Below are 72,089 nucleotides of genomic sequence, written 5' to 3'. Positions count from 1 at the left end.
CTTTGTACATGCTCACGTGAACGTATTTTTCTTGTAAAAGAACTTGTTGTTGGGCTAGTTGGTAGATCGTTCATTTCCAAAAAGCTTAATTAGAGCGCAACCACACCCACGCACACACACACGCACACACACACACCTACACACCAGGCATCAACCTGCCTGAATTTGTGCTCGAATTGTAGCGACTCATGTGCTGTTAGATAGCATTATGTTTGCACATCTGGTGTTCTACAGAGTAGCACGTTTTGTGACATTTTGTGGCATAAAATACGAATTTTTTTTAGTATTTTATGTTTTGTTTGCTAAGCAAGGAGTAGCTGGTGCCGCCCTAAAGGCACCAACCTCTCCTTTTCATCATTTCAGTAAAAAAAGCATGGTACAGTCTCTGCAACACTTGAAGGCAAAAGACTGTTGCAGATGTGCATGGTAATGCATTACGTTGTACAAAAAAAAAAAATCCGGCAGATCCCACGCACTGTGGGAATCGATGTAATGCGAAGCAGCCAACAAATAGCTGCATACATCGCCTTGTTTGCCTTTGAGCCAAATGAAATCATTCATGCCATGGCATCTAGTCCACCATACATCGCATGTTTGCCATGCACGCATGCATGCACAATCTAGTGTACACCATGCCAATGAAACGCATATTCTGGTATATACAATGCATGACCTGTCGTTTATGTTCATCACGCACTCGTGTCATGCCATACCAATTTTGGTATATATCCAGTTAACAAAACGGCCGGAAGCGCACCATGACAGTAGCATGTAAATCATACCGTACGTGACATGCATAATATGATTCGCATGTTAAGACCTCTCATTTATGTTCGTCATACAGTCACATCGCGCAATACCAATTTTGGTGTATATCAAACGAGCGAAATGGCCGCGAGTGCACCATGAGATAGCATGTAAATCATGCCATACATGACATGCATATCATGGTTTTTCATGTTACCACCTGTCACTAATGTTCATCATACAGTCACATCGCGCAATACCAGTTTTGGTGTATATTATGCTAGCGAAACGGCCGCGAATGCACCATGAGCGTGGCATGTAAATCATGACATACATGGCATGAATGTCATGGTTTTCATGTTACCACCTGTTATTCATGCTCTTCATACAGTCACATCGCGCAATACCAATTTTGGTGTATATCAAGCTAGCGAAACGGCCGCGAATGCACCATGAGCGCGGCATGTAAATCATGACATACATGACGTCATGTCACGGTTTTCATGTTACCACCTGTTATTCATGTTCGTCATACAGTCGCATCGCGCAATACCAATTTTGGTATATATCAAGCTAGGAAAACGGCCGCGAATGTATCACGAGTCTGGCTTGTAAATCATGTCGTACACGACCTGCATGTCATGATTTCCATGTTACCACCTCTCATTTATGTTCGTCATGCAGTCGCATCGCGCAATACCAATTTTGGTGTATATCAAGCGAGCGACACGGCCACGAGTGCGGCATGAGCATGACATGTAAATCATGTCGTACATGTCATGCATGTCATGATTTTCATGTTACCATGTCTCATTTACGTTCGTCATACAGTCGCTTCGCGCAATACCACTTTTGGTGTACATCAAGCTAGCGAAGCGGCCGCGAATGCGTCATGAGCGTGGCATATAAATCATGACATACATGACATGCATGTCATGGTTTTTCATGTTACCACCTGTCACTAATGTTCATCATACAGTCACATCGCGCAATACCAGTTTTGGTGTATATTATGCTAGCGAAACGGCCGCGAATGCACCATGAGCGTGGCATGTAAATCATGACATACATGGCATGAATGTCACGGTTTTCATGTTACCACCTGTTATTCATGCTCTTCATACAGTCACATCGCGCAATAACAATTTTGGTGTATATCAAGCTAGCGAAACGGCCGCGAATGCACCATGAGCGCGGCATGTAAATCATGACATACATGACGTCATGTCACGGTTTTCATGTTACCACCTGTTATTCATGTTCGTCATACAGTCGCATCGCGCAATACCAATTTTGGTATATATCAAGCTAGGAAAACGGCCGCGAATGTATCATGAGTGTGGCTTGTAAATCATGTCGTACATGACCTGCATGTCATGATTTCCATGTTACCACCTCTCATTTATGTTCGTCATGCAGTCGCATCGCGCAATACTAATTTTGGTGTATATCAAGCGAGCGACACGGCCACGAGTGCGGCATGAGCATGGCATGTAAATCATGTCGTACATGTCATGCATGTCATGATTTTCATGTTACCATGTCTCATTTACGTTCGTCATGCAGTCGCTTCGCGCAATACCACTTTTGGTGTACATCAAGCTAGCGAAGCGGCCGCGAATGCGTCATGAGCGTGGCATGTAAATCATGACATACATGACATGCATGTGGTGGTTTTCATCTTACGAACTGTTATTCATGTTCTCCATGCAGTCACTTTGCGCAATACCAGTTTTGGTGTATATCAATCTACTGAAACGGCCGCAAGCGCACCATGAGCGTGGCATGTAAATCAGGTCGTACATGACTTGCATGTCATGATTTTTATGTTACCATCTCTCACTTACGTTCGTCATACGTTCGTGTCGCGCAAAAGCAATTTTGGTGTATATCATGCAAGCGAAACGGCCGCGAATGCACCATGAGCGTGGCATGTAAATTATGACATACATGTCATGGATCTCATGGTTTTCATGCTACCACCTGTTATTCATGTTCTTCATAGTCACATCGCACAATACCAATTTTGGTGTATATCAGTCTAGCGAAAGGACCGCGAGTGCGCCATGAGCGTGGCATGTAAATCATGTCGTACATGACATGCATGTCATGATTTTCATGTTACCACTTGTCAGTTATGTTCGTCATACAGCTTTCAACAGCTTTTTTGCCTGGGGAACCCCCTACTTTTTGTGTTGGAAATAAAGTTCATTCATTTTCATTATCATTATCTATACAGAAATGTCTCGTCACACCAGTTTTCGTATATATCCCTTCATTTAAACGGCCGTGAGCGCCCCGAGACCACGGCATGTAAATCATGCTGCACATGACATGCGCGTCATGATTTGCATATTAGGACCTGTCAATATGTTCGTCATGAACTCTTGTCACGCCATACCAATTTTGGTATATATGAATTTAACGGAACGGCCGCAAGAGCCTAAGGCCGTGGAATGTAAATCATGCTGTTCATGACATGCGTGTCATGATTTTCATGATATGACCTGTCATTTATGTTCGTAATAACGCCATGTTATGACATACCAATTTTGGCTACATCCGATTAATGAAACGGCCAGGAGAGCACAAAGTTGTAGGCGGATAGATAGATAGATAGATAGATAGATAGATAGATAGATAGATAGATAGATAGATAGATAGATAGATAGATAGATAGATAGATAGATAGATAGATAGATAGATAGATAGATAGATAGATAGATAGATAGATAGATAGATAGATAGATAGATAGATAGATAGATAGATAGATACGCTCAAAGTCGCAAAAGTTCGCTAAGAAATGCTTCGCATTTAAAAGTACCCGTAGAATCTCCTTTTGGAGTTGTATATGTGACGCGTAAGCGTAGAGTTTTGTTGCACGTTGCATCCTTCTCTAAGACCATGGACGGAGAATGGTGGCTGATCCCTCTGTCATAGGAATCGGTATAACACGAAAGTGAAACGTGTCGTCACAGAAGTAGTTGACTGCTTTAGTGCGTTGGTATATCAGAGCTTGTATAATGTCTATTGTTGTTTGGCAGATATAGCACTGCTTCATGTGGACTAGGGTGTCTCGATGTGCACTCCGGAAGCGGAGGCGCGCACACATCGAGGCACCCTAATGTGGACGCACTCACGTTGATGCCTAGTGGCACATACAGGTCCGTACCGACGACTAACGCCCATCATCATGATTTAACCCTTGCGATAGCTGAAGTTCTTAACATATACGTGGACACCGCATATGGTGAATCCCGCGCAAATGTGGCATCAGCAAGCACCCAATAAACACTGATACTCGATATGCACTCCTTCAAAGCGTCATTAAACGCGAAAAACGCTAGGCGCGTCGTCTCTTCCCTCTATCCTGGCCGTTAATTCTCACAGGGTGAGCGGGGAACGCAGTGTCATAGCTGTGCGACAGCCGGGCGAGCGTCAGAGACCTATTTTAATGACGATAAGTCTTTCTTGGGGAACTAAAACGCAGAAATATTGGTCTGTTTAGAAAAAGTTTATTTCATCGTAGGACGTTACGAACATTTAGAAACAGTGTCCGTACAACAAGAACATTAACATACACAAATGACGAAACACAATACACATAAACCGTTTTAACAGAAATGTCGATGAAGTCCACAGGGTGTCCCTAATACACGCTACTAAGAACTAGCATGCGCACACTTATCACAATATATACAATGTACATGACGATGTATATACACAGCATATATGACTTGCTGAGCATGCCAGCAAATATGTACAGCATTATGTACAGCAGATTTTATGGTACATATAATTTACATAATTTACAGTTTTAGCATGAAATGTGTATATACAAGATCCTACATGGCTACGGGGACATGCACACACAGAAATAATAAATACAAACAGATTTTATGCATTAATATTCACTGTGAGATAACCTGGCTACAAGAACCAGGTCAAATGAAAAACTAGCCGCACACGTCTATTAACTACCGACAGGAAGCGGCACGACCACTGCCGTACAAATTCCTCTTCCCCAAGGAAGAACAATTCCTCCGACAAAAAGGACAGGAGTTCCGAGTACTACCGTTCCAGAATTGGAAACAGAGCACGACGACGGTGACCTGATGCAACAGCCTCGCACCTGTTACGCCACAAACAAAAAGCCCCCGCAGCAATTAGAAGGCGTGCAAAGCGACTATGCGAGCAACGACCAGATGTGACAAAACGATTAACTCCTAGGCCACGGAAACCAGTGTTAACGGCTCTCCAAAATACCCTTGCAATTACACATTGCTGCAGCACATGCTAGTTAGACTCTTGTAGCGGACAGTTCGGACAAGTGGAAGATGGCACCATGCCCCACCTCTCGTCTGTCTCGTGTTGGGAGTACTCTCCATCCCATAGAATAACAGAGAGCTGAGCTAGTTGGTAAGTATTCATTCTAAAAAGACAGGGCGTGCAAACACGGACACAAGAAAGAAGTCAGGGCACCACAAACGCCGACTAACAACTGAAGAGACGCACAACGGCTGAAAAGAAAGAAGGCGCGAAAACTTATTTGCGCATGCCCATGCAACAGGCGAACCTATCAATCCGGCACGCGTGGCGGTCTACGTGGAAGATAACTGTTAAGGCATTTGATTTCATCTTTATGCAAGTTAATCGACGGTTGGCTCACGCATGCGCTACCACTATTCTCGATATGCCATGCTTCAATTATCAGGCGCGTTTCTTCATTTCTATGGCGGTACAACACTGCGCATTCATCGAATTTTGGCGTACACTTACAATCTCGACAATGTAAAGATAGATTAGAAGGTGAGCCTCCTGTTAGCGATCTCTTATGTTCCAACAATCTCTGGTTGATGCATCGGCCCGTCTGTCCTACGTAGAAGCGGCCGCAGCTGAAAGGGACCTTATACACCACACTCGTACGGCAATCAGTGAATTTGTTGGTGTGTTTTACGAAACAAATATCGGTCCGCTTCTTGTCTTTTACTCGCTCATTCTTCCTCAGCACAGCGGCACAAATCTTACCTAGCTTATTGGCAGCCGTGAAAACAACATTAACGCCGTATCTAGTTCCTACTTTCTTTAGCCTGTGAGATACGCGATGAATGTGCGGTATACCTACGACACGTTTCTTCCTATTGCTTCCTGCAGCCATGCTCGGACTTAACACAATAGACTTCTTTAAACGTTCAGCGACCGTGGCCACTGCATCACGAGGATACCCTACATCTAAAAGAAGTGTAACTTGTGTGTTAAAGCTAGCACTCATTTCGTGCTCACACGACTTGGTGAGGGCTGACTTAAGGCAAGACATGGCGGTGCCGTTTTTTACAGCCTTCGAGTGCTTCGACGAAAAATTTAACAGCGGCTTCGAAGATCTAGGAGAATACTGCCAGCACGCGTGGTTCTTCTGGAACGTTAAGGAAATGTCTAGAAATTGTATTCCATTATTCTGAGGCACCTCTTTAGTAAAGCTCAGCCCTCCTCCATTTAATTCAAATTTTTCGCTCACCTTTTCAAAGTCCTCACCACTACAAAAAATCAAGTAATCGTCCACATAACGAAAAACCTTAATAACCGAATTACCTAAGGCGCCTTCCAAAATATTGTCAATCTTGCTAAGGTATAAATCACTAAGAACCGGAGCAACATTAGAACCAATACATATCCCTGATTTCTGCACATAAACGCCTTCCTTCCAACCTACCAGTGTCGACTTTAAATACATGGAAAGGATTTCTAGGAATGTACCGGTAGAAACACCACATTTATCGGTGAAAACCGTCTGGTGCCCTTGTTCGTTAATACACTCATTAACACATTTTAACAAGTCCTCATGCGGCAAAGAATAATACAGGTCTTCAATATCCATACTAAAAGCCTTACAACAGCCGGGGTTCTCCTCTGAGAGAAACTGAACTAGCGCCTGAGAATTACGCATACGGAAAGGGTCTGAAGAACTCAAAGAGGTTAAGCAGTTCTGCAAATAACTAGATACAGTGACTTGCCAGGTGCCTTGCTCTGAAACGATTGCTCGAAACGGAATCTCGTTCTTATGTGTTTTGGCTGAAAAAAAAAAAACAATTGTAAAGTAAGTGATTTAGCCTTCTTGTGTCCGTGTTTGCACGCCCTGTCTTTTTAGAATCTCCATCCCAGCCGCCACATGAAGTCGCGACGATTTGTGCATATGGGCAACGGACTCGAGTATTCAAGTTGTTCAGCATACGCTACAAGCAGGCCTAATAGCAATTAATGAGCTTTTGAAAAGCAGAGGAATGATTCTCTCACATGACAAAACAGCTGTACTACCTTTTACGAGGAAGTTCCTCAAAAGATTTAAGCTCGAGATAGATTCCCAGCGTTTACAACTTGTGCGACAGCACAAGTTTTTGGGTGTTATTTTGGACAGGAGGCTGTCATGGGCTCCGCAAATAAAAGCATTAGAGGAGAAAGTCAATTCCTTAGTCAACGTTCTTCGTCGATTTGCCGGAGTGAGATGGGGCAGTTCCAGTTCTTCTTTTTTTTTTTTTTTTTTTATTGACATGATGTAAGGAGATGTTGGCGCACAAATAAGGCGCCGGCTACTCCTTAGCTCTTGGAGTACATAGCGTCCATAAAGATAAAGTACATATTGTCCACATTTCTAATCATATACAATATACAACTTAGCGTAACAGTCAAGACATAACAGTCAAAATAACATATTCAACAATCACATACATGTGTACACACGGTGATGTTAAAAAAAAAGAAACAGCAACTGTTGCATAACATATCCAAGACAAAAATAGTCAACACACATAAGTATACACTCTGCCGTTAATACAAAACAAAGCTTAAATCTGCTAGTAATGGCCAACACACATAAATATACACTCTGTCGTTAATGCAAAACAAAGCTTAAATGCGCTAGTAATGGCCAAGGATGCCACTCTCTTCAAGAAAAATTTTCAATGCTTTTAAAGCACACTTCTGTAAGCCTCTTGTTGGCCACGGGCCTAGAAGTTTCCTTAAACTTAGTGGTCTGCGGTCTAATGTTTTTAACGATGATTGAAGTCGGCGTCTTGGTACGTCGTGCTGTGGGCATTCTAGAAGGAGGTGATATATGTCTTCATCTACGAATCCACAATCACATTCAGGAGTTTCAGCGCGGCCAATTTTGTGTAAAAAATGCTTGGTGTAGGCAGTTCCTAGCCTTAATCGGTGAATAAGAGTTTCCACACTTCTGTCTAAAGACAACGGAATTTCAAATTCGATAAGTGGATCTACATGATATAAATCGGAGCTTTTAGAATTTTCGTCGAACCACGCATTTCTACACATTTTGAAAGATTGTGTCTTTAAAATGCTTCGCAATTCATTTTTCGATATTGGGATAGAAACGATATCTTTTTTGCGGTGTGCTTGCCGTGCTGCTTCATCAGCTGCTGTATTGCCAGGAATGTTGCAATGTCCCAGTATCCACTGGAACATTATTTCATGATGCTTTTGATCGGCCTTGGTGAGCTCTTTAAGTGTTTCGTAGATCAGACTATTATTAATTGTTTCTGCTTTTGTGCTACAGAGTGATGTTAGTGCCGCCTGCGAATCACTGAAAATTACCCATTTCTGAGCATCTCTTACAGAATTGATAAATTTTATAGCACTTAGAATAGCGAATAGTTCAGCTGTTGTAGACGATGTAACGCGAGATAATTTAAATGAATCTTGTACCTTGAGGTGCGGTATAATAAATGCTGAAGTTGAAGATGAAGATTTTGGTACACTGGAGCCATCTGTATAGACATGTATGTAGTCCGGATATCGCATATATATCTGGTAGAGCGCTAGTTGTTGGGCGGCTAGAATGAACATGTCATTTTTTCTGATTATGCCGTCCACTGACACTTCGACCTTTGGTAGCGTAAGTAGCCATGGAGGATAATCAACGTCAGAGTTAAAAAATGCATTTCTTGGCAATATACTGGCTCTTTCCTTAATTTCTTTATGAACATGGCTTCTATTCCTTTGTAATATCTCCAGAGCCAATGGGTGGTTTTTATGTTGCGTCTGAAGACGAAAAAAATGCCGACATGTTTCTATACTTCTCATGACTGTGAAGGGAGATTGGCGAGTCTCTGCTATTACAAGGGAACTGGAAGTCGCTCGTGGAACTCCTAGACATATGCGTAATCCCCTAGCTAAAAGCCTTTGAAGCCTCTGTTCCGACGTGGGTGAAAGGCCGTGTAAGATTGCCGCAGAGTACGCAATTCTTTGTCTTATTAAAGCATTGTGAACATTGAGTAGGGACGACACTGATCCACCCCACGACGTACCAGCAATTCTGCGAAGTATATTTACTGTTGCATTAACATCGTTTTCGAGTTTTTTTATGTGTGGTGTCCAGGATAGCTGCCGATCAAGTACTATTCCAAGGAATCGGTGCTGTGTCACAATCAATATAGGTCGTCCTTCCAGACTAAGATTAAAATTCTTTAACTTCTTACGGGTGAAGGGCAACACAGCTGTCTTCGCATGCGACAGAGCCATCCCTCTCTCTATTAAAAAGTTGTTGATGGTATTAATGCCCTCTTGTAGTGCCGTCTGAATTAACTGAACATTAGTTCCAGATGTCCAAATGCACACATCATCTGCATACAGCGAGAATCGTAACTGAGATGGCAGTCGTCTTGCTAAATCAGCCATGACACAGTTGAATAGAAAAGGGCTAAGCACACTTCCCTGTGGCACTCCTTGCTTGACATCGTGTTCTGCACTCTTTCCTTCACCCGTCTGGACAAATATCTTGCGATCTGATAAAAATTCAGAAATCCATCGCAAGGACTTTCCGGACATTCCGAGTTCCAACATACTCAGTAGAACATGCACGTGACTGACGGTGTCGAATGCCCTCTTTATGTCCAAGAATACTGCGACCGTCACGTTACCGCAGGCGCGTTCGTGTTCCACGTACGTTACTACGTCTATTATAGCATCCATTGTGCATCTCTGCTTTCTAAAACCTGTTAAGTAGTTGGACAACACATCCGTTTCGTTGCACCACCACTCAAGTCTCGCGCCAATCATCTTTTCCATTACCTTGCATAAGCAACTTGTCAAGCTGACTGGACGAAAAGAATCAAGGCACAAGGGCGTCTTTCCAGGTTTTAGAATCGGAATAACTCGAGCCACTTTCCAAGGTTGCGGTACAACTTCTTCTGTCCATAGATTATTATATATGTCTAAAAGAGCTTTGGTGCCTGTCGGCCCGAGGTTTTTTAGCATATTGTAAGTAACGCCATCCGGCCCAGCAGCAGACTTTTGACGACATGAAGCAATTGCACATTGCAGTTCGCTTAATGTGAATGCGGCGTCTAGTTGAGGATGTTGTGCCCAATAGCAAGCATTAATTTTCTGCTTTGCTAACGCAACAGAATTATTAAATGTTGCATAATTTGATGTAGAGCCAGGTCTGCAGATAAGTTCACAAAATTCATCTGCAACCGCTATTTCCTGCGTGTCTAGAGCTAAAGCGAGGGCACGAAATGGGAAGCTCTGTGTTACAGGGCCGTTAAACGCTCGAATTACCAACCATATTCTCGGAACAGGGGTTTGTGGAGAAAGCGTGCCGCAGAAACCACGCCAGCGCCGTTTTCCTAAATTTTCCATCCGTTTGCGCATGACATTGTGGATTTTCTGAGCGCTTTTGTAAGCTTCTATACTACCGCTCCGTCGGTACGCTCTTTCAGACCGGCGTCTAATGGCTCTGAAGTGTTCGTATTCTCCGTCAACTGCAGCGTAGTCTTTCGGAATTGGAACCTTCTTTGTGCACATGTTCACATTATCCTGTAAAAATTCCGTAAATTCTTCAACGCTTGTATGTTGACTAAGTTGACTGCTTAGGCGAAACCGAAAAGCTTTCCAGTTCGTCAATCTGCTGTAGCGCCGGATGTCATCACTCCGCATGTTAGGGTGATTTACAAGGACTGGAAAATGATCACTTCCGCGTGTTTCCAAATCCGTTGACCAACCCACACCATTCACTAGATCTTGTGAACATAAAGTTATATCTATACAGCTAGAGTAATTATACCCGCGAAGGAATGTTGGTGATCCGTCATTTAAAACTGTCAAATTGCACTTGTCTATGGCGCTCTCTACAACGTTACCACGTGCATCACAGCGATCACTGCCCCAGATAATATTATGTGCATTAAAGTCTCCACAAATAAAAATATTAGAACTAGAAATTTTGAAGATATCCACTAGCTCGTCCACTGAAATACGGCTTGAAGGTTGTAGATAAACATTAATCACTGTTATGCACAGCTTATCAAACAATACCTTACATGCGATGAATTCCGGAAAGTCAGAATCGCTTGACTGAACTTGATAAGATGGTAGGTCCTTTCTGACACACAAGTGCACTCTGCTAACTCCACCTCGACGAGACGACTTGTATATCACGTAGTTTGAGAGACGGAAATCATCATTCATTCCAGCCTCTTGAATGCAAAGTATTGGAAAGTTATACTGCACAAGCAGTTTACGAAAGTCAGCACACTTCCTTCGAAGACTGTTGGCATTCCACTGGAATATGGAGACATTTTTGTAGCGGTTATTCATATGCTACTTGCTGCAGGTTTGACCCGGATTGTTTGCACAATAGTGCTTCCAGAGGTAACAGGGCTTTCACTTCTGGTAGGTTATTTGCTTCCGGCAGAGCAGACAGGATTGCTCTAATTGCAGCGAAAAGCATTGGCAGAATGAGTTCCGTCACTGATGCACTGGTGCGGTCGGTATTGGCTGGTATTTTTCCTGAGGGTCGCTGAGAACGACGTGGAGTTTCACTCGTATAGCTTGTGCAAACATTAGAGCTCTCGGGTCCATTACTTTCTACCGGATGTCGCGGGGGTGTTCGCAGCTTTGAAGCGTAAGTAGGGGCACTTGGCTTTTCTACCCTTGTTTGGTCTTTCGGTTGTACTCTTTGTGGTTCTCTTGAAGCGTCTCTTTGATGTGGTGGTTGCGGTGTCCGCTGAGGTGGGTGATCGCGTACAGAATTTACAATCGCAGGATTTGGAGAGGCTTCGTTGCGGCGCGGTTGTCTTCCGTGGATAAGTTCATGTCGTCGCATTTGTGCAGCAGCCTTGTTCTGCGGGCAGCCTGAGTAGGAGGCAGCGTGATTGCCCGCACAGTTCGCGCACTTAGGCTGACCACTTCTTCTTCCTTTTCCAGTTCTTCTTTAATGCGAATTCATTCGGCAATGATTAGACAAAGAATTGCATATTCTGCTCCAGTACTATACGGTATATCTCGTAATTTGGAAGAAACTGTCGAGAGAATGATGGCCAGAAGCCTTCGCATATGTCTTGGCGTACCGCGCGCATCTTCTAGCGCCTTGGTCATTGCGGAGTCCCGTCAACCAACTTTCCAAGCGCTTAGATTTACGGAAACCTGTAGGCACTACTTTCGATTGGCGTCACAACACGCTAATCATCCTCTTTGCCGAGCGGTTCAGGAAAGAACCGCTGCCCGTAACCATGCAGATATAATGCAATGTAAATATTTACTACCTACTCATGAATACTGGTTGGCGTGCACAACTCACCCCCCGTGGCGACTTGCTATTCCAGAAATTATCACATCGATTCCGGGGATAACTCGAAAGTGTGCCATGCCCGTTATTGCAATAAAACAATTTACTTTAGCCCATCTTTACACACGTTACGCTGATCGTATTAGCGTTTACACTGATGGGTCATGTCGAAAACAAAGCTTTACGTCAGCTTTCTATATACCTGAATACCAAGAGAGAAAAGCTTTTCGGCTCTGTCACTTTACGACGTCCACAGCAGCAGAACTATTCGCTATACTTTCTGCTTTACGCTACATATGTAGAAAAACAGGGCCACTTCGCTGGGTAATTTTAAGTGACTCGCAATCATCATTAGTGTGTATTAAAGACATCAACTTTGACAAAACATATAACAAATTAATATATGAAATTCGGAAGACATACGCCATAGCAAAAGAGTTACATCATGATATCGTTTTCCAGTGGTTCCCCAGTCACCGTGAAATCACCGGAAATGTCACAGCTGATTGTTTAGCACATGCAGCGCATCAAGATGGTGATTTATCCCTATCACCTCTTGCGGCGAATGATGCACGATGTTTTTTGAACAAACTCTGTGGTCGATTGTCCAAAGAGACTTGGTTCGCGAATGGAGCTCAAAACTCTCAACTATATACAATCGATCCTGGAATGGAATTTCAAATTCCAATTAAAATTAGCCGTTCTGTAGAAACAGTAATTCACAGACTTCGTCTAGGCACAGCCTACACTAAGAGCTTCCTATATAGGATAAGAAAAATTAACTGCGCAACATGTACATGTGAAGAGGCAGAAGAAGACATAGAACACCTCCTTCTACACTGCAAAAATTATGCTGTTCCCCGTAAAAAATTCTTACAAACACTAAACAGATCGGACAGACGGCCGCTATCATTAGCAAAAGTATTGGGTCCATGGCCAACTGAAACTCTTCAAAACATTGCTGCACGCGCCCTAGTACAGTTTTTAGAAGAGTCGGGAATATCAAAAAGATATTGATTCATATTTGATTCAAGATTGATTCAAGACAGCTGTGTTTAAAATGTGTTTAAAGTGTGGCAATGCCCAGTGACTTTTATGTGATGTGATCGCACTATACAAATGACTGTGGCACTGTGGGTTGAACTCTTCGGCAAAGTGCAAACGATTCTTGTGTGTCTTGTGTCTTGTGTGTGGACATTGTTGTCATCACGTGGACATTATGCATGATGTGTGAACATTCCTTTTCAATGGACATTGCCGTGAGTGAGTGTACTTTTATTTATAAGTTCGTGACGCTAATTAATAAGTAAGGGAAGAGGAGTAGCCGGAGCCATGTATAGGCACCAACCTCTCCTTAAACGCATTTAACAAAAAAAAAAAGTCGCGGAGATGACCAGGCAGAAAGGACGCCGTTATCGCGCTCCACGAGACACGGCTGGAACACGCTAGACGAGCTGGAGGGACCATCGGGAGCAGCAGCGCCGCCGTTGTGTCTACAACACGGTTTTCTAGAATGTTTACATCAAGGCAAACCTGCTGAGCGTGGCGATAATATGCCACTGCCGTGGAGTAAAATGCAGGCATGTTAAGTGCTTGCGGCGCAGAGTTAAGCCGTGCTCCCGGTAACAAATAACGTATCTTAGTGCCTAAGAAATAGCAGGCAAGATCACGCGTGGGACACTGATCACCGTGTAACAAACGAAGCAAGAATCACAGAGCAAGCAGCCGGCAGCGAACAGACACGGACGGGAACGCGAATCCACCCCTGTGACGGGGTTGCCCAAGCGCAGCTCGGCAAACCAGCTCAGGTCGACCTGACCAGAAAAACGAGCCAAGAAGGGATTGCAACGACTGAGTTATTCGCAACGGAGGCTGTACGACATGAGAAATGTACCATGCACGGCCGCAAAATACAGTCTGTGCTAAGTACCTTCTTTCCAACAGTGGCAAATCGTATTCTTGCGCTTCCCGGACTTGTCGTTTGACATTCTCGAGAACTGAAACCCACACGGAGGCTGATATGCCGTAGTAGCCATAATCAAGCCCCAGAATGCGAATAGAGTCGCTTTTTTGAAGACTGGAAAAGGGACTTAGGCAGATATCTGGAGAACCAATGAACAAATATCGACATTTCGAAAAATTTAATGCAGCACCTGAAACTGAAATAGACCCATACTCAGCAGAAAGCCGTAGGCAACGGGATAAGCTGTCCTCGTTCTTTAGATACAACGTGATGTCATCGGCGAAAGCTGTCACCTTCACGGTATCACTACCAGGTAGTGGAAGGCCTCGAATATATGGATCTTTAAGTAGGGAGCGCAGGAATGGTTCCAGGCTGAGTACAAAAAGTACTGGGGATAGAGGACAACCTTGGCGAACTCCGCGGGCAAAAGGAAATGGGGCACTTTCATCACCATCAAGAAACAGCGTGCTGTGTATATTTCTGTATGCGTTTCTGAGAAGCTCAACGAAGTCTTGCGAGAAGCCAAACGCCACCATTACGCTAAATATGTAGCTGTGCTCAACGCGATCGAATGCCTTTTCTTGATCAAGTGAAACCAAGAGTCCACGTGCTGATCTCGCCAACGTGTACGCAATTATATCACGCGTAACAAAGGAGAGACTATGAATTTCTCTTCCAAGAATCGAGCACGCCTGATGATGTCCTATTAAGGAAGGCATCAGGCTTCTGAAAAGGCGAGTGACAACTGCTGCAAAAGTTTTGTAATCAACGTTGAGAAGCGTAATTGGTCTTCATTCCTCTGGGCGAACAGACGATGGGTCATGTTTAGGTATTAACACAATTCTACCATCGTGAAAGCTATCAAGGAAATCAAAGATCTCGAAGCAGCGGCAAATAACAGAAGTGAAAGTGGCACCAATGTCATCCCAAAAGGTTAAATAAAACTCAACGGGCAACCCGTCCGGCCCAGGAGCCAAACCCCGCTTCATGGAAGACAATGCCTCCTTCACCTCATCAGCTGACGGACTTGCACAAAGTTGTGCAGCCACCTCTGGTGGAACCTGAGACAGCCCACTAAACATTGTGAATGTCTCGGCGGTACCATGATGTGTTGACATTGTCATACGAGCCATGTTCTCAAAGTGAGCTATGAAAACTGATTGATCACGCGCAGGTGGCAACGCAGCGGGAAGGGCTCTGGCGGCCCGAGTTCCCAGCGGACTCGACTGTCTGAGGAGCGAGCTCCTCGCAAAGCGCAGAACCTCGAGGTGAGCACATGGATTACGTCTGCAACGCCAAGCAGCCGCCGACAACGACGATGCGGCAATAAGGCGTTGGAAACGTCCCCGTAACTCTCGCTGCCATGAGCGCATCAATGGAGTTAGTCGATCCGCCCGAAGAGCAATGCGTAGCTTTGTGGCGGTGTCCGCTAGTTCTTCCGACATACGGCGTCTGAGAGCACGCCCTTCGACTGAGCAGTGTAGATGCCACTGTACCTTGAGCGTGTCCCACGACTCGGGACCGGAATCGAACAGGGAGGCGCGCAAGACTTTAGATAAACTGGAGCGCGAACGCGTTTCATGCAGAACGCGGATGTCAAGACGCCATGGTCTCACTGACGAAGAAAAGGGAAAGCAAGCCTCGAGCACCACTGGTCGATGGTCAGAAATATAAACAGGGGATGATGGTAATTGTATCACATGAGATCGCGACACACAAGAAGCTAGCGCACTTGGGACGTAGAAGCGATCCAATCTACTAGACGATGAACCACGCCGCCAAGTCGAGGCATATAGTGGTCCATGTACTAGTCTGTACGCATCTATCAAAGAGAAGTGCTGGACCAGGCGACGCAGCTCGCGTGCGTTCCAGTCAGATCGACCCCATCCCGGACCCTGCACCTCAGCTCGCGTGTCTAATACACAGTTAAAATCCCCGGTGAGTATGACATACCGACCGTCATGAAAATACCGTAGAGCTTCCCCTTTCCCTTCCTTTTGTTATTTACCTTTCCAAAGGAGCGTATATATTTGTACCTACGAATTCTTTGACAGCGCCAAGTCCTGTCTGTCTTTCTTGTCCCGTTTGCCCGCGCTGTTTCCTGTTATGTTTCCAAATAAATTTGGAAGAACACAAAGGAAGGCAGTGAGTTTCACGGGACAGCCAGACAAGGATGTGCGTTTCACGCGCTACCATTCGACTGTATACACTCCATCATGGCGCAGGTTGATCTCAGGTTGTGCGTTTCCGATATCTTGCTTCGTAACTGAACCAAAAAAGTGGATGAACGCATTTTCTTTTTATTGCATTACCTTGCCTTACATGAAAAATCGTTCATTAAATATTGTCACCTCTCGCACGGTTATATATAAGGAACACTGCTGAATTAATGAAAGATAAGGAACGTAAAAATTGAAAATTGTGATCACAGCGTTGCTGTTTATATAGGAACGATCCGGAACGCATACTCAGAACATATATTGCGCACGAATATTTCGAATGTTCGTGTGATCAATTGGTGAGTCCTCTTCGATATGAATCTAGCAGACCGCTGGGCAGCGGTTTTGTCCGATCGAGACAAATGCCGTTTTGTCCTCCTATCTGGTCCGTGGGGAAACAGAAACATGGAGAATTGCAGCCAGACTGGCAACTTCTTGGGTCACACTGCAAGAAAGAGAGCCTAGGTTTATTTCGCTGTGTAGGACAACATACGTTAGCTTCCTAACGTCGCGGCGACTAATACGCGTGATCAATGAAGAGTATATTCCAGTGCGTTTCAGGGGGACGAAAGGTCTTAGAAGTTGACTGCTTTCCTAGCTTACATGTATTCACTGTAAAATAATTGCGGCCTTCGCAGGTCCGTCGAATGATTATTCACACCTTATTTTAGGTTTGTTTGTTAGACGACACACTTGTATTGCTTGTGAGGCAGGACAAAAGGAGGTCAGGAACCTCCTGACTAGACTAAAATTGACATTGAGACTGACAAACGGGCGAGTTGTCGAGCATCTTTTTACGGTCTTGTGACGGGTTTCCAACACCGCCTGGCACAGCATCAACATTGGTAAAGCACTGGGTAGCAATAAAAAGTTAAATAATAAATTCAGTGTGGCTCGTGTAAACACAAATAGTACAAAGTAAATAAGAATAAGGACAAACTCATGATGGCATGAACAGAATAAATATGAGACGACGCGATACAACACTACTTGCAGAGATTAAATCAAATTAGATAGCGCGATATTTGCACCTATCTTGTAAATGAAACCATAAATTTCGTTGCTTGCATCTCTTTATTTTTGTCATTTTTCAATTTTCTGGTTTTGACAAATGAAAAGTACGTGCTATTATGTGTTTGCAGGTGTAACGACCCATACGGTAAAAAAATTATTAGTTTGTCTTCTGCTTGAAGCTGTGACGCGTTCAGAACTTCGCCTTATAAATTATACGAGGTGACTCGTTGCATTAGTGCACAGCCCGATATTTAATAACTCGTCTGCCAAACTTTGTTCAATTTCTGTTCTCCACTATTTATGTTCCATGCACGTAGCGACGAGCGTGTCTTTTCCAATACGCATTCGCAAATTCCTCATATGTGTGCTCATATGTATAATATCGCTTCCCGCACGTTGCACAGTCGTGCACGATAATATGTTAGATTGATAAATTTGTTATCGATAATAAGCAGTAGCTCTCGTGACAGAACAATGCGTTTCATTCTTGAAAAAGAAAACATTTCCGGAGTGGTAAAACCACTAGTATTAGCTGGTACAAGTCTGTTAATCCTATCAGCAGGATGCTTTAGGACATTGGCACGTGTGAAACTTCGAGCTTTTTAAGGAAAGGGCGGCAGTGGGTGCAGTACACCAGACAGAATTGAAGGTGTTCATCAGCGTATAGTCCAGGAAATTAGTGCCGTAATTGGTTTTGACGCTTGTCAAGCGGTAAAATTTCTGTACACTTATCGCCATCCGCGGTTCGTGTCCTAAAAAATCTACAGTTAATTCCCATTAGCTTCAGGTTTTGCCACGATGCTTCTGCAGCAAATCACTGGAGACAGCTGGGCGCTGTTCTTCAGAGAGGTTCTCAAATTTTCGATGGTGTAGGCCACGAAACTCGGCGATGCGCACGGCAAGCAATGCTCGTTGCACTACCTGTAGGAGAACATATACATAAAAGTTCGCTTGCAGCTTTAACCTAATACGTATATGTTGCGCCTGCCAAAATTTTACGTGAACTAGCAGCCATCGTTTTCTTCTCGCCTGCGAGGCGGCCAGCGATAAGTAATTCCGCGTGTACAGATTAGTGTCACGTCAGCACGCATTGCCTAAGCACGCATTGTCACGCATTGTAACCTAAGCACGCATTGCACGCGTTACCAAGAAGCTCTCAATCAGTGAATAGAGCAAGGTAACGAAGCATGAAGGCAGTTTCCCGGCGGCCTTAGGTTACGAAACTATAAGTACTAGCAAGGAAGCCCTCAATAAGGGCTCTTGAGTTAGGAGGCTTTCAGAATATACATAAGATGGTCTAGCGGTACTTGAGGCTTCGTCACTAAGGTAAGGGAGGTTTCGGAATTCACGGTGCATCCAGCGGCCGTGCGAAATGTCATAACAATAAATATTTTACTTACTATTCCTGCGCAATTAGCGTGGTTTGGGTCTTTTAACCACTCCATGAACCCATGTCCTCGTACACTGAGAAGAAATGAGTATATGTTCAGCTGAGTGATACGCCCACATATCAATGCTGTATTTATATGCATGCTTTAATAATTATGAAGAACTAGGAAATGTCAGTGGTCCCGCATATGTACGAGCCAGGAAAACCATAGTAATGAACATGCGTGTGCCCTTTCGAAAAAGGTCGCTTTCTGGAGGACAAATGGCGACAGCTGCTTCATCATGAATAATCTGATAATATAAATAGGTTAGTAATTTGAGCAGGCTTTCCACCGTGTCCCCTCTAACATTGACAGAATGCAGGGTGGCGTTTCGATTATCCCGCAATCACACGCTGAATCTTCTATCTTGAATTTGGCGCGGAAAAGTAATGTCATAGCTAGCGATAAAAGGCGCACAGTATCTCTCTGTACTCCCGTGAACACTTCATCAAGCAGTGTACTCAAGCTAACCGCTTTCAAAGTAAGACTGGACCAACTCACAGGTGAATGTTAGTTAGCAGCCCCTCTTTCTTGCACCTACTAATTCTGCGAAAATTTTTGTATTCATTAACGATATAAAAAGTAGAAAATGTGAGAACGCAGACGTTATGCAATTAGGACCAGTGAAATACGTGCTTGACTTCATATGTCAAGTTAGTCGCACACGTTTATTATATATTAAGGCCCCAGCGCATACAGCGCAGCCAACCATCCACCCTTCTGGTTAACCACCCTGCTTTCTGCTCTTCTGTTTTCTTTCTTCCCTACTTCCTCCAAGTTCTGCCGAACATATGCAGGTTACTCGAGTTATTCATATATTTAGGCACCGTGACGAAAAAATTTAAACAACTATAATCCAATTTCAGTATTATCGGTATCTTCAAAAAGTATATAAAATTTATCCACGCACGACTTCGATCATGTTTCAACCGGCATAACTAAGTGCATGATTTCTAGTCTAGCATCGCTCTCGAAAACACCGATATACACAAACAGCACTCTTGATTCATAAAGATTTATTTTAACAGCATTGAGGAACAAAATTTATTTCTGGTATTTATGTTGATTTTTGAGTCTATCGACGTTTATTAACAGTACAATATTGTGTTATAAACTAGAAAAATATGGAGTCCTGGTGATTCTATGCTAGGTTCGGAGTCCCATAGAGCAGCGTACTTGGGCTGCATATTTTCTTACTGTTTATTAATGATGCAGTATACATCGCTCGTGATGTGGAAGTGATGTCGTATGTACATATTATCACAGTTTTTGCTACGGGTCTGTCCAAAGCAGAAATAGAACAGAAAGCGCATCTCGTGCTTGTTTACGTTAAAGAATCAGCGCGCATGCAAACTATTTAAAAATAAATGCTACTAAAACCAAAACCATTTCATTTGCACGAAAAGGTGAAAGGTTGAAGGATATTATTATCAGCTTGGCTAAGAAAGTTAGAAAAAAGTGTATCGAGAGAATAACGACGCCGGAACAAGCCATCCATGACACAGGCGCAGGCAACCTTGGGCGTAGGCGCACACAACGCTGTACAGATACCGGGAAAGTGTATAAATCCACATACCTCATTGTAACAGCTTGCTATTTAAAAAAAAAAAGGTTGGAAAGCTCAAAATAAAGGTGGTTAAGCATGGTTACAGTAACTCCGGCGAAAGCAGAACAACGACAGCTTTCACAAGGACTAGCGGCATCGCTATCAATCCTCAGTGTTGCTGGAGCAAGCCTCCATGCGTGTTTGGAGACTTTCAGATCGAAAAATACTGCTTATAAAATAACTACGTGCTTTTCGGATAAACCAATGAAGCTACAAACGCTACGAAGGGTGAGCTTCCTGTCGCGCCGTAAAAAACTGCTCGAGAAAAATCAGTTGTCGGTCCCTTTAAGATATGCGGTGGAAGGAGCATGTTGAATATTGAACCTAAGATCTAGAATCTCCTTTTCTGTTCCTATCATCTCGCGTGGTGAAGCGTAAGCTTCCGTTAAAAGTTAAAATACTATTTTGTATTTAGCTGCCCCAGTCGAAAAATCCGACAAAGCGCCCCTGTCGGTCCGACAAAGATAGCTGTCGGCCCGACAATGATAGCTGTCGGCCCGACAATGGTAGCTGTCGGCCCGTCAAAGGTAACTGTCGGTCCGACAAAGGCACCTGTGGGTACGACAAGGGTCTCGTTTGCCGATCTTCGAGACCGATAAGGTACCTGTCGGTACGACAAGGGCATTCTTTCCCGACCTACGAGACCGACAAAGGTGCCTGTCTGTACGACAAGAGTATTCTTTCCCGACCTCCGACAAAGAGCTCGGTACGATAAGATTCTCGTCTGCGCACGACCGACACCGATAACGTCGCTGTTTGCGCCGAAAACATTCCACTAACTACATAGCTCTCCGGCACCGACAACGTGGCAAACGGCGAGCGAGCGAGCGTTGTACATATGACGCCAGCTATGAGGCGGGCCCGTGCGGCCGCCTCTTCGTCGTGCGTTTATCAGACCGAGAGAACATGAAACAATAAGTATTCGATAGATCGATTCCTCATATAAAGGCGCATGCGTGGCCAGGCCGTCTCTGCTTTCACGCTATAGTACATATGTGCGTGAGCACATAAGCGTGCGCATGCAATGACCTCGCTGTTTGCACCGAAAACTCCGAAAACGTTCCATGTCGCTTTCCGAAACCGACACCGTGGCACAGCAACCGAGCGAGCGTTGCATATGGCGCCCGCGATGAGACGGGCCCGTGCGGCCGCCTCTTCGTGTTAACTCGTATGCGCGCGTTCATCAAAGCATGAGAGAACATGAAACAGCAAGTATTCGATAGATCGATGCCTGAAAAAGGATCGCTGCAAGTATAGTCAGCAATTGATGAACCTCTACGTGACGCATGCGTGGCCCATCTTTGCTTTCACGCTGGACATATATACGTGTGTTGTGGCAAAACGAGCGTTTTCCTGCCTGCCAATGCATCTCAGGGGCGTAGCCAAAGGGGGGGGGGGGGGGTTCAAACCCCCCCACCGAAATTTTTCAATTTTGCTTGCGCATATACACGCACACATACAAACACACGCGCGAACATACAAAAGTATGGTTGAACCCCCCCCCCCCCCCCCCCGAAAAAAATTTCTGGCTACGCCCCTGATGCATCTAGAAGAGCGACTCTGTGCGTCAACTGCGCACGCGAGCCCCAAAACTGGCGTGCTGTGGTCGGTCGCTTTATCCTAATTAATTGTTCTGCAACGACACCTATGACGCAAATCCTAAATTTGGGTACACTAACCGAGTGGCTGCGGCCGTACAGAACACTCGATGTGCATAAAGTGTGGCACCTCGAAATTCTCTGAAACAAGGCCTTTCACAAAGTGTAAGGCATAAATGACTAAGTGGCACCGCAAACTAGTGATCATGTATTCAGTACGTGTCATAGCTATGGGAAGAGCGTGGCAGGCACGCGTTCTTACGCAGCCTGAAATAAAATTCTGTGTACCCTTCCTCCCCGTTCGTGCACAGTCCCCCGCCCAGGCATCCCCCTCCCCCCCGCCAATCCGCTCTCCAGTGTATTTTTTTTCTTTTTTCCTGTTTTTTTTTGTTGTGTTACATCAGTGTGATTGATTGACAATAACATAAAATAAAAACATTGCCAATGAGCTCTCCACAAATAGGGCAGTCTGTGAGAACAGGAGTGGACGGAAAGCCCATTCTTCCATACCACTGTGAAGCTATGGCTTGTGGTCATCCAAAGAATTGTTGACTCATTTGTGATATCTGCTAGTCCTGGTGCAGTCCTCATTAACACAGCTTTTTTTTTTTAGAACATTATGCACTCATCCATCATTCCTTCAAAAAAATTTTTGAGTGGCTACTACTGTAAGATCAGAAGGCGATTCCTGTCCACAAGTCCAGTGGCCAACCATTTACCACCCGGTCTCCCTAACTAGCATCTCATGTGAAATGCTCAAGGATATATGTTATCATCTTAGCCAATAAAGTTTCTTGACTCCATCTCGGTTTCACCAGCCAGTATGGTTTTGTAAATTATTTTCTTATGAAACCCAACTTCTTTCCTTCACTCACGAATTGCACCTATATATATATTGTTCTTCAATGGCTGACTGTATTTCTGTCGTTCATTAGAAAGCATTTGATAAAGTATGTCACAAACTTCTTCTCTTAAAGGGGCCTTGCAATGTTATTTCATCTGTGCCTCCCTAGTCACTTAAGAGAGGGAGGGGTGCAAAATCTGCCCCACACTTTGACTTAGTAGGGGGACAGGGGACTGCGATGAATGGCAAAGGCTGGTTCTAATCACCGCGCACCTCTTACAGAGACATACCGGACGACTCTCCTTATGCTGGCCGTTGTGCAGTGCACCTAGCGTCGTTTGGCAATTGTTTTCAAAATTTCATATTCAGAGACGGAAATCTTTTAGTATCTGAGGAAGTATAAAGAGTGCTTTTATAATTTTCCCGGATAGGCTGCACAATAGTGTGGCCTATCTGGCACCATGTGAATATTATGTGTGACTTGTCGCGTCAAACCAATCAAAACTCCCATCCAATGTCGTTGCTCCCACGTGATGAAGCATCGTTTCCTATCGTCAAAATAGTTACTGTGTGTCACTCTAGTCCCAAACTAATGTGGTTTCTTTGTTGAAATAAAATTGTAACAGCTTTGTTTTTGACGTTGTGCAACAATCTCGGTGCATTCCACAGTTCGAAAAGAAGCGATGAAAATTACATAATTAATTTGTGTTGCAGGGCCCCTTTCAAACAAAGCAAATTAAATATAGACACTCGTCTTCTCACCTTGGTTATTCAGTCTGTTGCATGCAATGGCATGGCATCTAGCAAGCCTGTTCATCTAGCAAGCCTGTTCGCCTCTGCTGCACCAGAAGGGTCTGTTATAGGCCCTTCACTCCTCTTAATATACTTTACTGACTTTTCAAATTGTGTGTTCTGAACTTCTGATATTCACCTCATTGTGGACAATTGACATTTCATGAAATTAACAACAATAATGACATTACGGCCTTACAAATGACCTAGATGCTGTATCTAACTGTTGGAACATGTGGCTCATGGAGCTAAATCATAAAAAATGCAAAGCAGCCCGCTCAACTCGAACTGCCACTACCCCTCCCTGTTATCTTTTCAATTGCACGTCATTTGAACCTGTCTTTACATTTCACTATCTTGGCATTCAGACTACCTTTGATCTTGACTAAACTATACACATAACTATTAGTGTTAGCAATGCTAATCACATGCTAGGTTATCATTGCTGTAACGTCTCTTCTGCCTCTTCCTCTCTCAATATATAAGTTCATCATTTACAAAACTTATCACAAGTAAACTTGAATATGTGGCTGCTATATGGCATCCATATACTAGCAAACTACTTATTGTAATGGAACTTGCTCAAAATAGTGCTGCCAGATTTATGACTTACAACTATAACCATGCAGCAAGTGTAATGTCCGTGAAAATTGTTCTCGAATTACCATCAACGGCATCCCACCACAAAATTTTCAGGCTATCATTGTTTCACAAAATTTATTACTATATCCCACTGATCCAACATGATTTACTTTCCTCACCTTTGTTTATTCCTGCACACCTTGGTCATAATAATAAAATTAGTATCGCCACATGCCGCAATAGAAGTCTCTCCTGCTCAGTGATCCCTCAGAGTTTGAAGGATTGGAACCACCTTCCTAGATCACTCGCATCTATACAAGGCATTTTCAGTTTTTGTCAATCATCAACTAACATTGTGTAATTAGGAATCTGAAGTGTTGTTTTTTGGTTCGCTTTAATACATTCCTATTCATGTCATATTTGCTACACTACAGTTAAAAACAAGAAATAATGTCCCCTATGCTTTCCTTGGTTTAATTGCCTGTTGGTTTTATGTCACCGTGTCAAACCAAGAAATGAGCCCCTCGAGCAAATCCCCTTCTTTTATTAGGATCTTCAATTGTGTCTTTTAACCACTCCCCTTTGTAATGCCCTCAGGCCTTGAGGGTATAAATGAACAAATAAATAAATAAATAAATAAATAAATAAATAAATAAATAAATAAATAAATATGGATGCATACATCTGAATGTTGATGGCACTGCCCTGAAGACTGCACAATATGCCACAGTGCAGCTAGATAATTGAAATCACAGTAGGCATTCTGCTGCAGATGTCTATGTTGCAAGACCAAGAATCAACGCCTCTTTCACACGTGTGAAGCCCTAACTAGACATTGATTACAGCTGTACATATGCAAAAATAACCAGCTAAGATGGTTGTCTAAGAAGGCAAATGAATTTATGCGGTCGGGACTCAACTCTTGAAGTCTAGTCAGCAACAGAACCCTTTAGAGCATTTTAACAAAGGTGATATATTTATTAAATGCATACTTGCTGTAGGCATGATGTTTTTGGCAGTAGAGCGCTATATTTGTACGGCTACCTTGCTTACCTAAAATGAAACATATATCCCATTGAGCTACATGTAAACTACTTGCTAAAGGCCTTGACTGACAGAAAATGCCTACTTTCTATTTATTTTCGGTAAAACACCCCCTCACCAAAATTTCGGAAGGGTGTTGGAGGGCGGGCCCCTTGGGCACTGCCCTGACTATGGGCCTGAGCACTATTCGTGTTCCCTTTCTGTGTTTCCCTGTGGTTTTCTGCGCTGTTTTTTTAAACTAAGGCATCATGAAACATTGTGTTAGAGGTAAAGCAGTAAGTAACATCAGCGCATAACTAATGGAGAACAATTCTACATCAGTGAAATCCTACTAGAAGAAACACTGCAGAACAACGGGGAACTTTCAAGCAGAGCTTCATGCTGCAGTACCTCACAGTAATTAATTCAGCAAGACCATCATTGAAGGTAGTTGCTGGCCTGGTTTTAGATAATGAGGATGAAACAATTTTGGCACTTTAAAAAAGCCACAAACCAAGCTCAATCCACATACTTCTAAAGTGAATGGAAGTGATCAAATGACAGTTTTTACTTTGGGACCTCCTTCTGTATTATGTCAAGTTTCTACTTGCAAACAAATGCAGTTCCAAGTGGACATCAGTGCAGCTGTTGATGTCACCTCAGCTAGACATGTCAACATACAGCGAATATACAACTGTGCACAGCGGTCTGTGACCAACTGGTTACTCACTGCAAAAAATAAAAGCCCTCATATTGACAGGCTGGCTGTACGTAGCCTGCAGATAAGTGCCAAATACCCCAAGACGTGCACGTATACTTCACATAAAAAGATGAGTTCACAGTTGAGAACAACCTCATATTCACAAGATTGCACCTAATTGTACAAATGTCGCTAAAAGGTGAAACTAATTTGAAGCAGCACTCATCAGATTTTGAAATTGAGAGCTATCATGAGCTGCCACACCAGAATGACTCTGCAGCATTAGTGCTGCTACAACCCAAAACAGTCGATGCAAGGGAAGAAAGGAAAATGAAGAGGCAAAACACAATGTTTCACCATGATCAACAAGCGAATGATTTGCTGAGCCCAAGACAAGACCACGGCATGTCACAGTCCAACCATCAAAATGAAGAGTATGGGCCAAAGGCACCATAAAAGAATTGATGAGAGAATTGTAAGAAGTTTAAACGGGAGAAAGCATCCTATTTGAACACTGAAGTAAATGAGCTGACCAGCACAACTCAGCTGAAGCAGACAGATACTCCTTTCAGATTTCAAAAAACGATACAGCTTCCAAAGATGCTTGATAATTTCACCTGGTTTCGCTTGATAAGTTGAAGATTTATTGCCAAAAAATGAAGGATTTTGCAAGGTGCAACCATCCTGTGGCCAGTTTCGGTCCTCCTAAATCCTCTGCCTCCTCTCTCTCTTGTACAATCCATCTCTTTCTTTGTGAAGCTAGCTCGATCAATTAAGGTAGGTTGTGTCTTGCTCCCTCGGGCTCGTTGGGCTCCCACACTTCTGAGCACTCTACATTCTTACCGTCATATGGCACACCTATTCTTGTACCTAAGCGCTTACATAAGCTCAGCTAGCCCACGTTAACAAGATCCCAGGGTCATATTACCCACTAAATACGACACAACAAAGTAGTTACCAAGTTTTCAGGATCAGCAGTCGTATTAAACGGAGGCAAAAGTACAAATCGCCTTTAAGTTCTGCTATGCACACACATCAACAGTCACCAGGGGGTGGAAATTATTCCAGCACCCCCAACTACAGCTTACTCATTGTGAAGATTCTGGATGTTACTTCCTCCCACATTTCCTTTATTTAAAGCTTCCATATATGAAGTTGTTACATAAGGTGAAATCTGCCATTTTTTTCTTGTAAGAAGTGTGCAGATGTTTTGTTACATCTACAGATAACCACGGTGAGAATGTGCATGCTTGCATTTGGCTGTGTATGAATGAGATATGCTTGAAGGAATTAAACAAACAGGGCAAACAGCAAGTGGCTGTGAAGGAGAAAGGGTTAGCCATTTGCTTATTTGAAACTGTGCACCGACTTGCCCAACTAGCTATACTTCAGTTTACAAATCTTTATGAGGGTGTGCAGATAAACAAGGGGTCCTTGTTTATCTAACCAATGACTCAAGCCAGGTTATGTTATCTGTGCTCTTTGGGGGAATCTCTGCACACGGGTGCAGAGATTCCCCCAACTCCATGGAAGCTGGGGGAATCTCTGCACGAGGGTCCTTGCCCGACCCGGCTATCGCGGTGCACGCACGCGCTCGCTCGCTTACGTGAAAGCAGCTCACTCGCGATATGCCCTGCTCGAGTTGAAACATCAGTCTGCATGATTGCAGTACAGCTTGATATTCAAGAAATCCCCCGAAATCGTACGTGCTGATAGAGCGAGTGCGAGGACGACGGCACAGTCATCCAAGGTTGGCGATAAACGTCTTTATTTGAAGAGATACATAGAGGCGCTCTTAGTCGGGGATACCGTGAGCTCGCGCGCGGGCCACGTCCTGGGCCCCTCGATAGCAACCAGCGTTAGCTGATGCTCGAGGTTGGAGCGGTTGGAGCTGGCCAAGGCTCTCCGCCGAGGCTCACTGGTGTGGCAAAGGTTGGGGGTTTTAGTGGTGATTTGGTTCTGCAGAATCACCGTAGGTAGCACGTTAGTTTGGTATTGTGTGTTAGCTGTATGCATTGTGGACACGTGCGTCTTCTCGGCTTCTTCTACGAAAGGGGAATCCGTACATTTCAACGTGTTCCGACGTTTTTGAAGCACACACGGCGAATGACGTTTGCTGTCATGACATTGTTTCGTGGTCGTGACGCGATCATAACTTGCCGACCCGTTTTTGAAAACTCACTGCAGCATTTGGCCTTCGGCTGCCGTGTATGCACTGTGGCGCATGTTTATGTTCAATGTGTTCTGTGTGCACAGTCGCTGTGCCCTCTGCCCACGTAGTACATTTAAACGTGCAAACATCACGAATGACGTTTGCTCCCAAGCAGACCAAACCCAAGAGGCAATCAAAGGACACGTTCAACCGTAACGTTACGTCCAGTGTGTTACCAAATAAATGCATGTTATGGCTGCTGGTATTTGTTAGTTTTCAGCATTTGTAGTGGTGTGAAGTTGTTCACGTGCAAGACATTTCAACAGTTTCAACACCACTTTACACAACGTGTTGCGCTACCCATGATCGCGACGGCTGTGCCTAAAACGTTTGTTGGCCTCTTTGTGTTGACCAGCATTTACTCATTAGGAAAACAAAAATAAACAACACAAGGAAGTGCGCGGTGCTGAGCGGGTTCATTTAGTGTGCCTCCTTTCATGCACAGATAGTACGATACAGCAGTTTTGAAGTAGTATATCATTTTTTTTTCCTGCTTTTTTTTCTTTTTTTTCTGGGGGGGGGGCGGGGGTTCTTATGTGGTGCAGATATATTTCAAACAACGGTTATCTCTGAGTATTGTGTTTAAATCTCAAAGGCTACGCTTTTACGGACTGAAAACACAAGTAACCGCTCCGACATGTTGAAGTCGTATGCGGATCCAATCCGTATCCATAGCTTTCGTGTTGCCGGCGGTAAGAGCACACTGTAAGCGCATCGTGGGCTCCTACAAATTCTCGTGTACTGTCGCAATGCCTGTTTTTGTAGAATATGAGATTCATGCGACCACTGCGGTAGTCGCCCATATCCACTGTGCAATACTTCGGTCCGGTAAACCCGACCGCTCCGTACGAGATGTGGTGGAACGGCGGTGACGGCACTTGGGATGGATACCAGAGCAACCAGAGTGCTGCGCCTGGCTGGTAAGTTTTGCTCATTCCTCTTAAAGCTCACCGTAAAGCATGGTATGTTCTTTGTCTTACTAATTATCATCTGAGCGGACACGGTCATAATGCGACAAGACTAGGTTCAGCATAGCGGCAAAACGAGCTAGTTCATATCGGGTGTCACACGGTGGGATTTAGATCGGGACCGAGTTTCCTGATTGGGATTGTTGTATTTACGCGAGATGAGGGCGTGGAGGTACCGATCCCAGTCGACAAATTCGACCCTGATTGGTGCTCAGCCGCGATCGATAGTTCCCTTGTGACACTCGTGCTGCATGATTTGTTCCGTGCACTATGCTATTGAAGTGGATGAAAATTAAGCATATATTACAAGTGCAATATCTGCCAACTCTTTTTTTTTTCACCATCACACCATGATCACCGTAATCTGGCTTAATCTTATTTTTTGTTATTCCTGTCTTCATGTCATTTCTTTTTTTTCAATAGTGAGTATTACCATTGTGTTATGTAGTGATATTAGGGGCGAAGCTCCTTAAGGCGGCACCCGTTCGTCCCTCGTCGTGCTCGTAGTAGTGAGTAACAAGTCTTACCCTTTGACCTCCAAGGTGGTGCCGGTGGGAGATTTCTCCTGTGCGTTGTTGAACAATAAAAAATTCGCAGCGTGCGCGTTAACTAAAAGCCGAATTCTTCTGTCTCTGTAGAAGTGTAAGTGTTAGCTAAAAGCCGACTTCTTCTGTCTCTCATTCCCATTAGCAGCCATTGTTTACCTCCAAGGTAGTGCCTGGTGAGATTTCTCCTGTGCGTGATTAAACAATAAAAATTTTGTTCAAAACGCCGTTGATTGATGAAATAAACCAACGAAAGACGCCAGATGTTTTGTAAAAACAAAACGAAAGAACGCCAGATGTTTCTAAAGCAAAACGAAAAAGACGCCAGCTGCTTAACGAAAGACGCAAGGTGTTTTCTAAAGCAATGGTTTTCTAAACAATGAAAATTCACAGCGTACATCTAAAATTAAAGTGAGCTGCAAGTCGTCATAACTCATCGAACCTTTAGTATAAACGCGCCCGATCTCACTTCGGTGATGATGTACTGGGCAGAATTCACGGAAGATTCACGGTTTACCGATGAACCTCCGCAGCTTCGCCCACTCATCATCATTCACTCCGTGGATATGCTGTGATTTTTATTCCTATTGTTAATCAGGCTGTTCATTATTGCTTACACGTCCGTATATTTTTGCTCTATTTTTATAATTACCCCATCCATGTAACCATGGGGGAACATGGATGGGGTCCCTGCCAGTTTTTATGAAACTGTGGGACCACTTGCTGTAATATGCTAACCATGTAACTCAACTCAACTATTTAATAAACTTCAGACTTAAAAAAAATAAAAAGTGTAGAGCAAGTTTGCAGTTATGTCACAAAACACTAAAAGAGACAGAAAAGGCTGTTTGTTGGACAAATGGTTTTGTACCAACTTGCCCAAGCATCTATCCTTGAGAGAGAGAAAGGTAGAGGAAAGACAGGGAGGTTAACCAGGAGTATACTTCGGTTGGCTACCCTGTACTTGGGGAGGGAAAACGGGCATGAAAGAGGAGAGTCTGTAACGACACAACAAAGACATGACAGAAGCACTGTCTCAAAGCCGACATTGTCCTCTCAGCCGCACTGGGCCAGCTAGATGACAACTGCCCTGTCACAGAGTACCAAGTCCTAGGGCACTGGGCTACCCGGTCTTCAGCGTGAGTGGCTATGAAGGCATTGCTGCAGTTTCTTTGAGAAGCTGGACAGCACGATGATTTATCTATCCCTGAAACTACAGATAAACAAGGAATGTAACAACATTGATAGCCCAGTGATGCAGACGTCTTTGGAGATGCAATAGACCTTTTTCAAGCAATCCCAGAGCGCCTCGCGGGCGCATGGAGCACTATGGGAAAAGTGTGTACGCCGAGCGAGCCGGCTGTTCGCTCACCTGCTGCTCATTGGCGCCGTGATATCGGTGGGATCACGAAACGAAAAGAACACGTCGCCGCTTCTTGATTATTCTTACGCCGTAAATACTGCACACATCCGGACGCATCTGCATGTATCTACACGCATGAAATGCGAAAGAATTAACACAGTGCAGTGTCGGTATTACCGAGCGGATATGCATCGGATGTAGCAGTTAAAGGAGTCCTGACACAAAAATTTTCGCCCCGCGTTTTTTTGCTGCAATGTGTTGCTGGGGGCCTGTTAGTTATAACACGGCACATCGTTTGCTGCAGCACGCGACATATAATTAATTACAAGCTCCTCATTACCGACACAGCCTCAGTTTCGGTTTGACAGAGCTCTAAAAACTACAAGCCGCCGGATGCAACTATCACCACCTAGCGAGTGACACGCTCGGTCACGTGAGCACACAGAACAGTGACGCATTTCCGCACGGTCTGTCGTCGTGGGGCTCATCGTCGTCTGATGGCAACGATTTTCTTGCGGCGGGGATGGAAGGAATTTTCGACGTGGCGAATCACTTCAGGTTCGACCCGCTGGCGAGGAGCGATTCGTCGGGAAGCGCATCAAAACAGAAATGGCGGCTACGACGTCATCATAACTTGTACCGGCTACAACGGTTACATAGGGGAAGTAGGGGGGTCACATCGGGTCACCTCCGAGGGTGTCAATGCACCAGGTGCGGCCTATAATGCTGGATCGCGCTTGCGAACTTCAAACTTCATATAAAATACTTTCCAAGCTTTATTCGCTGTCGATATTTTGCAGATGGTACACGCACGTACACGGGAATCGATCCAGCAGGCTATCTCGGCCGCGAAATTTTGTGTCAGTACCCCTTCAAGCAGCATGTCTATTATCGCGTGCCGATATCATCATGATGTATTAAATATGAGCTGTAACACCAAATTCATTCTAAAAGACAGGGCATGCAAACACAGACACAAGGAAGAAGTCAAGACACCACACTGCAGACGCCGACTAACAACTGCAAAGGCGCACAACAGCGAAAGAAACAAAACAAAGAAAAGACGAAAACTTATCTGCGCATGCCCACGCAATAGGCAAACCTATTAATCCGGCACGTGTGGAGGTCTACGTGACAGATAACTGTTAAGGCATTTCATTTCTTCTCCACCAAGTAAACTCACGCATGCGCTATCACTGCTATCAATATGCCATGCCTCAATCATTGTGTTTCTTCATTCCTGTGCCGGTACGAAACTGCGCATTCATCGAACTTTGACGTGCACTTACATTCTCGGTGCGCAAAAGAAAGATTAGGAGGTGAGATACTGTCTTGCGCAATCTTTAAATATTAGAGCCCGACCTTCCTTGTGCTCGTCAACAGTGTCAGTGGGCGTTGATTTCGAATAGATCCACGATTCACGAATTGTAATGACCGCTCGCGGAATTTGTCTAGGAAACCCAGTTGTATCTCTTTGTTTAACTTATGCTGTAGGGCATGCTGGCGCCAAAAAAGAAATTATAATAATGACGCTTCGGAACCGCTCAGGTGGTCTGGCAGTGACACGCGGGAACACAGATGGAAATCGTAGAGGCCGTCGTAGTTGAACACAGAAGTAGTTCACGACTGATTTACGCAGTATTATGTTACACCTTGTTGCATTCACTTGATCTGACATGTGCTGGCACGGCGTAAGCGGAAAGGCAAAGCGTGAGGCCCGCGCGCTCGGTGCGGCAACTGCTGCGGCGTACACATTTTCCCATGAGCGCTTGCGCGCCCGTTAGTGGCGCTCGTGTGCTTGAAAAAGGTCTATTCATTTGTAGGAAATGGTAGTGTGTATTGGAGTGTGTGCAGAACATGGCATGAATTCTGAGCACATATGACAGTCCCCAGCCGAGCACTTGTGATCACATGGGAACCATCGTTAAAAGCGCAACACCACACAACACAAGAGAAGACCAGACGAGCACAGGCGTGCACAGGGCGGTTTGCGCCTGTGCTCGTCTGGTCTTCTCTTTTGTTGTGTGGTGTTGTGCTTTTAACGATGGTTCCCATGTCTAAACACCAACTAGCCCAACAGTCAACTCTCTTAAAGCATACTTGTGATGAGCCAAGCACTCGCATTCGTATACAGTTACCCTTGGGAATGAAAAGGGAGCCATCTGGCTGCTTAACAACATGGCACTATGATGCGATTGTAATTTGTCTTGAGGAGCTTCATTTGATTGCTGTATGTCATGATGCAATTCTTCTGGCATTGCCCATAGCAAAAGCTTTACTCAGAATCTCTGGACTCGGGCTGTGCGTCCAGGCTTCCACATGCCCCTGCAAATTCAATTACTTTTTTCTTGTACTCTTCAGTGAACTGTTGTTTCTTTCCACTCGTCTTGACATTGAAGACCTTTATTACTCTTTGCCGCATGAGGACTTGTTAAAATGTGTAAATGAATGTATTAACAAACAAGGGCACGAGCCTGTTTTCACCGATAAATGTGATGTTTCTATCGGGGCTTTTCTAGAAATTCTTTCCACGTATTTAAAGTCGACGCTGGTAGGTTGGAAGGAAGGCGGTCATGTGCAGAAATCAGGGATATGCATTGGTTCTAAGGTTGCTCCGGTTCTTTGTGATATATACTTTAGCAATATTGACAGACTTTGGGAAGGCGCCCGAGGTAATTCGGTTAAGGTTTTTCGTTACGTGGACGATTACTTGATTTTTTTGTAGTGGTGAGGACTTTGAAACAGTGGTAACCTCGGTGAGCGAAAAATTTGAAGTAAATGAAGGAGGGGTGCGCTTTACTAAAGAGGTGCCTCAGAATAACGGAATACAATTTCTAGACGTTTCCTTAACATTTCAGAAGAACCACGTGTGCTGGCAATATTCTCCTAGATCTTCGAAACCGCTGTTAAATTTTTCGTCGAAGCACTCGAAGGTTGTAAAAAACGGCATCGCCATGTCTTGCCTTAAGTCAGCCCTCACCAAGTCCTGTGAGCACAAAATGAGTGATAGCTTTAACGCGCAGGTTACGCGTCTTTTAGATGTAGGGTGTCTTTGTGATGCAGTGGCCACTGTCGCTGAACGTTTAAAGAAGTCCATTATGTTAAGTCCGAGCATGGTTGCAGAAAGCGGTAGGAAAAAACGTGTCGTAGGTATACCGTACATTCATTGCGTATCTCACAGGCTAAAGAAAGTAGGAACTAGATACGGCGTTAGTGTTGTTTTCACGGCTACCAATAAGCTATAGGTAAGATTTGTGCCGCGGTGCACAGGAAGAATTAGCAAGTAAAAGACAAGAAGCGGACCGATATTTGTTTAGTAAAACACACCAACAAATTCACTGATTGCCGTACGAGTGTGGTGTATAAGGTCCCATTCAGCTGCGGCCGCTTCTACATAGGACAGACGGGCCGCTGCATTAACCAGAGATTATTGGAACATAAGAGATCGCTAACCGGAGGCACACTTTCTAATCTATCTTTACATTGTCGAGATTGTAAGTGTACGCCAAAATTCAATGAATGTGCAGTGTTGTACCGGCATAGAAATGAAGAAACGTGCCTGATGATTGAAGCGTGGCATATCGAAATTAGTGGTAGTGCATGCGTGAGCCAACCGTCGATTAACTTGCATAAAGATGAAATCAAATGCCTTAACAGTTATCTTCACGTAGACCCCCATGTGTGCCAGATTGATAGGTTCGCCTATTGCATGGGCATGCGCAGATAAGTTTTCGTGCCTTCTTTCTTTTCCGCCGTTGTGCGTCTCTTCAGTTGTTAGTTAGTGTTTGTGGTGTCCTGACTTCTTTCTTGTGTCCGTGTTTGCATGCCCTGTCTCTTTAGAATGAGCTTTAGTTCCTTTGTTTACTAGATAATCAATGCAACGTAACACAGAAACTGTCTCGGGCAGTGACTAGTAACTAGTTAAGCGTTACCGGTAACTAGTTACTTTTTTCAGTAACTTGTGACTGTAACTAGTTACTTTTAAGTTGGAGGAACTTGTAGATGTAACACTGTTACCTTTTTATGCAGTAACTGTAACAGGAAACAAAGTTAGTTACTTCTGTGTTTATAAAAAATTATCCGACAGCAACCCTTTCATAATGGGGATCCCCTCAGAATTTTGGAGAGGAGGTCACTAAGAGGATTGTCTTCAGCGGGGCTTGTTGCTGAGATAGTTGGTTCAGTACTTGAGAAAAATAGGTATGGCGCAAAAAGGAGGAGGATGAAGTGACGACACAAACTGACAAACATGGGTGCCAACTTCCAACTGTTTATTTCCAAAGACTATGCTGATTTATACATGCTGCCGAGCAAGGTAATTGCATTAAAGATATTGTAACATGAATGAACAAACAAGTCGTCATGAGCCACTGATCTAACAGAGTTGAGACATGCGCCGGAAGCTCGTGTTCATTGAATGATGAATCCGAGTGAGAAGCAAAAGAGGCTGCGCACAACCTAAACTTGACATGTACAGGCCCTTTCAAAAACGTCACTTCTATGTCACTTAAATGTAGTGATGCGCGACAACGCACTGACACCCTGCCCTTTTTATTAGGAATGCCTTAATTGTCTCCTTTCAGTGTGGCTGCTTGCTTTCCTTATAAATGTGGTTTGGCTGTAGTGTGGCGCACATGCACAGCTCTTGCAGTGGTCTAAGCTGCGGTAGGGTGTACATCGGCCAAAAGGGCCGGTGTTTCAATGATCGTGCAAGGGATCACTGCTTGCCAGTCAGCAGCAACGTGGCCAGGCACTTGGCAACCACTGCAAGCACTGCGGTTGTACGCCGCACTTCAGCCAAACCACATTTCTAGGGAGAGCAAGCAGCCGTACTGAAAAGGAGACAATTGCGGCGTTCCTAATAAAAAGGGCAGGCAGTCAGTGCATTGGTGCGCTATCACTAGATTTAAGTGACATAGAAATGATATTTTTGAAAGATAGCCTGTAGACATGTCAAGTTTAGGTTGTGCGCTGCCTCTTTTGCTTCTCACTCGGATGGATCCTGTAATGGACATGTGTTCCTGTGTCAGCTTCGGTCAATGCAGTTTCTGGCGCATGTCTCGACTCTGTTGGGTAAGTGGCTCGTGATGATTTGTTTGTTCATTCATATTACTATATCTGTGATGAGATTACCTTGCTCGGCAGCATGCATAAATCAGCGTGGTTTCTGGAAATAAACACTTGGAAGTTGGCGTTTGTCCGCCACTATGGTGTAGCGGTTACGGTGCTCAACTTCTGACCTGAAGGTCGTAGCTTCTATCCCGGCCACAGCGGTCACACTTTGATGGAGGCAAAATGCTAGAGGCTCGTGTACTGTGCGATGTCAATGTACATTAAAGGGAAACTAAAGGCAAATAACAATTTATGTCAGAGTGAAAGCTCAATGTATGACAACGTCTAAAACGGCAATATTATCAACAGCAGTGCCCTACTTACCGAGAAATTAAGCTAAATGTATCACACGACATGCGCCACGAGTGGGACATTTTGGAAATGATCCTAATGACGTGAGAGCGTCCGACTACAATTAATCACTAGTAATCAAACTAGCTGCAATAAAAAATTAACCTTCCATGCATCAAGAGACTTAATAAAATGCTGCTTGTTCATTTCTGTTTGATTCATGGAAAAAAGAGCCTCTTTTGCGTTGCCATGGGGAACAGCGCGCGTGGTTCAAAGGTTCTTTTTTTGTTTAACTGCGCTTCACCCGGTGCCCTGCTTCGCTCAGGCAGTCGCGTCTCAGTGGTAGTTTTAGTATCGCGTACTGCCGCGTGTGTTTTGCATGCTCGTGAAAGTCGCTCTGACTGAAAGTTCGACAAAATGCCACATGCATGTGACGCTGCCGAATGCCCGAATGGTGCACACCGCCAGTGCACGCCGCCGCGCAGTAAAGGCGGGCAACGTTGGGCATGGCTACAGTGACGTGACAACGACCACTTTCAGGCGGGTGACTTGAAGTGTGCTAATGCTTTATTTCAAAATAAGCACTTCCTTGGCACAAAAGTAGCACTACGAGGTTTCTGGACCACTATTTCAACAATCAACGTCGACTTAATATTTGCCTTTAGTGTCCCTTTAAAGAACACCAGATGGTCAACTTCCTTGGCACAGAAGTAGCACTACGAGGTTTCTGGACTGCTATTTCAACAATCAGTGTCGACTTAATATTTGCCTTTAGTGTCCCTTTAAATATAACCAGATGGTCAACCTCCATGGCACAAAAGTAGCACTACGAGGTTTCTGGACCGCTATTTCAACAATCAACGTCGTCTTAATATTTGCCTTTAGTCTCCCTTTAAAGAACACCGGATGGTCAAAATTTCCGGAGTCCTACACTACGGCGTGCCTCGTAATCATATTATGGTTTTGGCTTGTAAAACCCTAGATATTATTATTATTATTATTATTATTATTATTATTATTATTATTATTATTATTATTATTATTATTATTATTATTAGTTGGCACCCGTGTTTGTCAGTTCAGTGTCTTCACTTCATCCCCATCCTTTTCATGCCAGACGTAGTTTTCTCAAGGATTATGTTTTCTGCAGAAGACCAAGGTCGGAGGTTGGTCTTTAACACACCTTCAAGTTTACTTGTAAACTACATGTCGTAAACTACATGTCCTATTATTCATTTGTGTTTTTTTTTTTTGCAAGTCTGTTTTTCTGCCTGCTTTCCTTTCCATCTTTCTTTCCCTTTCCCCCTCCCCTTAGTGCAGGGTAGCAAACCGGATGCTAGAATTCTGGTTTACCTCCCTGCCTTTCTCTCATTATATTATCTCTCTCTCTCAATAATGTTGCAACATAAGAGCTTGCTAAGTTCACGTCAATTTTTTTTTTCAGCATATGTATCCTTTTTGTCACTTTAGCTTCTAGCTTTGTTCAATTGGTGTCCCAATGAAGTATCAGGATGCCAAGGTAATAGTCTCGTTCGTCCAAGGCTCCATGCTAATCATGTTTTGCAGGGGGCTAGAAAGCAGTAGAGTGCGAAATGGCTGAGAGACAGGAATACCATGAATCGGTGAAGCATTTTTTCAAAACCACCTTGGAACTGGTTGTAAAACGTTTACTCCGATTTAACACAACAATTACTAACAAAATTACAGACATTCTGCCTCCTATGCAGGTGGCACCCTCAGTGTAAACAAAAAAGAAAAAAAAAATATGCGGTAGTCGACCAGTCCACTATGATTAGTGACATATGTCCTTGTAAACGTCCGGTGGGGAGCCGCGGTTGTTGTTGCAAGCTGATGCGTCACTGCGAATAAATGACGCTTCCAGGAGTTTTTTCCTTCACCTTCATTCACAAGCCAGCGTCGTCGCATCATTTATGTGCAAGTTGTGCCCTATCATCCAGCAGTGTTCAACAAGCTCCGTCTGAGAACGCATTGCACAGGTTGCTTTAGCAACATCTCGTTTGTGTTCTTTAAACCTCGTTGAACCTGTCCTGTCCGTTTCGCCGATTTAAGTCACATCGTAATCCCCACATCATACTTGTAGATGACCCCACTCTGATCGTCTGCGGGTGTGCGGTCTTTGGGTTTCATGAACACATATCCGAAGGTACAACAGGGCTTAAAAACGGTTTGTATGCCCAGCAAATGCAAAGCTGTGTTGCCCAGCAAATGCAAAGCGATGTGAACAACACATCGCAGCAAAATGCCACGATGTGTTGTTCCCACGTTATCACTTTGTGGGCCATGCCATCATAACAATGATTATAATCTGGGAAAGAAAACTGGCTGCAGGAAAGCCCTTACATGAGCTTAAGATGTTCTGACATTTAGAACTGTTTTTTCTGGGATATTGATGTCCCAGAATTTTATGCAACACAGAAAGTAAATATTCAAGAATGTTAGGCCAGTTGTTGGTGGTTCATGATCACAGCTTACATTGCACAAAAAAACACAAAAGTAGAAGAGAACCACAAAGCGACGACTTATAGCTGACATTTATTGAAGAAAAGTAACGCGATATAAAAACAGATGTGACATCACGAAAAATCAAGACGCAAAAAAATAAAACGAAAAATTTGCGAAGGCAGAGAAAACGTCGGAAGACATGACAAACAAATATCTACTTCATGTGTGTAGGTCATGCTCAAAGTACAAATATTTGAGCTGTTTTTCCGTCAGTGCAACAGATGGCACACTTACACCACTGTGTACCCAATCTGGCAATATTATTAGCCTAAATGATTTCGTGCGTCAGCTGGGAATTGCTCCGTCCTACCAACCACTGTGTTTTGTCAAATAGGGGTTTGCAATTTTCTATGTCACATGTGCTACAGTGAAGGGCGAAGTGCCCGCTGTTGATCTGGTGAACATTATTGTTATGATCACGCAAACGATCGTTCAGGCACCTGCTGGTATGACCGACATCCTGCTTCCTGCACTTAAGGGGAATTATGTAAACAACACACTCTGCACATGCAATGTATCGCATGCAATGTTTCACCTGGCGCTCTTGTTCTCACTTCTCTAGCGACTTGATTTTTATGGCAAGCTGGGATAACTTCTGAGCTGCACTAAACGCTACAGACATTCAAGCGTTCAGCGACTTTTTTGAGGCCATGTGACACAACGTGAATGTACGGTAACATGGCTGTTTTCTTTTTCTTGCTCTCAGAGGTGGCATTTCCAGCTCAGCAGAGCGCTGATGGGACTTTGTACATTTTAGTACGGCCTGAGCAACAGACGTAACCACGTGCCTTGAGTACCTAGCTTGTAAGGAGCGCACGCATGACTTCTCGGGACTCTTTTAAATGCGAAGCATTTCTTAGGGAACCCAAGGCACTTTGAACGTTTCTATTTACGTATCTATATCTACCTAGCCGTCTACGTCTGGGTGCTCTCGTGATTGCCTCCTTAGCTTGCTGTAAACCAAAATTAGCATGGGAGGGTAAGAGGGTTTGCTGAATATTCATGACTATCTGGTAATGACATGAATAACATGAAAATCTTGCCGCATTTGTCGTCAAACCCTTTCCTCCAGACACATGTGGCACATACCCATATACCATGGGCCACGGTAGGCGGGTATGCACCACAGGTGATCGCCCCGCCACGGTGGTCTAGTGGTTATGGCACTTGACTGCTGACCCGAAGGTCGGGGGATCGAATCCCGGCCGCGGCGGCTGCATTTTCGATGGAGGCAAAAATGTTTGAGGCCTGTGTAGCTAGATTTAGGTGCACGTTAAAGAACCCCAGGTGGTCGAAATTTCAGGAGTCCTCCACTACGGCGTCCCTCATAATCATATCGTGGTTTTGGGACGTTAAACCCCAGGTATTATTATTATTATTATTATTATTATTATTATTACCACAGGTGATTGGTAGTTTATATATCTTCCCAGGAACGGCGAGAACAGAAATTGGTAATTTAAATGCGAGAGTGCAAAGAAATACCGACATCGGTAGCATTGACCCTACGAGTGCAAAGAATAAAAATCAGGATCCCAGCAGGAATCGAACCCAAGCATTCTGCATGGCAGTCAGGTATTCTACCACAGAGCCACGCCACATCTTGAAACTGCTTTGGAAAAAGACCCTATGCAGACGGCATGTCAGTGCAATATCCGTTGTGGTTGCAGTGCCAGCTATCTAATTTTATAACAAAGCAATAAATATTGCATTTGTACTCCTATGATACAGGCATCATGCCGGGTTAATATCAACTGTGGTTCCAGTGTTGGCTGCGCTCTTATAGAAGTCTAATAAACATTGCATTTGTATTCCTATGATTCAGCAAGCTATATTCACGCGTTGCTCGATCCCGGAGGAATATGCTAACGAAAGTTACATATGATATTCACATCATCGCACCGTAAAGAGCACTTTGTTTCGACAATGCTGTCATATGTGCTCTGAAGTGAGTGGTGACGTTACGTCAGGCCATAGGTTACTTTTTAAATGCCAGTGTAGTTGACGTGCCTGATAACGCCACAATGTGCATGCAATACTACGCTTAAAAAAACACATCAATCCACCTCGGAATGCTTGGCTCAAAGCCAAAAAATGCAGCATAGACAACTACTCGCTCATTGCTTTGCATGAGACTGATTCCCACAAGGCATGGGATCTGCCAAATTTTTTAAGCAAAGCTTAGTTATCCCTCTTTTCACTTGTTTGGAATGTGCCGAGTGATAAGGCAGAAGCAGCTTCTGAGCACATGCTACATAAGCCTAGCACACATGATCTTGACAGTGATGCAACTCAATGTTCAGGAAACGCATTGAATTGTTTACAGGCATTTGGTGCATAATAACTAAGGGATCTAAGCATTTGTTAAAGAGCTGTAAGGTTTCACCGACCCTTTGGTTGAAATAGTTGTCTTTGCACTTGAGGAACGCAAAGAAATCGTCAGCGTAATGAAAGATTCGCTTGCAGAATGATTCACAATATCTTGGTCACACTGGGCCAAAACCACATTACTAAGTGCAGGAGCAATGCAAGCCCCAGTGCCCATACCTGTTTTTTGCAGGTAGATGTCATTCCACGATACAAAGATGGAGCACAAGTAGAAAAAAAAAAGAAGTACCAGAAAACATTTTACACCTACTCCGCTCTTGTTTTGGAATGAAAGTGCCTTAAACTGATCAACGATCCTTTCAACGCATTTCATGATCAAATCAGGAGGAAGAGAATAATACGGAATAATACATTATCTTGATTGCTACGAAAACCACTTTGCTAGAGAAGCGAGAACAAGAGTGCCAGGTGAAAGATTGCGTACGATACACTGCATGCGCAGAGTGTGTTGTTTACACAGTTCCTCTAAAGTGCAGGAAGCAGTATGGCAGTCAAGCCAGCAGCACAGGTTGGCAAAAAAAGTGGACCTCACTCAGACTCACTCAAGAAATATATTTTGCTCTTAGGGCTCGGTCGGACTCAGACTCACCAAAAATTTTCTTCAGCTGCACTCGCTCGGACTCAGACTCGCTAAATTTTTCTCAGCCGGACTGACTTGGACTCTAAAATATTACTCACTAGCACTCAGGCTTACACTCATGGCATGATCTGAATCCGAGTGAGTCGACTTATGAGTGAGTTTGCTTACCTATGGGTGCGTGAACGATCGTTTGCGTGAACATAAGAATAATGTTCACTAGAACAACAGCGGGCACTTAGACCTTCATTGTAGCACGTGTGACATTACAAATTGCAAACTCCTATTTGACCAGTGCCAGGTGGTAAACGGTACAGTTCCTAGCTGAGGTGCGAAATAATTGAGGCTAATGAGATTGCCAGGTTGGGTACAAAGTGTGTATGTGCGCCATCTCTTGCATTGACTGAAAAAAAAGTTTGAATTTTTGGACCTTAGAATAAGAGAGAGCTGAGCTAGTTGGTATGTATTCATTCTAAAAAGAGACAGGGCGTGCAAACACGGACACAAGAAAGAGGTCAGGACACCACAAATGGCGTTTGTGGTGTCCTGACCTCTTTCTTGTGTCCGTGTTTGCACGCCCTGTCTCTTTTTAGAATGAATTTTTGGACCTTGCACATGACCGACACACATGATGTAAGTAGATATTTTCTTGTCATGTCTTTTGAATTTTGTTTGCCTTTTATAAGCTTTTACATTTGTTTTATGCCTAGCTTTTTTGTTTCTTGTTTTTTGTATGTCACGTCTCCTTTATATTTCGTCGCTTTTCTTCAATAAAGGTCAGTTGTAAGTTAGCGCTTTGCCGTTCTCATTGTACTTTTTTTAGTCTTTTTTTATGCGCTGTAAGTCGTCATCATGTTGTCAGTACCCCGTTAAGTTTCAAGTTAGTTTGCTCTACTCGGTTTATACTTTTCATAGGACCAGCACTAAACATGAAAACCTACACTAAGAATATAATAAGCAATATAAATGCAATATTATAAAGAAACCACATTGCTGACTAGTAATTCACACTTCACAGGGATTGCAAAACAGTCCTCATTATTGAATACTCAAAAAATAACAAATTCAGATGAAACTCCACAAAAAAGTAGTTGCAAGGCACATCCGGATAGGTTTGGATGGGCATGGCATGTGACAACCTTGAATATTCATAAAAAAATTACATCTTGCAGCCTAAGTAACAAGTACAATGAAATCAGTCTCTGATTACCAATTAGATTAGTTTATGTTGGCAGACATATTTTTGAAGGGTGGTGGTTTTGGGCTAGTTGGTATTTCATGGTGCTAAAAAGTAAAGTGCGAAAAACTGACGAGTAGAAAGAGCTGGCAAGAGACAGGCACTTGCCTAGTTTGTTGCGAGGAACAGTAGATGTACACAGGAAGTGAGTACAGTGGTATGAAAGGTCAACATCAGCACGTGCCATCACTAAACCTAACAGAACTTAGCAGAACCATAAAAATTGATGCAAAAAAGATAAACAGCAGGTGTAGAAACAGGGATTCAGAAACTGAGCCAAATATGGTGGCCACGGTATGTGCAAACCCACATCTTCTGAAGACTCCAATGTTTTCACTCAGGGATGCAGAAGGCTTACTCATGCAGTAACCCCCTTCCCGTTGACTCTGGCTCATGAGATGCTAAAAGAAGAAAACTTCATTGGTTCTTCAAATTGGGGTGTCTTTTTGTGCTGACCATGTTTGTTAGCTGTACAAAACTCCTGCACACAAAGCCCTGCTGCATTATACAACCTCTCACAGCAAACTAGTCGAGAGGGCTATCATTCGCATGTGTTGTTTGTACAACCAAGAAAGGTCGTGCCACCATGCCATTGACTCCTGCTTTAAGGCCCAAGTGGTCCGCCTGAACATGTCAGGCTGTGCAGAGAGACTGCTGGTCTCTGTTGCAGAGTCAACCCACAAAGTAAACAAGGAGACAGATCAGGTGTGTGTGCAGAAAAGAATGCGGAAAAACACAACAAAGTTGCAGTTATTTCATTGAAGCACCAATTGTCCAGTAGGCGGAAAAACATCGGTGAGCATGTGGGTGTTCATTAAGTCTTTTCTGCACCGCACAAGCTATCATCGTTTTTGAAAAGGAGGAACCTCATTGTGAATCCGCATGAGGAGTGTGGGGTGAAGCACAGTTACTGCAACGTGGATTGTGTGCAGGAACCCTCTGTTTTGTGGCAGCTGCAATGTTGGTCAGGAAGCAGGTCTTAAAGGGACACTAAAGAGAAACAATGAATTGGTTTAGATTGATAAAGTGTGCTCGGAGAACTCTTGTATAGTTTATTTCACCACCATAGGTTTATTATTAGAGGAGAAAATCAAGTTCAAAGTTTCATTTTTAAATTTCGCACCGAACTTCGTAATTCGTGACGTAAAATGCTTCAAAGGGTATTTAACGTATTTTGGCGCCACTGGCTCGACGAAATTTCCACAAACTCGTTATGTCAAGTCTCTGGCCCCCTCAGAGGACAATGTACTTCGATTTAACCGATTAGGAACTACGTAGGCCCAAGTAGGCGTCGTCAAAAATATGTGATGTCACGGCAAATGGTGCGGGAATTCCAAGGTGGCGTCGCCACCTGTATTTTCCTTTTGCGCGTTTTCTCCCTTATTAAGCGTCATTGCGCAGAAAGCGTGGTGTTTTTGATATCGTGAAAGACTACTTTACTAATGCGAGAAAAATCGTTTTGCTCTTTAGTGTCCCTTTAACGACCGTCTTTGGGTGCATGCCAGCGATGTCCAAAACAAGATTTTTTGCGATTCATTGTAGCAAATGCTGCATAGCAAATGCGATTGTCGGAATTTCATCACACCACAGTAGTTTGCAAACACAAAGACGACTGTACTCGTATCATTGTAGAGGCAGCGCAGATTAAAATGGGAAGTTGTTGCACAAGTCTTCTGTATACCTGAACAAAAAAGAATCGGTGCTTTTGGAAGGTACGGTTTTGCGCATGCTGTGGCCACCATGATACTGCTCAGTTTCTGAATTTCTGTTTGTACTCATTCTGCTAATCTCTGTTTGTATCATTTTTTATGGTTCTGCGAAGTTCTTTTATGATTAGTCATGCCACGTGCTGATATTGACCTTTCTTATCACTACCCACTTCCTGTACATATCCGCACCCGTCTATGTTGTCCTTTTTTTTGTGCTTTATCCTTAAACTTCTTTTCAGAAATTTTGAATGAAACTAAAGACACTTTCGAAAAAAATGTTTACTCCTAGTTTACTAAAAGGGCTTAAGATTGTTTCTTGGGATTTTTAGTGATGTGCAAAAATATATTCGACTGAAATTTCAGCAACATTCTGTTGCGGCAAAATGACAATTTCACAGCCACATTTCTCATAAATTTAGAGAATAAACCTGGACTTTAGCTAATATTGTGCAATGCTCGGTTCACGCAATTTTTCCGTGTGATTGTGTATTGCAGGCTTATGTCAGGTCTGGCATCTGGATTGGCAAGCAGGCATCGGGAACGTTGGTCTGGGTCATGTCTGATTTGATGTTCTGGCATTTGGTGTCCGATGTTTTGGACAGTAGATGAGCTGAAAAAAAAAACCGAAGCACGACTGGAACTTTGTCCGAAAAGTCTTGGTGAAAGGAAAGGGCAACATCCTGCCCAGCCTCCACATCACAGAAGCTGTCGTCCCTTAAAGGTGAGTACTGCTAAGCACACTGTTCCAATGAAAAGCATATTTTTCAAATATTGTATTTTTTGGTGCATAACCACTGCAGGTGCAGCTATTGCTTGGTAATACAGTACTTACAGAAACCTATGCTGATGTAGAGTAATAACTTATCATAGTTGGCTTATCATAGTTTGCATGCAATATTGCTGCTGCAAATGTATAAACTATGTAATGATTAACTTTCACTGATATAGTGGTGTGTTTAAAATTTAACACAAAAAGGGACATTGCAGTATGTGTTCGCACTTATTCCAAGATCAACTGTAGTAGTCTGTTTTGTTAGGATTGAATTAAAATTTCATTCATTCTGTATGCAGTGCGGCAAGCACGAGCATAGCAACAAAATCCATTATGCTTGAGGTGCATCCCTTGAACACAAGAGCTGCACAATTACATTAGCAAAGAAGAATGAGTAGGAGCGACTCTGTTATTCTTACGTAACTTTGGTGCACTTTCTAAAATATCATAAACCAGAAAGAATCCAAGCCCAACTGTTTGTAATTGAGAATCTGTGTTGATCAGAATGCTTTAGGCAGTTAATTACTTGTTGTATGATAGAACACTCAAAACGGCTGACATGACGACAGACCAGACAGACTTGTTCAGCTTTCCTTGATGCATGTATACGCATCTGACGTAGAGGAATCTGCTGCTGAGTGATAAGAGGTGCTGTTTGATTGAAACGTGTCAACTGCTGCCAGATGCAGCTGATTGTCCCCAGCTAGTTGTGTGCAGCGGGTCACCTACTAAGCTCACGTCGTCACTGCCAGGGTACTTGTTAGTCGTGGGAGTGTTCTTAGTAACGCTTCTGCTCCTGAATATGCGTAGTTGTGGAAAGTACCATATTGGGTCGGCGTGGCGACAGCGAGCTGCTTTTGTTTATGCAAGTGACATACATTCCTTCAGAAAGAAACAGCAGTGAACAGCCGCGCAGCACGTGTGTCATGTTTCGTAATAAAAGCCTGCACTACATTTACAGCAGTGCCAATAGCTCTATGCCACACATGCTGCCAAGCAGATAGCTGCACATGTTTATTACGATATAGTTGTCAACGATGTGTCATTCTGGCACGTTATCGGAAACCACCATTTCACTTTGGTGCTTTTCAATGTTTAGTAGGGAAAGCATTGCTCCACTTGCACCAAAGTCGGAATAATTAGTCGACTAGTCTGTGGCACGTTGTGACGTCAGCCATGTCATAAGTTGAGGGAAGCTGTTAACCTTTATGCAACAAAAAGTAATCACAGTGCGCACTCTCCACTGGTATAGGATGAGCCACTACGGTTTAAGTTAGTGAATAGGTCCTGTAGGGACTTGGTTGGGGATTCATTGTGACTACGTTTTAACTGCTGGTACAGTTATGCCCCTGTCACACGGCAAATCTAATGTCATTTACAACAAATGACATTAGGTGAACTTAATGTCATTTACCTGCCTGCTGTCACACGACGAAAACAAATGTCATTTTAAAATGATGACCATGGCCTTAGCCCTCCTGAGCCGTGACGTTGGGACAAATAAAAATCTATTAAAACTTGCATCTCACATGCTTGTACCCTCGAAAATAATTTTCTATTACTAAAAAGCTGCTCGAAGAATATAAACGCAGCCGTTTTACACAACTTGCCACAGCTGTACGACACAAACGAAGTCAAGCCAAGAACCAATCGAAAACCAACATGGCCGACGATATGACCGGGCGTTGGTACTATTGGTACAGTGAACTAAAGCGTAGGAGCACGACTGACACTCCGGCTGCAGAAATGAGACGGCGGCAGCTAATTCGTGTAGTCACCACCTTGATCACCAAAACACGTGCAATCGGACTATCAACACCCGCGATACGGGCAACAACAAGAGATCACAAATGAAACATGGCCGGCATCCAGCCACTGTAGTTGAGAGTAGCTTTCTTTTAGAAACTTTCGCGTGTGCTGTTACGTGGTCAAACCAGTAATAAGTTAATCTAGTAAAGAATAACATATTTACGAATTACAAAAGTTACGCATACATAAGTCAACAGTTATCTCCCTAAAAGGTTCCTGGCGTCGAGACTACGCATTCGGTCCGAAATCGAATGCGAATGTGTTTCGGGAACTCATTCGACAGGAAATGTCATTTTCATCGAATGGCATTAGTTTCCCCGTGTGACAGCAAACAAATGACATTACAAACGAATGACATTAGCTGTAAATGACATTAGATTTGCCGTGTGACAGGGGATTTAGAGTGGGTGGATATTGTAGTGATCGAATGGATTTATTTACAAGGTGAGATGATTAGTGCAGTGCAAGAGAGGACAGTCAGCCTAACATCTTGCTCCTCTCTCGCTCTTGCACCTTCTCTCCTTCACGACTCCACCTCGGAGTGTGACAACCTCCCCGGAGGCAGACAAAGCTTTCTGAGGGCCGTTCCACGCCACAGGTCCCAGCCACTTTGGCGACTATCTCAAATGTGTTCGAAAAAGTAGTGCTGATTTATTGCATTCAAAACACTGAATTACTAGAATATTTTGGAGAGAAGTAATTTTTCGGTCACGTTGGAGCCTTTCGAATTTCGCAGAATGTCATCTGAGTGATGTTTGTAACAGAATTTATTCTGAGAGTATCGTGTCTCTTTTCAGTAGTGAATTTGGTTTACATATTAAAGCAAAGACGTTTGTACAAGGTGTTCGAAGGTCAATAACATTATTGCAATTTTTCTGCCATATATGTGTCCAGAAACTATGCCATAATGTTAAATGTTTGCATTTTTTCACTTTTAATATTGACTATGTCTGAGTATCTGAGTAATCAATACTTGCTCTAGGAAAGGTACATTTTGTGTTAAAAATATTTTCAGGCCACTGAAGGCTGCAAATCCTATAAGCAAAAATCACGAATTTGAGAAAATCTTCATGTTGGTCCACATTGAGATGCAATTTGCATCACGTGATGTTAAAATTAAAAATCTGCTTTGTGCCTCAATCTAAAGCAAATAAATAGTTCTTCTTATATGGCATGTTTTATCACCTTATTTCCTTGTTTAAAAAAAAAAGGAAGAAAATAATTTTTTAAGTTCCTCGTTGACGGCTATCTTGTTCATACGGCAGCTTTCTCATTGTAGTTTTTCATTGACGTCAGTGGGGAACTTTGAAAATTATTTTCTTCCTTAAAACAAAAAAATGTAATGATAAAATATGCCTTATAAGAACTATTTATTTGCTTTCGATTAAGGTATAAAGATGATTTTTAATTAATTTTTATTTTTTGAAGTCTTTTATGGTTAGTTAGGTCTTTCATGGTTAATACCTTTTCTGTTTAACATTTATAACTATTTCCTTTGAGTTCTGGCAGAAAAGTTCCTTTGTCATTTCATTGTCATAGTGTTGGTCATTTTGGCAAGTACTACACAATACTCTTGTGAGCTGCCACTGCTTGTTCATGTACCGGACCAAAATGTAACCTATTCATCTTGCCTTTTTGTTATTAGTATCTGTGCCCGCTCTGGTTTGGTTTTTTCTTGCAATAATTCATAGTTCTTATAAAATCTAGCAATTTTGGAAACCGGCTCATTTTTTTCTGCAGTTGACACGCAGATGCCATTGGCTCAGGAGGACAGCATCGACTTCGTTATTGGTCATCAAAGGACGATGGAAAGGTAATTTGAAGTCAGTGCATTGTTGAAGGATCCATGTACTTGTACATCTGTTAGTAGTCGGCTATATCCAATAAAATATATTTATGGCTGGTTGCCTTAAAGGCTGAGATATAGTCTGGTGTATTCGACGCTAGGCCACGTGCAGTGAAATTGGACATGCCAACGGCTACGGCAGCTAATTCCACAATCTATAGTCCTGCGTGCAGGACTGTAGAGTGGTGCATAACGAGACCGCAGCTCTGTGTTTGTTGGTTGATGTACACTTTTAGTCGCTCCATGCTTGTGCACCTATGCTTTTTGGTTGACGCGCATGTTTTTTCTCGTTCGGTGCACTGTTTGACTATGCATCGAAAACTACTTTCTTCACAAGCATGGTGCTATCCTGTCCCTTGTAGCTGGGAAAAACACTAGCATTGGTATTACATAGGTTGTGTTAGAAACAAAAATGGATCATGTACATAAAAGAGTGGATTTCTAAGGCTTCCCAGGCGTTCCATGTGTCACGGCACTCTATGCTATCATTGGCCTACACGCACATGTGATTTGTAATCCCTTCGAGCACGCGAACAATTATGCAATCGCTGGTTAATGTGAGTAAACCACGGATGTGCGTTCTGAATGCAGACCACACGCTGCCATTTTGTGGACTGCCACTGCTGCGTGCAGTGAAATAGGGCATGTTCTATCTCTGCGCTGGCATGCCGATAGCAGCTGGGCGCGCCAGCAAAGCTGTCAGGCCAGAATATAGGTTGTCCACTTTTAGTCAGTGTAGATTAACTGCGTCGCATGTGCTTGCACACGCGTGCTGTGCTGGACTCTATCTTGGGTTTACCTGCTCAAATAATTTCAAGCTTGCTCTGTGCCTGAAGTAACACCTAAAGGTGGAGAAGGAGTGCTTTCCTTGAATGTAAGCCCGATAAAAGCACCTTGTCAATGAAGTCTCCCTGGGCGCTGCCATAGCTCTCACTGGCCTGTTGTTGACATGCGTGACCCCCCAAAAATGCACTGCCAAGGCTGTGACATTGGCTTTCGTATTCTCGTGCAGCAGCCCAGAAAGGAGGCGATCCTTCTCTCTGTTAAAAAGGTCTATGTGTGTTTTAAACCTGGGAGTGTTAATCAGCGCCACTAGTAGCCATGACGGCGAGCATGGAACACGTTTTCTGCCTGTTGGCATCACGTAGCACTTCCCGTGGCATCATTGTCTGTTAGTTCTAATTAAAGCAAGAGATTGTTATTTCTGAATAGAACAATGCTTCCAGGCGAGTCTTGAGGCAAGATTGCCAAAAATACTTGCCAGCAGTTCAAGGCTTCTTAACAAAACCAGCAACACGGCGGCACCTATATACCAGATTGTTGCAGCATGTCTTGTGCCACAATGGCAGTAAACTTGAGGGACCCTGAAACTTTGTGAGTGTTTAGGCCGCAGCATGTTCAAATTGTATGCATAATAAACTGGCGCACCATCCAGGCACCTAAGGACAATCGTGTTACTCTCCTTCTCGGCACTGCATTGCCTCCTTACCTCGTCGAATACGCAGCTAAAGTGCAGCTGGCGACAGCGGCTCACTTGACAGGTTGAGCTGTGCTTCCCTCTTTGTGGCCTCTGAAATTTGCTCCAGCATGTTGCAGCATGGCTTGGCCATGCTGTGACATGCCAAAACAAAGTTGATTGCATAGGCCACATAGAAGCGCACGATCAAGACCTGCTCTGCTAGGAACTGCAATTATGTCCAGTACGGAAATTACCAAGATGTATACTGACAAGTAAAAAGTATGCGAGAGCAATCACAGGTAAGTTTGCAGACAATGTGGTGGTGCCTTTGGTGGTGAAGTTACAGCTGCAGACGTGTTGAATCGTGGCGTTGATTTGAAAGCAAGAGGTGATGCTCACTGCACCGATGATATGAAATAATGTACTAGAATACTTGTGGCACCGCTTGCCAGTTGCCCTACAGAAGTAAGACCGAAAGTCGAGCTAGTTGGTAGAAATTCATCTTGAGTAGCTTTTAGCGCAAAAAAAGGAAAGGGACACAGAGGCACTGGTCAGTTGCCCTACAATATGTCTTACTGTTTAGTTGTATTAAAGCGCCTTGGCTAGATTATTTCGTTTAACCTTGCAAATAATATGGGAACTTGCAGTGACGCCAGTGCATTTGGTTGCTTGAATCTTGTGATTGCTTTTTTTTTTTTGTGCAGGCCTCTTCGGAGTCTACATGGGGTCTGCAGTGAGCGAGGACGAGGGAAGAAAAGGATGAAGGATGTGCGGCGGCACCTCTCCCAGAAACTGGCGGATTGCCAGAGAAAGTAGAACAATGCTCAGTTCGAACTATAAAAAATTTGAATGACATCCCCTAGGCATTTGTTGACTTCATTACCTGGCGGCTTTGTATGTTTGTCTAACAAACGAGCCCTTAATTAACTCCTCTTTTGTTCATAGTAGAACATGTAGTTTTACAGATTTTTCTATGGACAGAATCAAGTAAAAGGCAGAAAAAACTTGTAACACTTCATTCAAACATATGGTAATACACACTCCATTTATTATATGATGCCATATTTAAAGCACACCCAAACTATGGGCTTGAAGTGTGACTGGTGTGGCCGTAGCGCTACCTCTTGGTGCTGGTGTGCTCTGCTTCGTGGTGGTTGCACTAGGAGTGTTTCAGTTGAAATGCACATTGAAGCACACAAATTAGCCGACTTTTATAGGATCTTGCATGCCCGAACTTGTATCGCAGGGACTCTAGCCTGCAACGTTGCCTATGTTGGGTCGTGGTCATCTTGGCTTGGCCATGCTGTGATTTGGCATACTAAGCTGCATAAGATGGTTCCAGTGGGTGACGGTGGTTCTTAGATGATCGTCACAGGTGCAGCAGACTATTTTCCACTTGCAGCTCTGTGACCACTGCGGGAAATCCTGGGGCAGCAATTGGCCGCACTGATATTCTAGGGCAACAGCAATGCAGTCTGCTTGGTGGTTGTGGGCACAGACTGCTCCGACCTTGCTGATACACTAGAATTACACAAGGTTGGCAAAGTGTTAATGCTGTACAGCCTATGACCACCTTTCCTAGGCTGACACGAGTTCATGGCATCTGCTTGGAAACCTGTGGTCTCTTGCGAGTGGCTGGTAGTCTTCGAGCGCATGAGCAAGTCTTTTGTGTGTCTGGCAGTGTTTCTCATCTGGACTGTGTTCAGCAAAACGCCGCTCAGCAAAGGGTGAACACGTCCAGCCAACGGATATGATAAAATTAATGTGGCTCTCAGGGGTAGACAGTTCATGCTCAGGCAAACATCTTTGAGTGGAAACTCGTTAAGTATAATTGCGCTCGCTTCTCCAGCTGCTGCGGTTAGGAAGTGAATTTGGCTGCCACCAGCGATATTCTGGTGTTGGCCGCTGCGCCAATGAGTATGCATGCTTTTCATGTATACATGACCAATTCAGTTTTTGCCAATTAGTGGTGCAGAAATTGCACGAAGCTTCAGCATAGGCTGTAAACTTCATATTATAGCATATTAAGTGCAGTTAAAAGCTACACTGCAAAACCAGAGTGGCCGTAGGAGTTGTATATTACATGTCAAAACTGAAGGTGCGTTTTTGTACTGGAACAATGCATGTGGTCAACCGCTGGCACATGCATATAGTAAGCTAGTTATTTAAATAACACAGCACAGAAGTTTACCTTTGCCAGAAAGGCCTCGGCCAGGGTTGTGGTGAAGCCTTACAACTACACATTGCGGCATAAGAATAGGCCGCCACCAGGGGCTTAGCCAGAAATTTTTTTCGGGGGGGGGGGGGGAGGGTTCAACCATGCTTTTTGTATGCTCGTGCGTGCGTTTGTATGTATGCGTCTATATATACGCAAGCAAAATTGAAAAATTTCGGGGGGGGCTTTAACACCCCCCCCCCACCCCCCACCCCTTGGTTACGCCCCTGGCCGCCACAACCCCTCCGTACGTGGAGGCGTTCGAGGAGGAGGAGGAGGAGCCCCCACCCGCGTTGCAGGTGCAAACAGACCGACAGAGGTACCCACAGACCGACAGTCCCGATAAACCCGACAGTCCCGATAGACCCGACAAACCCGACAGTCCCGATAAATCCGATAGACCCGACAGACCGACAGTCCCGATAAACCCGATAGTCCCGATAAATCCGATAGACCCGACAGACCGACAGGCCAAAATAACATATTGCTTTCAGGCCGACAGACCGACAGCCTGTCGGATTTTTTGACTGGGCATGTTGGTGGCAAATTTCTCAGTATTGTAGCGCCATCTTGTATAACTGGATCATCCAATCTGTCGAAAGTTCACTTACTCTAAAAAAAGTTTCTTCTTTGCTTTATTAAACTGCTCAGCGCAAAAAAGTATATACAGCGCACACTGAATAGACAAGGACAAGCACAGCCCTCCAACTGAATTTTATTACAATAACACACAAATATGTAGCCTACCGAAAAGAAAAGATGAGACCAAATGCTTATGCTAAAAACAAAAAAAGGGCAAGAATGAAACCACAAAAAGCAAGTAACTACCCCGGAACACCACGTGCCGAAGAATCCAAATAGGCCACTTCTTTTTCCGATAAGAATATTGAAGGTTTACTGATGCAACTTGCTTTTGCTATTGTTGCGACCTCAATGATGATTCTGGTGCCTACATTAGGGTGAGCCGCAAGAACTCATGCTTTCTCAAACAGGGGCTGGCAACCACATTCCGAACAAGGAGTGGCCAATAAACTTTACTTCAGTCCTTTGCACCGCAAATACGCCATATCTCGTCAGTATTGCCGGCTTTTCTATAAATTTCAATATTTTGCCTGTGCTTACAATGTACAACTGTAGATTGCCTTCATGTTACATGGGCTTCCTGAAGATCCACACTATAATTGTTCCATGCACGTGAGACAAACGAGGCGCGAAGAAAGATTTGTTGTCCCATCATGGCGAACCACCTTCGATAAGCAAGCCATATGACAGCTTATTGTCTTTGCTGAATAAGTGAAATGAAGACAACTTAGCCATTACTTCCCATACTAGTAGCCTTATTAAAATGTACGGCCAGCAGAAGGTTTCCTGAGCAGAGTGCCATATCTGTGACTTTCGTTTGTTTCATATTTTTGCCTCATCTTATGCGTTGACATATCACACTAATTAAAATGGAAGCATTTAGTATCATAAATAATTTTTTTTGTGAGATGATCGAACACTCACATGCATTTATAAAATATGGCGTTGGGTAAAGTTACGTTTGTGAACTAAGTAATATCATTATTTCTTGAAGCCGCAGTGAAGAAGAATACAAAGGTCATTAAAACAACAGTGACTTGGATAATGACGAAATCAAATGTTATTATTCTTAGGTAATGTTTTCGCAACCGCTCTATTGGTGTTCAGTAAGTTTCGTATGTTCGAGCACATCTTTTAACACAACAACCTAGGTGGGCATGAAGTAAAGAAACATAACAGCAGTAACATAAAGTACGAATAAAATATTGCCGGGGATGAGCCAGGGTATAAGAGCTAGAAAACAGTTTTCTATATAAAACAATAATTTGCTCCCTCCAATGCAAATGACTGTCTGAAACAACTCCTAATTATTTAAATGTATCAGCCTGGCCATATTAAATGTATTAGAGTCCAATATTTGTCTACTGGAGCGAAACATGATTTATTTAGTTTTGTCATCATTTATGACTAGCAAATTTTTTAAAACTGTTTGCCTGTCGCAACTTCGCTACCTGCGTCTACGTTCATGGACATGATTTGTTAAGCAAATTACAGAACAGCAAACTGCCAAATGTAGTCACAAGCCTTCGTCATCCACAGTGTCTTTTTAGCCATAGTCCAAGAGTGAGCAGCAGAAGTCAACATTATCAGGTGGTGTGCAAACAAAACAAAACGTCGAGGGGTAGATAGAGCAGCGAGCGGCTGCTTAGGCTTAACTGCTTAAGTTTCACAATTGATATTTTTTTGCACACAATGTCATGTGAACAAAAGTTATGCTATTGGTCTTTGAAAATCATCTAAATATATTTGAAGCATTGAAAGCCAGAATTGGGATTTATCGGCGGTGTTTTTGCCATATTTGCATCTAAAGTTCTCGTTTGTGGACACCAAATTTTGCCCTTTCACTTGTGGACCCGCGTGAAATGAGATTTTGCCAACTGTATCCCTTTTATTGCGATAGCAATTAAATGCGCACTCTCGGAGGATTTTTGCCGTCGCCGTCATGTCCTGGATATGTAGATGTATGTATATATATAAAAAAGGCACAAAGAAAAATAAAGCAGAAGAAAAAATTGGCCGCGTATCTGCGTGCTTCGCTACAAATGTCGTCTAAAGACGATAGAAGAGGCGCTGCGTGAGATATGGACGCCATCTGTCAATACGTCGGGAAACATGAGTGCTGTGTTGCGGGCTGGTAGTCCCTGCGCAGCAGCAGGCGAAGACCGGCGGTGACCAACGCGACCGGTGGCCGGGGACGCCAACCAGCCTGAACACGCAGTTTGGCGCGAAGCGCCGAAGCAGAAGAAACGTCCGCACTCAACGAGTACTCTCCACACACTCTTTTATTTACACGTCGCCTAGGTAAAACAGGAATGTCAGAGCGGCGCCCCATGGCATTCGTACAGTGCAATACTGAACCGAAACACAACAATGAGCTCGTGCAGAGGGCACAGAGGAAGGCAAGTTTCAGCGCAGTCGCATTTTCAGCGCAGCTTAAGAAACTAGGGTCTCTAGAATTACGTATCTATGTATTTTATACTAAAGGAACACACCACCTAATACTTACCTAGTGATGTTGCGCCTCAGATATGCGTAATGTTTGCTTTTTGATCAACAATGTACAGTATGAACCTAGTCAGCCGTTCAAGATGGCTGGCCCTTGGGCAAGTGGTTCAACTTTGGCCGGGTGGCTGAATTGAGTGACATGCCGACAAACAGAAAGACAGAAAGACAGATCAAAATTTCTGCGTTTAAGTTCCCCAAGAAAGACTATCGTCTTTAAAAAATGCCCCCACCTCCCCGAAAGGAATCGTGAGGAAATGCGAATGCATTTCTTGCGCCGAGAGTGCACGGCGTAGTAATTTTAAGGGCGTAAAGCTGGACACATCGACGCGCTCAAGTGTCTCCCTTTTGGGCGCCTCTTTCAACGAACGCTTCCTACGTGCGTTCGTAATCACCTGGTGGTGCACGTTCCTCTCGTATTCAGATAGTTGAATGCGTTGCTCGTTCTTTTGTTATCAGGCTGGGTTTTGCCGTGGTTGCTTTGTTTGTTAGTCTTCTTGCGTGTGATTTCTGCGATTAAAAAAACCACAGCATATCCACGGAGTGAATGATGATGAGTGGGCGAAGCTGGGGAGGTTCATCGGTAAACTGTGAATCTTCCGTGAATTCTGCCCAGTACATCATCACCGACGTGAGATCGGGCGCGTTTATACTAAAGGTTCGATGAGTTATGACGACTTGCAGCTCACTTTAATTTTACATGTACGCTGTGAATTTTCGTTGTTTAGAAATTCATTGCTTTAGAAAACATCTGGCGTCTTTCGTTAAGCAGCTGGCGTCTTTTCGTTTTGCTTTAGAAACATCTGGCGTTCTTTCGTTTTGCTTTTAGAAAACATCTGGCGTCTTTCGTTGGTTTATTTCATCAATCAACGGCGTTTTGAACAAAATTTTTATTGTTTAATCACGCACAGGAGAAATCTCACCAGGCACTACCTTGGAGGTAAACAATGGCTGCTAATGGGAATGAGAGACAGAAGAAGTCGGCTTTTAGCTAACACTTACACTTCTACTTCTAACGTTTCCTACTGGAACATGCCAATGGCTGCTAATGGGGAATGAGAGACAGAAGAATTCGGCTTTTAGTTAACGCGCACGCTGCGAATTTTTTATTGTTCAACAACGCACAGGAGAAATCTCCCACCGGCACCACCTTGGAGGTCAAGATCTGGTACTAGCGTTACGACTGGTTACGCACTACTACGAGGGACGAACGGGTGCCGCTTTAAGGAGCTTCGCCCCTAAAACCAGTTGAAGTGTAGCGCCTGTCTTGTGTCGTTCTCCTCTTTTGCGTCTACGTTTTTTGCGCGTCGCCCACAATGAGAATGGTACTGTTATAGTGCATACTTAGAGGACAGAACCTATTAGGCCGGACAACACAAAAACACACCAACCATTTTTGGTGCAATAGTTCACGTTTAGCGACAGTTACTGACGCTGCTTCAGAAGTGTTTACCTTCAGCATACTATAACTCTTTATAAGCGCTGCGGCGGAGATGAAATGATGTAATTATTCTATTGTGGAGCCCTTCTCATAGCAGGAACGGTTTGCTTAGTGACTTCATGGTCGCCGCAACATGCCGTCTTTGAAACCGTTGATGACGGCAATAGAACTGCGGACGATGAGAAAAGCGGAACAGTTTTGCACATAGTCATTCAAGATGGACTCGTAAGTCAAAGGAATTTAGTTAAACTAGCACTACAAGTACGTTAGTTTGGGCGGGTCTTTAAGTAATAACATCTTCCACATCTTCGTTTAGCGGAGCATATTCATTGCGATGATCAAAAAGCTGACTCACTTTCACAAGCGCATGCACTTCTCACACGCACGAGGTCATCAGTTTAGATTTGCATCACAGCAGCATGCATGCTGTTCTTGCTTCAGCGCTTGAGCACCCTGGAGGCGTCAAATCGCTTTATAAATACATTTTGGGGTTATTAGTTAACGCATCCTACATACTGAAACTTCTCGTGGTTAAAATGCACTCGCTTTCATTTGCATAAGATGTGATATAAGCGAAGTGCTGCAAAGTGACGTGTTTGACAACCCACCATTTTGTCAGGAGGCACCATTGCTTGGCTTAGTAACTATCTTCTATAGCATATTTATATGCTGCGTCATTGCATTCTTAAGCCATGTTCCTTGTTCGGCGACTTCTCATCACCTAATGTCTCCATCTTCTCCTCATCTTCTGCCTTATTTGGATGTGTGGTCCATGCATTATACGCATTTCATTGCCATAGATTTTCAAACCACGTCCTCAGTGCTGTCACGGTTGATACGCCACGCGACGGCCACAGCTTCTGCGATAGCACAGCTAGGCTTCAGCTATAAAAGAGGGTTTATTTTTAATGGAATATCAGAAATATTGTCAAAGGTATACGTCTCTCGGGGTACCGCCGCGTTCCAGGCCAATTCAGTAACAATAGGTAGGGGTGTGCGAATAGTGAAATGTAATCTCGAAGCGAATTCGCTTCGAATAGTGCCGAATAGCGGCCAAAAATATGGAATATCGAATCGAATATCGCATAAAAATTATGTTATTGAAAACTGAAGAAAGAACGGTAATGCTGTGCTCCATCGTCATGAATGCTCCAGGCCTAAAAAATGCCCCCACCTCCCCGAAGGGAATCGTGAGGAAATGCGAATGCATTCCTTACGCCGAGAGTACACGGCGTAGTAATTTTAATGGCGTAAAGCTGGACACATCGACGCGCTCAAGTGTCTCCCTTTTGGGCGCCTCTTTCAACGAACGCTTCCTACGTGCGTTCGTAATCACCTCAGGGATATTGCCACCGCCTTCAATGCAGCACAAACGCGTTTAGAACGCGCTGTTTTCAGGCTGTGCCAAGGCAGCACAAACGCTACAAACGCGTTTCAAACGCACTGCATTGAGGCGGTGGCGCAGGGAGGAGAGAGAGCGAACGGCGAGAGAAGGAGCGACGAAGCACTGCGGCACTGCACCTACCCTCTCCACACACGCGGGAGCTCAACGGGGAGCTCCGCCGAGCCAATGCAACACCCTCTAGAATATATTTTTCTAGAGGGTGTTGGCCAATGCCACCTAGAAAAAAATTTGCGCTGGCCGTGCTCCCGCGATGCGAGCGCCCTCACACGCCAGAGCGCGCTCCTCCTCTCCACTCACTCTCCGCTACTCCGCCCGCACCACCTGCTCCTGTTGCTAGGGGCGAGGATAAGCGCGCGCGCCCGCAGCTGTTGCTATGGGAGAGGGAGTGAGAGCGGAGAGGCGCGCGGACAACGCCGGATGCCTTACATAGCCCGATTAAGAAATGCATTCGCATTTAAAATCTTCGGCCGCGCGTTCACAGCAGCGTTTTAACTGCGCGCCGGAACTATGTCAGTTTCTGAATAAGTGGTGCATTGCGGCAGTGGCGACTGCACAGCGTGACCAAAGTTTCACATTTGAAGCCAATCACCGAGGGCTTCACGAGCCAAATTCTAGATGTTTCACGGCGCTTGCGGCATACGCGACCGAAACGCAAGAAGAACGTGCCTTCGTTTCGGAAGCTAAGTTGTGAAGGGCTTGATAGTTCACTTGTGTGTTCTTTTGGCTTACGGAAATGACATAATCTCTTTTAAAATAAGCATGTGGTCGCTTTGAACCAGGATATCGGTGAAAGCTTTAACGAAATGCGTACTGTGAAGGCGTTAGCGTCAGTGTTAGCCATCCCACCCTAACCAAGTTGCACCGTTGGCCTTTGTCGTGTTTTAGATATTCGACATGTCGAATTATTCGAAACTTCGAATACTAGCTATTCGAAAGTCGAATCGAATCATTCGATTAGGTATTATTCGATTCGAATTCGAAACTCGAATATTCGCACACCCCTAAAAATAAGTCTAAGTGTCCGATCGTGCGATTTTACCTCGAACTCTATGCACGCATGACCGTCCCCGGACAATTTATTTATTTTTACTAAGCAGTTTCCCATTGTTCCAATTTGCGAGCCCTACCTAACAACTCCCGTCAGACTGTCCGAATATGAGGGCTTCACGCTCTCCACCTACTGAGAATACAGTAAAGCTGCTGTGTCCATGCGCAGTGACTTGAACAGTGTTCATAAGACAATGTCACCTGTCGAATAAGCTCGAAAGGGCGGCTTTGTACTCAGAGCGAGACCGATGTACTTCAGCGGGTGTTGACGCCCTTCTCTGTTCGAAGCGACATACCTCCAAGTTGTTGCTGAAAAAAGTGAAGACCTAACTCAAGAACAACGCCCTTACCGTGCTTCCCGCAGCCAAAGAAGGGGGTATTGCTGTTCCTTCAATTAACCTTTTTCAATGCAAAAGGAAGCAAAGCTCTTTCTTCGGCATTTAAATGTCATATTAACGTTGGCATTTCTAAGATAAAATCTGAGGTGAAAAAACTGTGCGCGAAGCTTAATCTCGCTCATCTGGATAGCGGCGTGGCAAACTGTAAAATCAGACATTTTCTTGACCTATTCTTCAGTACAATGTACGCAAGAAGAGGTATTGTCCGAGGGGCTCGTTTTCTGCATTATACACAACTAATGAAACCGACAGACGATTGAGCGTCTTAATTGTCTGTCGGTTTGATCAGTTATCTTGAGTTCACAAACACACAAGCCAGAAAATTCATTTCGTTTGATCATATCAGAAGACAGCACTTGACAAAAGTGCATAGCGCTGTTTTTGCAAAGCAAGCTTGGCCTTTTAGTAGCAGATAAGCCGTTTCTCGTCAAAAATTCAGATGATATTTCAGTGGCCGTTTCATAAGCTTGGCGTGGATCTGTAAAATACATGGCGTACCAAAGAAGATCGGAGTGCGGGAACAGTAGTCGCTCCCGCTCAGAAAAAAAAAACTAGCCTACTTGCACAAAATGAAAGTTTCAAACACAAACCGAGGCTATTCAAAGAGGCTCAAAAATTCCATCGTCACGTGTGCAGAAAATGTCGTCTATCAGATACTTCTTTCATGTGGTTCGCAGAACGTTGGTAAAACTGGCAGCTGTATTAGTTATATGCTCCGGGAACATGTTCGTAAGGTAAAAAAATCACAGTTCATGCTTTAGGGCGAAGCAATGAATGCGATAGCAACAAATTGTTTCCTCTCTGCTTGAGGAGCAATCGACGGCAGGCCTCGCACGCGGGTTGATGTTATCGTATGCCTCCTCTGTGTGACGGAGATGACCGGCTCGTTTCATGTCTGCTTCTGCTGCGTTTGTCTCCAGCGCTAGCAATCTTTTACTGGCGGGTAGAACATACGATGCACGGGGTGATGTTGCTATCGATTTTGGACTTTATATGGAAAATGACGGCGACGCCAACGCCGACGGTGATAGCAAAAAACCGCCGAGAATTTCCATATAAATGCTATCGCAATAAAATGGTCGCAATGGTTTCTTGGCCTTGCACTGCAGCGCGTGTGGCTGCAAGCCGCTTTTTTAACAGCGAGTCATAATACGGAAGAAGAAAAATACAATACGCGACAAATCATCCAGGCCGAAAAGATTTGTAGATGAGGCCCTGATAGTGCCACCAGAATCTTCATCTGGCATTGTGAAGAGAGGTTAATTTCATGAGGCTATAAAATGTTCGCACAAGGGAAGTGTGTGTGTTTTGGATGTTTTTTTTTTTGTTTTTTCATAGTTGGGTGGCATATATCGGTACGCTTTCCGAAATAAACTTTGTTGAAAGTTAGCGCTTGTCTTCGTCTCTTCTCTTGTCCTGTATCTGATTTTTGCGCTACAACTGCAATTATCCATGGTCATGACGGAAGCCGCTGATTGTAAATAAATTCACTGAAGAGTTCCCGGTGTTTGTTCCATGGAGTTTTATCTTAGGTTAAAGTCTTTTAAATCTCGCTTTATAATAAATAATAATAATAATTGTCGGGGTCTTACGTTCCGAAACCACGATATGACTATGAGGAACGCTGTAGTGGAGGGCTCCGGAAATTTCGACCACCTGGGGTTTTTAACGCACACCTAAATCTAAGTACACGGGCCTCAAGCATTTTAACCTTCATTGAAAACACGGTCGCCGCGGCCAGCATTCGATCCCACTATTTTCGGTTCAGCAGTCGAGCACCTTAACCACTAGACCACCGTGGCCTAGGTCAAATTTCGCGCTTGTGCGAACAAAATGACGTCACTTTTAGCGCGATAGCGTTAAAGAACTCATTTCGCTGAAATGCCGGCGTCGTCGTCGGTGTCGCCGTCGTTGGTTGTCAGCGAAAAATCATCATCTTGTCTGTGACCGCAAAATCGACAAATATGCAAAAAAAAGGAAAAAAAAAAAAACTTCGGTTCGAGTGAGAATCGAACCGAGGCCGCCTGCGTGGCAATCTTCTTTCTTTGTGCGAACGATTTATTGAGTGGAACGCCCTAGAAGCAGAAGCTGTTGAAACAGACAATATAGAAATGATACATTCATTGCTTGCGGGCTGATTGTCTCAAGTTCATTGCCTTTGTATTTTGTGCCTCATTATTTTCTTTGAGCCGGTTGTATTGATGTTGTTTCTTTCTTTCGTGTTTGATACATTTTATGCTACTGTTTCTGCTTAACGAGATCATTTCACGTACAACTAATTATTGTTACCCACTCTAGTACGTTCTGGCGGCCTAGTTGGTTCAAAGCTTTTAGACGTTATTAAACTGCGCGGAAAGATGAGGACACAAGTAAGGAACACACAGGGCTCGTGGTGTTCTGTATGTTTCTTGCTGAAGCAAGACTGAATGTTGGGCTAGTTGGGGATACATAATGGGCAAAAAATACGCGCAGACGGACGGGACGAAGAAATGGTAACACAGAACACCTGTGTTACCTTTTCTTCGTCCCGTCCGTCTGCGAGCTATTTTTGCCCATTATGTTTCTTACTCGTGTCCTCATCTTTCCGCGCAGTTTAATAACGTCTAAAATACCCACTTTAAAGTGACTCCCCTGGAGTCAGCAGTATTTTCAAATAAATAAATAAGACCACAGCACGCATGGCATGGCGTGGCATGGCGTCGCTCACGCATGGAACAAACGGGACTGCAGCCCTTGTTTTGCAGGGTCCACGCTCAGCGGGTGCTTCCTAAGCCAGCTGGCGTGTAAATGGAATCAATGACATACGCGGGGTACCTTTTGTGCCGCGCGAAAACGTTGCGTGCAACACGGCCTTACGCTCTCGTGTACACCGTTTTTTTAGCCCGCTACTTTTGTTCCTTATAGTTATACATCATGTCTATTATCGTGCAATGAAAATCTATCTGTCTAACCACCTCTATGTGAGTAGTAAGCTGATGTCGTCTTTTGAATCGCGCGACACGGCCTTAGTACTTCTTAGGGGATCGTCGTCAGATAAGACTTGCTGCGTTTACTAAAAAAGATGTATGGTGCCCTATGGCGTAACACCATCTTCCAAAAAGAGTGGGGGCTTCTGACACGGAGCGAGTGCGGAAATAAGGGGTCTCTACGTACAGTGTGAGATGGGCGATAGCAGTCCCGATCCGTCAATGACCTGCCGTAGCGGTTCGAAGAGATCCGGCGAGGTGTATGGCAGAGATCTCGCTTAGCTTGAGAGATTTACTGGGATGGACACCCAGCACCTCCTCTACGATATGGCTGCGGTTAAGGCGCAAGTCTCCTTTACAGCAAGCATGCCACCCCACTACTGCGGTCCTATGTTCTTAGATGGGCATGTCGAGATTAGGAACGTGAAGCGTACCCAGAACGCTCACACGCGTTTTTTTAATGTGTTAAGCGTGCTAAGTAACAAAGCCTTTTAAGCATAAATAAAATAGATTTTAGGCAAATCCATTTGATACCCATCATTCTCACGCCAGGTGAGCTGTCATGTTTGTAGCTCGCGGGGACAATAGCGTTACAGATTTCTGTAGCGATTACTGTTGGAGAGATTGTGTCTTTGTAGCAATACTTACAGAGCAGAGGTTACCACGGTGGCCAATAGAAAAAAGCAGAGGTTCATAGATTTGCTTCGCATGTTGCAGTCACTCAGGCAGCTTCAAAAATGCTTACAGCGAACACGATGTTGCTCTTTATAAATGCGTGACACAGGTAAAAGAAAAAAAAAAGGTCTTGCAGCGCTTTTCACAGCAGGGGGACGATGCTCATCCACTCTTCGTAGCGGCTGTCTTGTGAGTCATTGATACCAGAAACAAAACAATCAAGAATATATCTCTCGAACATTGAAAAACACGGAATGCGTCTGCTGCAGGCAATTTAGGATTGAGGAATTTCTGCCTTGTAATAAGTAAATATAACACAAGTCGACTATGTTTAGTTGTGGGAAATTCGCAACGACAATGGCGTTCTGCGGGAGACAGTGGATACGATGTCTGAGTCGTAGGCCTGCGCACGGGCGGGGGCGGGGGTAGGGGGCGGGAGCGGAGAGGGGGGGGGTGACCGCCCCTTCTCCCCAGTCACCTGATGGGAGGGGGGGGAGGGGGCAAGGGGGCGCGATGTGTTCCCCATACTTTTGCTCAGTCGGACCTGTCCCGTCACGCAGGTTTTTGACGATGATGGCGGCCGAAGGCCCCTGATGTTCCATTCCAAGAACTGTTTACTTGCAATCTTTACTCTCGGAAAACCAGACACCAAACTCAGACCATTGTGAGAAGCACGTCATCGCTTCATTTGCATTGTTTCATCTATTGTGAAGCATGTTGTACTTTGGTCTCTACTAGAGGGGGGGGAGGGGGCTCTGCAATGACCCCCCCCCCCCCTTAGAGAAAATTTGGCACGCCTATTGTCTGAGTTATAGAGCCATTTCCTAAACAGTTCTATCTTGGTGGAACGCGGCTATTACAGCGGCAGAACGACGTGGGACTTCGCAGAAAAGAAAGCGTTATCGCTTAAAGGCGAAACGTCTCAACTGTGCTTTGTCCTGAATTACCAAGAATTACCTACTGCTGGTCGATGCTCTGAATGCAGTCACTATCAGTCACTATAATGCCTTACGAATGCCTGAATGGGGATTCTGACTGCAGTTTTTAGATGCGAAGTATCTTATGGCGGAGTTCAATCCGGTGGTGGTGTGCGGCGTGACCACCCTTACTGCGCATGCGCATACCCTCTCCACTCACCCTCTCCCATCCCCTCCCCCCCCGTCCCCCTTTCCACTCTTCCTCTGAAACGCGGGCTAGACATGCCGAAATTCTCTCCTGCGCAACGCCGCGATGAGCACCAGCGCATGCGCGTCCCCTCCCCCTCTCTCTCCTCTCCTACGCTGCCCCCGCTCTCGCACGCCTGCCGACTGCGTTCCCCGCTCGCCCTGTGAGAATTAACGGCCAGGCTAGAGGGAAGACAAGACGCGCGTAGCGTTCCTCTTCGCGTTCCACGACGCGAGGTCGGTAGCATGCCCAAAGAATGCCAACGGAACGCGACCGTGCAAGTGCTCCGGCTTCGCATCGCCTCATGGTCCCCTTTAGCGGGAGATGGTGTAATTTTTGCTTTATTACCTGTTATTAGACATGTAGGTCTACATCAAACAAGCACATGAAAGTAACGACAACAAGTTGAGTCAGTCCTACTGGACAGATACAAGGCGGGATTTTATTACGATCCAGATGCCCGGCCTGCACGAATGTATTTTCCAGAGTGCCTGCCCACGTTTGTGGAACTGCAGAAACCTCAGGAGTTTGTACCTCAGTGGTTGTCGAGGGTAGAACCCTTGACAGCGCTCAAGAAATTTCGAGGTTGTGTCAGAGCCACGCTGATCTATCTATCTATCTATCTATCTATCTATCTATCTATCTATCTATCTATCTATCTATCTATCTATCTATCTATCTATCTATCTATCTATCTATCTATCTATCTATCTATCTATCTATCTATCTATCTATCTATCTATCTATCTATCTATCTATCTATCTATCTATCTATCTATCTATCTATCTATCTAAATAACTTTATTTGGTCCTGAGGAGGCGATGGCCCCCTACGGGGCCACGCTGGTGCTTGAAAACTCATTTGCAAAAAGACCCTATATAGGCATCATGTCGGGCAAGGAATCCCGTTCACCTGTGTAGTATAGCGTGCCAGAAGAGTAACATAACAACGAGACACCACACAATGCTAATTGCGCGAGTGTGTGATTTAGCGCTTCCCACCCACTGCAATGTGATGATGATGATGATGATGATGACCTTTATAAATGGCTCACACCCACTCTGGGGGATTGGCCAAGAAACAAATAATTTATAGGTAAAAGTGGTCACATGTGAAAATGAATTATAGAAGGTTAGAATATATTATTAATGCTAATTTAAAAATTCAGAATCAAAATCGCCCTGATTCAATTAAGAATTTTTGTACCGCGGAACAGACATCCCGGTGACAATGACCTAATGAGGAGGCTCCCAAGGATAGAATATTCGAAATAATGAAATCCAATCTAATACGATTAAGCGCTGCTTTGAGAATGTTTTTCCTCGGTAAATTGAAGCGGTGACATGATAAGAAATATAGTTCAATTGTTTCGTCCTGGTTACAAAGCGAGCAAATGTGCTCAGCCATTTTCATCGTCATCAGCCACATACATCATCAACAAAGTGCACATAATACCTTACAGATGTGTAGCGGGTACCTAGCTTATCCACAGAAAGACGAATAATGGCGTAGTGGGTGCTGTCCTACTCCAGAAAAAATATGATTTATAGCGTAGTCGATACCTTACGGGAAGGGAAAACTTCAAACACAGTTGGCCTTGCCCCAACGCGAATCGGCGCTCAGAATTCGCATTGGGCAGTATCGTAATCGTCGGTGAATTTTATTGCGATAGCAATTATATGGACAGTCTCGGCTGGTTTTTGCCGTCGCCGTCACCGCCGTCATGCACCGTATATATATATATATATATATGAGTCCCAAAGAAAAGTAATTCAGAAAAATGCTTCCGAAGCGCGGAATCGGACCAGCGACCTCTTGCTCCGCAGCGCGTGGCGGTAACCAATACGCCACAAAATGCAGATTCTTCGGGTAGCTAACGGCGAGCGTTATATACACACCCTTTACCGCTGGCAAGACTCAGAGACGGCAGGCGCGTATAAGCGTTTCTTCATCACCAGCGAGATGGCGTCAGGAGCGCGACGGGCGCATTTAAAAGTCGTCGGCCAGCTCGCTCGCTTCTTGTACTATTTGCGCATGGAGAACCTTGCCCTTCCACTGTCTGCTCGCGCGGTAGTTCCTGCCGGGGGCCAGATGTTTCTGCAGCGTAGCAGCGCGTCCATCACGGGCCGCTTTTTTTGCTATCGCATTCATTGACTCGCCCTTGCGGCGAAACTGTGACTTTTTTTTAGGAAGCCGATATTTCCAGAATAAGGCACACTGCAGAATCATTATTTAGCGCCGTATCTTGAGTTTCACGGCACACATTTTTGCCTAGCAGGTGAGATGCTCGTGCGTAATCATTGCTCGTGCGTAATCATCTCCAACAGCTCGCGATATACCCGCGACTGGCGCAAAAGAGAGCATAGGTATGGTGACCATCGCTCAAACAAAAATGTACAAGCCTACGAAGCGGCTCCGAGTGGTCACGGCAGTGGTGTTTCTGGTCCACGTGCCTCGAGCAAAACGATATGTGTGGTTCCGCACTAAAGAATGGTCGAGCAATAGTGATGCAAAACTATCGGTAAACTGACCATCGATAGCATCGATAGTTGCTTTGAAACTATCGATAGTGTGAAGAAACTATCAATAGAACTACTATCGATAAACTACCGATAGTATTATCGATAGTGCAATCGACAGTGCTGTGAATAAGTATGCTGTTGTTAGCCGACAATATTACCGAAACTTTCGCGATACCTTGCTGTTAAGAATACTCAGTTTCGTTAATTTATGAGCAATTTTTTGAAGAAAGAAATAAATTGTTTCCGCAGTGAAAATACCGGAAGATGCCGATAAGTAAATTCGTATTGAAAAGTAACCAGCTACGGTTTACAGTTAACAAACTTAATTATTTATATTCTTATTTTGAAAACGCAAAATGCAATTAAATTTGAAGCCGCGCTGTTCCGCCTCATGCAACGGCTTCCTGTACGCTGGTGATGAACAGTTCACCTTATTCATTATTTGTCAGCCAAGCATTCAGGTGAAGGAACACAAGCATGTCAGCTTTCTCGCCCTTCAGCCTGTTTCTCCAGGTCCACCTTAGACCCCGCTCAGGGAAGCAAATGTATGCTGAAATGAGTTCGCGCAATTGATTTTATACTAGTAATAGCGCTATCGACAGTTTTTTTCACCATCGATAGTTCGATAGTAACTCAACTATCGATAGTATCGATGGTACTATCGATAGTTCTGCATCATCTCGTGCAATCTTTTTACATGAAAGGCTTCTGCGAGTTGCCGAGATTTTTTCGTCTTTGCGCTTATCGATGGTGTCAGTTCGTTCGAAGAAAAGGTTTGTACCTACATGCAAACTCTGCAATGAGCTGAAAGGTCAGAGGTCGGCGTTCCATTTAAAGTATTCGCATTTTATTCTTATGTGTTATGGTATTCTTATGTTATGTGTTTAAGGTATTCTTATGTGTTGGGGTTTGCCCAATTCGTGTGACATATGCGTTTGTGATGACGCATAGGAAAAGTACACGGAACCCTATGCATAAAGAGCTTCGCTCTAAATGAATATTCTTGTAAGCTTCGCTTAAGCGCACATTTTAAGCCTCGCTTAAAAATATGCGCTAGTGCATCTGCGGTAGCGCATATTTTTAAGCGCATATTTTCGCGGTAGCGCACATGTTTAAGCTAAGCATCTGTGAGTTACAGACTTCGGTGGCGGCGGCGGCGGCGTAGTTCGCGAAAAACCCAGCGCCGACGAATGTAAAGAAATGCGGGTGTGCGCCGACGACGCTCTCGAAGGTGCGCCGTTCACATGCATATCTGTATGCGCCGTTTTTTCAACAATTTATGCTCTCTTGATCGTGGGATTCTCGGCGATCAGCCGTTTCTGACGTAGCAATCCGATCTCTTATTGAGGCCGCTTGTCATTTCACGTTGCCGCATTTCATTGTTGCCTGGATATAAACGTGTGACCATCGTTGTTGCCTGCAGCAAGTGAAGTGTTGCGCTGCTAAGCATGTGTACGACGATCCAATTCTCGGCATGCAGGAAGGAGTAAATGAGGAGGGCGCATTCCGGAATGCGATAGAAAGAAAGAAAGGAAAGTAGTGCATGAGGCACGCCCATGGCAAGCTTCGCTTGCCCTCATTTTCCAGATATGTAAGCATTACTATTTTTTCTTTAGCAACATGACCTCTAATGGCGTGACTCGACCCTCCTTGCCCATCTGTGGCTTGGGGTGGCCTCCCAGATGATGAATTCCTTTGGCATTCGAATGGCTAATGTCAGATTATGTGGGCTCTGCAGCGAAATAATCACGCACCTCCTCTGTTGGGGCCCCTGTTTTAAATATCAAATAGCATTCCTCCTATCTGCACTAGGCCAATTGGACAACCATCCACCCTCACAACTTCTGGGGCACTGGCCTACGCAGACCTCAACGCGAGTCGCTGTGATGGCGTTGTTGCGGTTGCTTATAGAGAAGCCGAAATGAACGACAGATTATGACTGCATCGATGCTCTTTTCGGGTCCCGCTTCGGGCCGTAAATAGAGCCGGGGAGGTGGCTGACAGGCATTACCTGATAGGGGTCCACCCCTTATAGATTACTCTGGGGTCAATAAAAAATTGGCCGCGTATCTGCGTGCTTCGCTGCAAATGTCGTGTAAAGACGATAGAAGAGGCGCTGTGTGAGGTATGGACGCCATCTGGCAATACGTCGGGAAACATGAGTGCTGTGTTGCGTGCTGGTAGTCCCGGCGCAGCAGTAGGCGAAGACCGGCGGTGACCAACGCGACCGGCGGGGACGCCAGCCAGCACGAAAACGCGGTTTGGCGCGAAGCGCTGAAGCAGAGAAACGTCCGCACTCAATGAGTATTCTCCACACACTCTTTTATTTACACGTCGCCTGAGTAAAACAGGAACGCCAGAGCGGCGCCCACAACCGGCAGCCTGAAGGCCGCCCACAACGCTGCTTTTTCATTTTTTAAATATTTTTTTTCACCTTCTTGGCCTTCTCAAAACTAAAGTTTTTCAACACCAACCCATGGCATTCGTACAGTGCAATACAGAACAGAAACCGAAACACAATAATGAGCTCGTGCGAAGGGCACGGAGGAAGGCAAATTTCAGCGCAGTCGCATTTTCAGCTTTGTTGAAACAGCGCTCACTAGACGACGACGAAGTAAAAGAAGGCACAGGACAAGCAGCGCCTGTACTGTGCCTTCTTTTACTTCGTCGTCGTCTACTGAGCGCTGTTTCAACAAAGATGAACGCATACCAACTCGCTCAAGCTTCCATTCTTAAGCATTTTCAGCGCAGCTTAAGAAACTAGGGTCCTTAAAATTACGTATGTATGCATTTTCTATTAAAGGAACACGCCACCTAATACTTACCTAGTGATGTTGCACCTCAGATATGCATGATATTTACTTTTTGATCGACAACGTTCACAAGTATGAACAGCTGTACCAGTTCAAGACGGCTGGCCCTTGGGCAAGTGGTTCAACTTTGGCCGAGTGGCTGAATCGAGGGACGTGCCGACAAACAGAAAGACAGACAGACAGAAAGACAGACCAAAATTTCTGCGTTTAAGTTCCCCAAGAAAGACTATCGTCTTTAAAAGTTCTTGTTCCCTCTCCACTCCCCCTCTGAAACGCAGGCTCGACATGCCGAAACGCTGCTTCGCATCGCCTCATGGTCCCCTTTAGCGGGAGATGGTGTGCCCCTCTCCTGTGCAACGCCACGATGAGCGCCAGCGCATGCGCGTCCCCTCCCCTCCCTCTCCTCTCCTACGCTACCCCCCTCGCGCGCCTGACGACCGCGTTCCCCGCTCGCCCTGTGAGAATTAACGGCCAGGCTACAGAGGAATATAGAGTTTCCTAAAATTAACTAGAGGGAACTCTGGCGCTGCGATCGTTCAGCCACCATGGGAATGATGGGCAGTACACGGATTTGCCTAGTCTTTGTACTTGCGGGCTTCGAACGCACTTGTGGCTTTGTTTATTGCTGTGTTTTGGTTTTCTTTCAGATAAAAGAATGGATCGTTGTGAACTTCGTGACCAGATTTGAATTGGCGAGCCTAAAAAAGTTAAGTGGTGAAGTGGAACTGTTGAACGTTTGCTGAACTTCATCATGCGACAAAGCGGATGCAGGCGACGCCCAGCCAAACGGAGCCGAAAGTACGAAGTTTAGACAGATCCGTGTACTACCCATCATTCCCATGCTGGCTGAAGCGCCATGCGTTGCAGCTCCCATAGACACTAGCGCCAGAGTTCTCTCTAGTAAGTATTGTAGGAAACTCTATGCAGAGGGAGACACGACGCCTGTAGCGTTCCTCTTCGCGTTCCACGACGCGAGGTCGGTAGCATGCCCAACGAACGCCAACGGAACGCGATCGTGCAAGTGCTCCGGCTTCGCATCGCCTCATGGTCCCATTTAGCGGGAGATGGTGTAATTTTTGTCATACAGTTCACAGTTTTCATGAGCAGGTGCGAATAACCTTTTAGTGACGTAAATTAAGAGTACCCAATGTCACGGAGGTCACGGGAATCTCCATTGCCTCGACGGCAATGAACACATTTATAGGCCGCTCCATTTCACAAGCGCAAATGGGAAATCCGCACTTGTCTCCCGAGTTTCACAACACGCATATGTTCAGAGACGCAGAAGAGGTCGTCGGCAGCAGCGTTTAACATCACGGTATTTTTATCTTAAAGCTGACGTTTTCGTTAAAAGGGAGCCACATGACGTTTCTCGGTTTTAAAAGGTAAATAGCTTTCAGCTGCCGATCTCCCGTTAAACGAGTTCGTGATAGCTTCGCTCGTACGCACG

At 44.4% G+C, this 72,089-nt stretch overlaps 2 long non-coding RNA genes across 2 annotated transcripts; one reads left to right on the top strand and one right to left on the bottom strand.

Annotated features, from left to right (window-relative positions):
- Positions 1-16,525: 16,525 nt before the first annotated feature.
- Positions 16,526-64,194, bottom strand: LOC119399709 (uncharacterized). Its single transcript, XR_005184935.1, has 3 exons — positions 64,113-64,194; positions 18,923-18,986; positions 16,526-16,953 (listed from the first exon to the last, which is right to left on the bottom strand). It is a non-coding gene; the product is annotated as an uncharacterized LOC119399709 (long non-coding RNA).
- LOC125759339 (uncharacterized) lies at positions 28,988-51,900 on the top strand. Its single transcript, XR_007416908.1, has 4 exons — positions 28,988-29,229; positions 45,518-45,743; positions 49,344-49,416; positions 51,613-51,900. It is a non-coding gene; the product is annotated as an uncharacterized LOC125759339 (long non-coding RNA).
- Positions 64,195-72,089: the final 7,895 nt, after the last annotated feature.

Source organism: Rhipicephalus sanguineus, chromosome 7, assembly GCF_013339695.2.
Source record: "Rhipicephalus sanguineus isolate Rsan-2018 chromosome 7, BIME_Rsan_1.4, whole genome shotgun sequence".
NCBI classification, from domain to species: Eukaryota; Metazoa; Arthropoda; class Arachnida; order Ixodida; family Ixodidae; genus Rhipicephalus; species Rhipicephalus sanguineus.
The sequence above is the reverse complement of the archived record's forward strand: the minus strand, read 5'-3'. Positions and strand labels throughout refer to the sequence as shown.